The sequence below is a fragment of the Aptenodytes patagonicus genome, chromosome 4 (genome assembly GCF_965638725.1).
Source record: "Aptenodytes patagonicus chromosome 4, bAptPat1.pri.cur, whole genome shotgun sequence".
In the NCBI taxonomy this organism is placed as follows: Eukaryota; Metazoa; Chordata; class Aves; order Sphenisciformes; family Spheniscidae; genus Aptenodytes; species Aptenodytes patagonicus.
The window spans coordinates 7,060,353-7,121,300 of NC_134952.1; the positions used below are offsets into that span (position 1 = coordinate 7,060,353).

At 39.7% G+C, this 60,948-nt stretch overlaps 1 protein-coding gene across 1 annotated transcript; it reads right to left on the bottom strand.

Annotated features, from left to right (window-relative positions):
• Positions 1-36,080: 36,080 nt before the first annotated feature.
• On the bottom strand, positions 36,081-60,644 carry RNF212 (ring finger protein 212). Its single transcript, XM_076337565.1, has 12 exons — positions 60,533-60,644; positions 58,846-58,907; positions 54,885-54,959; positions 49,959-50,015; positions 46,793-46,851; positions 43,971-44,035; positions 43,812-43,881; positions 42,966-43,011; positions 41,528-41,591; positions 39,509-39,581; positions 38,524-38,720; positions 36,081-36,118 (listed from the first exon to the last, which is right to left on the bottom strand). The coding sequence occupies exons 1-12, from the start codon at positions 60,642-60,644 to the stop codon at positions 36,081-36,083; spliced, it is 918 nt and encodes a 305-aa protein (XP_076193680.1).
• Positions 60,645-60,948: the final 304 nt, after the last annotated feature.

Here is a 60,948-nt window from a genome sequence, read left to right on the forward strand (position 1 = left end):
GATCCTGGAAAAATATTTTGTACATTGTGATCTAGATTTCTGTATACTTTATCAGCTCCAAATAAAGCACAAAGTTTATCTCATATAGTCAGCTAATCTGGAGGACCAGCTGGGGCTTTGGAGACCACACCTTGACCTACAACCACTACCAGAAGGCCCAAAACCAGGCAGCCTCCTGACCTTTTAGCAACACTTTATAAATGTTCAGAGATAAAGAATCTCTTCCAAGCATAATCATTAGTGTCAAAAGGGTTTGAATATAACACCACCAGGGCAAGCGGGAGTGGCCCAGGAATATCTTCTGTGAGTGATCCCCATTTGCACACTGAAGAAATGAGCTGCGTCCACAAAGCTTCATCCAGCTTTAGGTGAACCAAAGGATATGCACAGGTATTTCTGAGCTGCAGGAAGCCAAACTGAGCCTTCTTGGTAAACCTATAGTACATTTGGAAGCCACAGTAATACCAGACAGCACTTCCACTTGCTCACTAAGAAGTATGGATGAGTGCTAGCAGGCACCTCCCCGTTGCTGCCACCCTGGCTGATGTTTAATGCTGAGCAGAGCCTTTGCTGAGGGGCGTTGCATGCCACTGTCAGAGCTGTCTGGGTGACGCTGCCAGCCGAGCATCCTCACGTGCTCCTGCTCTGATGCTGGGTCTTACCCACAGCCTGGGTGAGGGCACCCCAAGGGCTGTGGCAAAGTGTCACTGCAGCACCCAGCAAAACCGGCAGCACCCATGAAGGCTGCAGCAGGCTGCACTGCTACTCCACTGTCCGTCCTTGAGATGAGTTTTAAAAGCAAGCAAACTAAAACAGATGATCTGCCCAAAACCAGAAGGGTAGAACAGACCAGATTTTCTGCAAACAAGCTGAGGGCTGAGCTTTGCTTGCTTTGCCCATGGTGGATATATTTGTGCACATGTATGTACAAGCCAGCGCAGACATGTATGCTCACATATATCTTCTCATGCTTTGTAGACGCTGTCATGCACAAAGATGAACATCGCACAATAAATCAGGTCTGACATGGGACATGCAGCTGCCTCGGAAACACCAGCCTGTACCGTTTAGTGCTCGTCTACCCACGAGAGGGAGCTGACAATCCTCCGGCTGAGTTTGACAGCCACAAGGCTGCTAACAAGGGGTTGAGTCTGGCTTTTTTTTCTCCCCACATTAGATATATCTGACACATGTTTTTCATAAAGCTGGGGAAGAGTAGATGATGTGAGGCAGGTGAAAGCAAACCAGTAAGGAAAGAAATTATGTCTGAACTTTTACACATGGTCTGGAGTTTGACAATAAGCTTCTTTTTCCTTTTTTAAGAAAATGGCTGATTTTTTTTCCCAGTTGCTTGAGTTCCTAAAGGGTTCTGGCTTGGTGGGGTGACTCCAGATCAAGGTCTTGCATCAGGTTGAACCCAAAGTCTGTGCTGAAGGTGTCTGACGACAGTTATCATCATGTGGTACTTTGTGCTTGAGTCAGACTCCAAGGTACAGCACAATTTGTAGCTAGTAACACATAAACCGTGCTATAGCTTGTGTTGCCATATGGGAATCTCGGCGGAGACAGCCATGAAAATCACAGACTTTTACTGAAGCTGGAAGCCCTTGAGTCTGTTGATGAGGACAGAGTTAGATAAAACTCAACCCATGGCTCGCCAGGTCTGGCACTATGTGCCACAACACTGCAGTCGTTCGGGAGCGAGGAGGCAGTTGACTGGGCTGCTCTGGCCCCGTCTCTGAAGACATACTCAAAGGCATGGATAAACTCAGGTTGAAATGCAAGCGACAGGTAAATGGCCACTGCTCCCACTCCCTGGGCTGAACGAATGTCTTTCCAATACATTTGCAGGGCCGTGCATCACTCTGGGACTCCTTTAAATCACGATACTGCAGTGCAGTTTGCACTAGGTTGCTACGTACTGAGAAAAATGTGAAGCTGGTGATGTTCACAGTGGTGTCCTGCAGAGCATGCAGAGATCCTGCCTGCCAGCCTGTCTCTCGCAGACAAGATGCATTGCCTCACTCCCTTTACCCACCGGGTTCCTGGACAATGATGTTCTTCACACCAGCTTTCAGTCCAGGGAACAGTACTGCAACATGTTCCCTGTCTGGATTAGGCAGATAACAAAAGGACTGAGCAAACCCTGCCTGAAGAGCAGCTTGTGGTAACTTTGTCCACGTGGAAATGCAACTGCAAGCACGGGGTCAGGAAACAATGTCCTGGGGTAGGACTTGGGAGTGAAAAATGCTTTGGAGAACACTGGGAAGTTCTGAAAAAGGCTCAAGGAGCGGGAGCACAGCAGGAGTGGTGTGGAAATGTCCCACGGATGGAAGATTTCTGGTCTTGGAGCCTAAACCTGGCCCTTTTTGTAGTTACACAAACCCTTCCCATTCCATAGCAGTCTGGCCACTGGGACCTGGAAAAGCTTGGGCTGCATTTCTTTCTTGAGCAAAATTCCCAGATCTACTGGGTCTGAGAGAGGTCAGCAGGATCAGCCTTTAAATGAAAAATATACTCAGTTTTAAGATGAGGAGGGCATCTGGTGATATTTTTGTATATAAAGATACACTCTCACCAGTTCTGCATATAGACATCAGTCAAAATAAAGTGAGAATACCGCAAAATAAAAACGTTGTGTTTATAAGACTTGACAAGTGACAGAGTACAATAAAGCATATTTCTATTACATATGCTCTCTTGACCTGTCATGAATCATTGCAACAGAAAAGGTACTGTAGCTGTGGCAGCAGCATAGCAGATTGTCATTTAAACTCCCCAGCAGACAAATAACTCCGTGATTTAGCACTCCCCTAGCAGCAGACCACTGTAAATAACAACTAAAAGGCTCAGGAACTCCCATGATGTCTCTCTTAGGCCTTATACCAGAGCTCACTGAAGTCAGGTGAGTTTCCACATTGATTCGAACAGGCTTTGGTTCAGGCCATTGGAACAGATGCTCATCACAGTAAATCTACTGGTATCAGCGGGAGTGTTTTGGGGTAAATTTACTATAACAAAAACTGGTATCAGAGTCCTTGCATATTCTACGCTTTGCGAGGGAACAGGAGACTACAGCTGGACTAGTGTAAGATATGTTTTATTTTCAAAGCCATAACTGAGCTTAATTTAAATGGCGTTTTCTGATGCATTTTTTGCAATTGCTAAGACTGTATTATATTTCGGGCATGGCAGCCAGCTGGAAATCCAGCGAGAGCAGTAGGCAGAAATTAGTTCCCCTGTTCACAATCCATCAGTTGGGCATTTTCAGCTCAGGGGCACTGGTCCCATCTCTTCCTTCTTCACTTATTTTGGAAGCTGAATAAATAGTTGCTGCCCAGAGGAGAGAGCCCACAAGCAACGGAGACAAAAATGGTCCCCATGAGGTCCTCACGGTCAAACCCAGTCTACTGCAGACTGAATTATGAAATGTAATCTGAAAACTGTCTTTATCCCTGAGACAACAAGACTTTGTTTCATGAAAAGAAATTGTATTTTCACTGTGAAAGCTAGTTATAGATGGGAGTGAATTCACACAAATGTGTTTATTCAGAGAAATCCTTGCTCACAGTAAGGTATATTTTCCACTTTCAGCCAGGCATAGCAATGAGAAAACAGAGCCAAGGCACTCTGAATTGTCTTGCAGACAGTTATGACTCTGTTGAGGAGTTTATATTAAACAAATTCTGGTAAAGTTAAGGAATTTTCTTTAACAAAGCTCTTTTGCCTGTTCCCTCATTATTTAATGATTTCTGGGCATTACTGCTCATTCTTCAATTGTAAAATATCTGTATCACGTAGCTAGCTTAACTAAATACTTCTCAGGGTTTTTGCTGAGTGTTCATTTTGTGCTTGCTCTTCAGCATGTCTGCTGGGAACACTGAGACTTCTCACAGTGATTTCAAATGTATTCCCATTGATTTAACTACTCCTCCAAGTGTTTACTCAACAAGATAACAACTATCTTGCCAAAAAATTGTCTGAGAAACATTTAAACTCAACCCACCAGGGAAACAAAAACCAGTGCTCATTAAAAAGTCTCACCCTCTCACCTGTCTCCCCATCCCCTCCATATACGCCTTTTACTGTCTTGGGAATGTCAGAAATACAGAACTGTGTGAACATCCCCACTAATAGCACATTTCTCTACAACACCTGCCTCCAAAGCTGAATTACAGGCACTTCTATAACAAACTTTGTAGGGAGCTTTTGCTATCTGGCTGCTTCCTTGGAGGTTGAACAATAAGAATAAAATACTTGAATTTAGGCAGAGCATCTTGAAAAGGGGTAACCTGTATTAGCCCACAGACCAAGCTGACATTTTAGAATGACCTATGCAGTTCTCATTCTGACGAGCTCCTAGATGGTTTTCCCAAAAAGCAAACAAGACAGTATCTATATGGAGTTTAATGAATGTTTCAGCTGGAGGGGAGCCATCTCCATTGAGGTAAGAGCACTGCATTCATCTTCAGACAGGAAATTTGAAAATAACCTTCTTCACAACTGGAAAATTGTTCCCTGTCTCTCTCTGTTTACCACCATAGTTTGTCATCACTTGCATAACAGGTTTTCAGGATGAATCATGGACAAACTATACAGGGTCTCTTAAATCTTACTTTTCTTCCAAAGAACACAGTAAAATTTAATTGTTGTTTTTATGAATAGACCAACAGAGAGTTCATATCCACAAAATACTCAATACAGCACAAAAACACTGAAAAACAAGATTTTGCCAATTATGATAAAATTCTATATAATCAGCAGTTGTGGTTTAAAATCAACACTGCAAAAATCAGAGTATTTTCTCTTGGTTTTTTCAGCAAGTCAGGCCCAAATCCAAAGGCCTTCTGGAGTCAATGGAAAACGTTGCATCTTCAAAAGGATGCGTTAATTGAAAGCCATCAGGCAGACCCAGTGGCCCATTGAATGCTCTTCCCTGGCACCAGCTGTCCAAGAAGTAAAAACAACGCATTATAGTTGGTATGAAGTATAATAGCTTGAACTGACTTCCACGGCTTCCAGCCATGGACCAAAACACGGAGATAACGGCACTCACTGTCAAGCAGTGTGATATCAAGATGGTTCACCTCAGGCAGGGGGGCAACTTGAACTCATAGTCCTTGGCAACAGCCCTCACCACTGTGGTTTCAAGGGACATTCTGTGCTTTAAAGAGAAGTGGACTGGCCCCTCTCTCTTTCTGTAAACTTTGGCTATGTTTCATTAGTATTTTAGTTTGGAGTTGTATCAGTTGTGCAGTTCTGAAGCAACCCCCCATCGCTCCCTTTACTGCAGAGTTCACAGAGTTTACTCAGTTTACGGAGCAGTCGTAGTGCACCAGATTCCTTTTGTGGGAGACAAACCAAACACCTCTGCTGTAGCACACCCCAGATGTTCTCCTACAGGGACGTGAGGGTCCCAAACTACATCCTCTGGACACTGCTTCAATCCACATGCCTGGTGGGGCCTTTCCGTGCAGAAGACCAGACTACATATAAATGGAAATAACCCCCCTGAACCACATCATGTGTGTGGTTCACATCTCAGCAGCAACCCCTTGGAGATACCCATCCAATCCTTTTCTGCCAAGTCGCTTGCTATTGCAGAAACTGCCTTGTAGATGCTCAATTAAGAGTTTTGTCCCTTTACAGAGGGACAGAGTTACAGAGACTATTGTGAGCAAGGCTTAAGGTCTGTCTCTGTCCTTAGCGCTTTCTTCTGTTAGAGGTTTTAGTTCAATGATACTTCTGGCTCCTGTGAATCCAGTTCTTAAGTGCCTACAGGTCCACGTGCATCAGTTAGGCCAGGAGTCTGACCTCCCTGAAGTAGCAAAAGCACCTAATGGTCATCTGCTATAATGCCACATGACTTTTCTGTAAATCTAGCCCACCATCCATGTTACTGCCTTGTTGTTCGTAGCTGAACACAGTGGTAGCACAGCGTGGCTGGGCACTTTGATTGCATGCATCCAGGTGACAGCTACTGGAGATTAGCTGGTTACTTCCCAGGGCACTAATGGTTCCAGTCCCAGCATCAGCATTAGAAAATCTAGCTGGTGGGAGCAGGCTGGGTCTGGGACAGAGCAATGAGAAAGGAACTGTAAAAGCAAATTTTCCTGAGGAGAAGTATTAGCCTAGGACTTAGGTGATGATATCTGAATTAGCTTTTCTCTTTAACAAACAAACCTCAAAGGGAATGCTTTTTGGCTCTATACCGAACACTTAGTTGGCTTCGAACTACAAGGAATCCCACCAAATCCCAGTCTATTTGCACTCTTTTCTGATGTTGTACAGTCTTTTTGTCTTTTTGCATGCTGGCCGTACAACCCATGCGTTACCTTTGAATCTTTGTAACTTGCTGTGTAACTTCTTTTTCTTTTTATCCTGACCTAGCTTGCTTTTAAAACCAGCTGTGTCTTTTCACCTGAGGTGAGGCTTTGCAGCTAGCCTACATTATGTAAACACGTATTGTAACATCCCCAAACCTGCAGTTAGTCAACAAAAGATCAAATGGACCAATGCACTTTCATGGTAGCCATCAGTCACTCAGACTTTCTCAGCAAAAGCTGCCAGCTTGCATTTTTTTGATAAGGCTGTTTGTCTTTCTTTCACAGCTACAAATAAATAAGGAAAAGAAGGACAGTACTTTAAAATTGTATCTTAATCAAATCTGTTCATCTTGCAGTTTATATTTCAAGCCTTTACCTGCATTCCAGACTGAAGTCAAATGTCAAACTTTCCCCCTTTATGTTCTCTCCTTGACTAAAGAGAAGATCTGTATCTTTACAGAATGAAACAACCGTTTTCCTTAAAATGTTTCAATAGGCCTTGATTTTGTAAAACAAGCCACTTCTCTGGCAGGTGCTTTGATTTCAGGGAATTAAAGTAATTGCCACAAAAGGGCTGACAAACCTCACAGCTGCTGGAGTAAAAGGAGAAGGATCAACTGAGCTGTGTGGAGGTACACAGCGTGTCTGGGCAGGAGAAGAGATGGACAGGAAGGGTTTTTTGGTATTGGCTTATTTAATATACTTTCTTTTCTTAATATTTAATCCATTGTGGTCTTAAGTGTATATCAAGATATCATCTGCTTTCATCTCTTCCCTAAATCAGCTTTACCAACTGGATCAATTGTGGGTGTCCAGAGAAGAACAAAAAGCACAGTCAGAGCTGTAGAAAACAAGACTGCTGAGGAAAGAGTGCAGAAATAGGGTTTGTTTAGTCTTCACACAGGAAGACTGAAATGAAGCAGTTTAGACTTACAAAGTAGCTGCAGAGGAGAAAAGGACAAACAGTTCTTCATGTCCACTGATGATAGGACAAGGAGTAATTTGTTTCAACAGCACTAAGAGAACTTCAGGTTGGCTATCAGGGGAGACTTTCTTCTGACGTGATTAATTTTGTGCCAGACAATCTTGTCCAAGAATCTGTGAAACCTCCACCACTGGAGGGTCTCATAAACAGTTGAGGCAGGAATGATTTAAGTGTCCATGAGAATAACTGATCCTGCCTTAGAGGAATGGGCTGTAGAATAAAACACTTCTTTGAAATCTCTTCCAACATTATCGCCCAAGACCTCCTTTATTTTCTCAAAAAGCCTTGGATTAAGACAGCACTCATGGCTCAGAGTTGATTCAAAGTTTGGAGTTGTTCACCCCTTAGCCAAGATTTTAGTCTGCACTGCTTTCTTCCTTCTCGTCTACCCTTTCAGCTCACGCAGGGTAAAGTAGAGTGAGAACTGAAATCCAAGCAAGGTACCAGCACCCTCAGACAGCATAGTCCTCACAGGAAGCCAATCCCTTCCTGTTAATACCACATTCTTGCAGAGTTTTTTCACCTGCTACTATCTAACCCCCACTGTGTTTAATCTGAATCCTGCCCACTTCTCTTTCCTGTTCAGGTTGTACCGCCTCAGGGACAAGAACGGCGGACCCCAATGTGTGTGTACAACAGCTAACCCATTTTGGATGCTAGGCTCAGAAATGATGTCATGGACAGAGGTTGTTAAAGAGATGTTGGTTTGTGCACTAGTGAGCAATGATTCCCTGTGTTGCAAGAAGCCACAGGGCCACCAAGCATCTGTATTTCTGCACACACTTCTGCTTTTTCCACCCAGAAATTTTGTCTGCACAGATTTTGAGGACTTTAATGTGCTTCTCCAGAATTTCCAGCCATCTCATAGTTGAACAGGGATGGAGGCCCAGTCATAGCTATTGCTCTGCAGAACAAGGGCAAAGCTCGAGGGGAAGGGGAGACAGGCTGCTCAGGTGCTGCCCTGTACTGTTAGACCTGCTCCTCTTTCCTTCTGCTCAGCTACATAACCAAGCCTAGAGCAGAAAGGATAGGCTGTCTCCCATCTGTCTTGCATCTCCTTGCAGGTGAGGAAATGATCTCTTTATTCTTACCAGCTCGTCGAAAGAGGTGATTATCCCGCTGTATTTAGCGTTGGTGTGACCTTACCTTGAGTACTGTGTGCAGTGCTGGGCCCCACAATTTAAGAAGGATGTTCAGGTACTTGAATGCGTCCAGAGGAGGGCAACAAAGCTGGTGAAAGGGCTGGAAGGAATGTCCTACGAGGAGTGGCTAAGGACTTTGGGCTTGTCTATTTTGGAGAAAAGGAGGTTGAGGGGCGACCTCGCTGCTCTCTACAGCTTCCTGAGGAGGGGAAGTGGAGAGGGAGGTGCTGAGCTCTTCTCCCTGGTATCCAGTGACAGGACACGTGGGAACGGTTCAAAGCTGAGCCAGGGGAGGTTTAGACTGGACATCGGAAGCATTTCTTTACCGAGAGGGTGGTCAAACACTGGAACAGGCTTCCTGGAGAGGTGGTCGATGCCCCAAGCCTGTCAGTGTTTAAGAGGCGTTTGGACAACGCCCTTAACAACATGCTTTAACTTTTGGTCAGCCCTGAATTGCTCAGGCAGTTGGACTAGATGATCATTGTACATCCCTTCCAACTGAAATATTCTATTTTATTCTATTTAAAACTGGATCACTATTTACATGCAGGCAGATAGTACGTATTCTTGGGGAATACATACAAAGACACTTTTTCTCCCTGCAATTGTGAGTACAACTAACAAAAGACAATGCCAGGCACAGAGAAATAAGTTTCCACTGCTAAAGTACAGCCAGGAAGAGGTTAGAAAAATATTTTAATGCCTATGAAATCAACTGAAAAGAACATTTCATTAATGTAAAGGGCTTTTCTTTCTCTTCCTATTTAACACCTTTGAATATATTTTTAACTGGATTTTCTTCTGAGTGCATATTTAAGTTACTTGCTTCTCTATAGAGAACTTCACTAGTGCTAAACCTGGGCCAGTCCTGTGTTGCTGGACGCGAAAGTGCTCAGAAATCACACAACAAAGCCTAGTGCCAGACTCAAGGAGAGGGAGGAAGAATTAATCATTTTATCTGTGTGTAATTGTGGCTTCTGGATGTAAATCCAGAATTCTCCAGTAAATTCTGCTGGAGATTATTTTGGATTCCTACATTTCAGTTTCAAAATCATGTCACAGGCTCCCACTCTGTACTCTCCTTCCCTGACAGTGTTCCTCACAGCGGGAATGTGCAGAACCCTCCTTTGCAGATGTATTTTTTCCAATCATCCTGCAGAAAATATTCTTGCAGTGCTGCATTTTATGTAAAATATATGAAGTACTCAATCTAAACATTTAGGAAGGCCTGACATAGTCAGACCATACGGAGATACTAGCCAGTCTGAAGCTGAAGGGTTTTCAGAGAACAGTATTGGCTTCATGTCCTTGCATAGGTGGCAAGGTCAGTTCTGAACCTGCAGGAATTGCAGGGGTTGTACCTCTGGAGGACATTCCAAAGGACCAGAAATTGCAGGGGTTGTACCTTGTCCTGGTTTCGGCAGGGATAGAGTTAATTTCCTTTCTAGTAGCTGGTACAGTGTTTTGGATTTAGGATGAGAACAAAGTTGATAACACACCGATGTTTTAGTTGTTGCTAGGTAATGCTTACACTAGCCAAGGACTTTTCAGCTTCCCATGCTCTACTGACTGAGAAGGCTGGAGGTGCACAAGAAGCTGGGAGGGGGCACAGCCAAACTGGCCAAAGGGACATTCCATACCATGTGACGTCATGCTCAGTACATAAACTGGGGAAAGCTGGCCGGGGGGGCCGCTGCTCGGGGACTGGCTGGGCATCGGTCAGCGGGTGGTGAGCAATTGTACTGTGCATCACTTGTTTTGTGTATTATTATTATTATTATCATATTATTATTATCATTTTATTTCAATTATTAAACTGTTTTTATCTCAACCCACGAGTCTTTCTAACTTGTGCTCTTCCAATTCTCTCCCCCATCCCACCGGGTGGGGGGGAGTGAGCGAGCGGCTGCGTGGTGCTTAATTGCTGACTGAGATTAAACCACGACATACCTCTGGAGGACAATCCAAAGGACCAGAAACTGCAGGGGTTTTACCTTTGGAGGACAATCCAAAGGACCATTTAGAGTTGTATTTTTCTCTAATCTTCGGGATCTTAGCTATTGTTAACATGGAAACAACCCAATTGCTTTTTTGCTTTTCTCTCCCTGTCTTTGCTATACATATTTGGACATTCCAAGTGGTACCATTCCCTCCCAAATTTACCACCGTCCGCTCCTTCCACTCCTTTCTTCATGGTCCAGTTTGCCGCTCCCTTCACCTTCTTGTGTCTCTCTTCTCTGTTGCTTCTGTATCTAAAGCATCCTTCCAGTGTCTCTGTTTACACCTCTACCTCGTTCAAGTCCTTTTTAACAAGTTATTCCTTTCAAAATGCCCATGAAGAGAAACTAATAATGGGCCAAAAGATCACCACGAAGTCATTCACCTCTTTGACGCTGCATCCTGTCTCCTCTGTGTTCAGCCCTTCGCAGTGTGGGCTGCCTTTCCCCTCCCTCAGTCCTGCCCAATGCCAAGAAACTTCAAAAATAATTAGGGGAAGCGATTTGGTTTGGAGAATGAGGCACTGACCTTGCTCTGCTTTCGGCCCTGACATTAAGCTGCTAAATGACCTTGAATAACTTTTTTAACCTCGTCTGTCCTAATCTGTCTCATCCTGTGACTTTTTCAACAAAACATGTAAGCTCCTGGGATCTTGTTATGTGCTGTTAAAGCCTCTTGAACAAAAGGGCCCTATTTTCCCATTGGCTGGCTCAGCTGCGACTTATTCCCTGTAACCACAGATGTTTACACTGTGAATATCTACATCTGAGCTATTTGCTAAAGTTTCCTAGACAGTCAGAGGGGAACAATAGGCAGGTTGAGATTCACCTAAGCAAATGTAGGCTTCACCTTTGGGATAAGATGAATTGGTCTGTCAGAAGGCTTGCATGTTGAAAACGGTCCCCCAAATATTAACTGATTGCAATTCTTTGGTGAATTTAGCTGAAATTATACTGGGCCAACTAGATAACATTTTTTAATAAATAAACTATTCCATTAAAAAAAACCCCACACAGATCTTTTGGGGAATACTAAATATTTAAAAGGTGATTTTTCTAAGTTTTTTTCAGAAGTTTCTTTGTAAATGGATTCTTGAAGTTCTGCTTCATGAGGAAGTTTTATCACAGTTCATGTTCCTGAAGAGCTGTAACTGTGCATAATGCATGTAGACACGCAGGTACCAGCAAGTCAGCACATCGGGCCCACCTCAGAGATCCCATGTTGGCTTTATGCAAGCAGAAAGCATGAGCTCCTTAACATCTCAAGAACTACATCAGTACCTAAACATGCATGTAACACTACAAAAATAAGATGTGACAAAGATACTTCTCCTGCCTTAAATGAGAACTTCCACAAAATGGCATCTGCTGAAGAGCTCATGGGAAGGAATATTCTGTTTTCCTACCCAAAGGAAGACGTTTTGAGAACAACAGACCTTTTGCAGGGCAACTAGATGGAAAGGTCATGTCACTCACCAAATATGCAGAAATGGAAGAGCTGAATAACTGACTAGCATGAACATTACACCTATCACTGCTAATCAACATCACCTCATACAGCTGAAATGGCAGTAGAATATCGGAGTGTCTTTGAAAAAGCTAAATAACAGAATGAACTTTTGAAAAAAAGTCAAAGCTTTGCCAAAACCTATTACATGCACCCTACAAAGGGGTGTCTGTGAGCAACTGGGAGGGAAACAATAATAATAAACTGGAGGAATAGCTTTCGTAGGATAATAAATGAATTGCAAACAGCACACATGTCAGACACACTAATTCTAAAACAGAAAACTGTTCCAAAACAGAAATAAAATGAGATTGTGACTGGGACAAATAACCTCTTCACCCTTAGAAAAGGAGAGACACTTTCCTGAGTAAAGGATTAATTTATAGAAAAAACAGAAATCTTTGGAGTTCACGTGTCATTTATGTGCCAAAGTAAAAAAAATATATCTATATATACCCCCATTCAACAACCCCCAAATCCCCAGCACCTAGAGAGGTTACTACAGAGAATATGGGGCCTGCAATGCCCAGTCAAAGAAACTTTATAGAGCCCACCTGAAACTGGATTAGGCACAGCTAGGAGAATGGATCTAGCCCTAGAAGAAAACCTTCCACAAGGAAGAAAATTCAGGGAATTCGTTCAGTTATTAGTCACAGTTATTGAAAATGCCTGTGCCAGCTGTATGAGGCTGGAGAAGTCATCGTGGACAATGGAAAACAGAGATGGATGTGGATCCTGTGAAGGAAACAGAGGAGTTAGTATCTTCCTGTGAGTCTCTTCCTCCCAGCGCTCCTCAGGAAGGGCTGGTAAAATGTGGAGGCTTAATTATTTCAGCTCGTGTGAGTTTGATACTCCAGAGAAATATTGGAGTGGCTTGTAATTCTGAAAACTGGAAGTTGCTCAACCAAAACCTTGGTTAGTTTGGAGCCAAGGAATCCACCTCTGTATACAGCAGCTGGAGATGTAAAGAAGAAGAGATATAACTAATCAACTGGATGGAAAACTTCATCAGTCCCCACATCCCTCCGATCCCATGCCACTGCATTGACCTGTAGATCATTGCTAAGGAAAGAGGGGATTGTCTGTTTTTAATAACTCTGCTGAGACCACTGCAGTACAACTACGTAATGGGAACACCTGGTGACTAAGGACAGAATGGAGGCTAATCATCTCATTTTGAATGGGCCACCAGCCCAAATACCATTTGCATTTATTATCAGGCTGGACTGGACTTTAGCTGGGCTTGGAAAAGAAAATTGTATCTTTGAACAAGCCCCTTGAGCCATCCTGTTGAAGGAAGAAACAGCACTGAGACATCACAGTAAGGTAATGGAAAAACATAGTCTCTTTCTTGAAGTACTTGTCTAATATTTAGAGCTATCTTTCTTTGGCAGTAACATTGTGCAGGCCTGCAGAAAACAAAAGCTATGTGCAGGTGCTCAGAAACACCCCAGGAGCAGCCACAGATGAATACAAACTACGATCCTCCAGTCGTCTTTGAGGCAGAGCAGTGACAACCTGCGTCTTCAGAGACTCACATTGACACATCCTCAAAGAGGATCAGCAGCAGTCTTAGAATTGCTTAGGAGTCCTAATGTTTATGGCAAAGCCTTTTAGAACTGAGTAGGGCTAAAAAAGAAAATATTCCATAGAAATTAGTCTGCAAAACAGCACAATGTCATAGAGAGTGAAAGCCTTTCTACAGGAAGCCTGAAAATTCTGCATTGAGGATGTAATTCTGTACTAAACTCCCCTGAAGGACTTAACCGCTGGTTCAAACGTAACCAGTTTGCACTGCTTGGGTTAGTAAATAATGTCCTGCTGCAACGCCAGTGCTTCTGTCTGACTTCTGTAAAATTACTGCTTATTTCTTCCCTTTTGGTCAAAGAGCAGTTCTGATGGTGGTCAGTAAAGGAAAGGGATGCTTGAGAAACAGAAGTAAGAGGGTGGCTTTGTAGTGAAGATTCATTTAGACAATCTGGTATCTATTACAAGCTGAAGTCAGATAGCGTCTGCATGCAAATGTAGGGAGGTAGTGAAAGGGAACCTCACACAGTGAGAGGGTCCTTTTTCTTCATTAGCATTTGCAAGGTAAGTAAGTGACATAAATATGGGATCTGATGACTGGAAACACACTGGGCATGCCCTGCATGTCACAAGGCTCTCAGGCCTCTCTGCTAGCACCATTTGCTACTATCATGTTCAGGTGTTCTCTTCATCCAGTTGACTTTAAGGATTTATTGCCATTGGGAAAGGGTCTGTAATCTCACATCGGTAGGACATGGCTGTCTGCTGCTGCACAAAAGGAAAACCTTTGTCCTTTAATTTCTTGTCCCTTGAGCAGAATGGCTGCACTTGGGGGAAGGTAATAAGGATATTCTCAGATGCCCTAAACTCTTTGCCCCGCTGTCTATGGCTGGAAAGCAAGAAAAACAGAAAGAGCGTGCGACTCAGAAAATGACAATGCATGTCCTATGCCTGTCAGTGTTTAAGAGGTATTTGGACAATGCCCTAATAACATGCTTTAACTTTTGGTCAGCCCTGAAGTGGTCAGGCAGTTGGACTAGATGATTGTTGTAGGTCCCTTCCAACTGAAATATTCTGTTCTGTTCTATTCTATTCTGTTCTGTTCTATTCTATTCTATTCTATTCTATTCTATTCTATTCTATTCTATGATAAGGGATAGAGGGTGTATTCCAAGAAGAGGGGTCAGTTATCTTTACCTTCAGATCACGTCAGGAAAACAAGCCACAAAGTGGTCACAGAGCACAACAGTAGCAATTGCTTATATAAAATCACTTCTGCCATGCTCTGTGACCGCTGTGTGTGCAAGTGTACCCAGAGAAGGGAAGGGAGCAAGGTAGGAAGGCAGCGGATGGCCTTGCACCAGGGCAGGTGCTTTTGAGCATCTTCCAGATGGCACCGGCGCAGTATGTTTTATCTGTCTCATGAAGAAAGTGGATCTCTCATTCAAGTCATTCAGACAAGGTTTCTTTTCACTCTCCTGGAAGTGTTTGACTTTACCTGGCGATTTTCTTACTGTTACCCATGAAATAAAGATTTTTATCAGTTACAGTGGAATAGCCAGAACTTCTTTATTGTCAGTTCTGTTGAAACAGGAGGCTAGTGATGACTGGAAGAGCTGGCAGCCTGTGCAGGCTGACGTGAAAAATAATTTGCTGAGCCCTGTCATTCAGACAGGGACAAAGGACCAGGTCCAGCGCTGGGGGAAAAGTGCGGCTTAAACAAGGGTCTGCAATTTGGCAAGAGCCAAGGCAGCAGAGGGTATGGGTGGGGAGACATTTCTGAAGTGAGGATTGTGGAAATAGCATCTAAAAGACAAAGCAGAGATGGCAGGTAGCTAAGAAAATGTTTACAAGATTTTGTGCAGAAAGGAAGGAAGAGACAGCAAATCCACACTACAAGACCAAGTGCGCAACATCTTCCCACCACTCTCCTCTAGCCCTACTATTGCACAGAAAAAAAAGGGATATATTTTGGGTACAGCTTTAAAACAGGCAATCATTTGCTTGAAATTACACAAAAAAGCTGGTTTTAATTTCCCCGCTGAAGTACTTCCTTTTTCTTTTGCTTGATGTCAGTAAGTGGCCAGAACAAGACGGCTCAGAAGAACAGTAGGAAGCTTTGTAACGTAGGATTGCAGAAAAGAGTTAACAGGGACAGTAATTTGAATGTCTTTAGCGACAGACCTAATATTAATTCCACTTTTAGCCTAGCAGTGGAATCAGAATATATTGTTAGTAAGCGTTACATGCCATACCATAATTACAGTATATTGTTCTTACAATACTTACATACAAGAAATATTGTTATAATGCAGCAGCCCCTGCCTTGGCCTCCTCATGCACAAATACATGAGACAATACACTTCCCACGAGTTTTTCAACATGCCAGACAAATGTTTTTTCCAGAGAAAAGACAAAAAAGGAAATTCAATGAAGGCTGGGGCAGGGGAGACGAGAGGAAGGAGAGGGAATGGGGAGTGATAAAACGGTGAGTACAGAAAAGCACTGGCTGTACAGAGGCATTAGCAGGGCTGTGGCATCCCCTTTTTTGCAGCACACGGTAGCGTTTGGTCACTTGAAGGATGAGAACAACCAACACAGGGACCTCCTCCTGCATCTCCAACCCCGCAGACACCATCACTGCTGCGATGGACCATGACAGCAGCAGTTGAACAAGATATTACTGATATTACTGCATTTAAAGAATGAGTTCAAACTAAACTGCTAAAAAACTTTTTTTTTTTTTTTAATTTTTAAATCTCAAAATATTCCTTGAAGGTAGTCCCTCAGCAGGAGCTGAAGGAAAATAGGCTGGTTATGGTTTAATGGACTAGTCCCAGAGAGCCTTTCATAAAATAGTTACAATATTATAAATGAGCAATGTTGTAAGAATAGCTAAAATGGGAATTTACACAAAGTGTGGTGCCTTTTACTTGCATATGACTTCAATGATTATGTGCAAGATTTGGCCCTCCTCACAATAAGTGCCACATTCTGGTTAGAGAAATATGATGCCTTTGTTTTGGCAGAAAATAAATCTCTTAAGGTAATCAAAAATTCATGTAACATGTTCTAAAAATATCCCCTCCAAAACTGTCTGTGCCAGACAAAACAGGAGAAAATATTTGCCTTTGACAGGGATATTGATCTACAAAATGTTTTTTTTCTTCTCCCTCCTTTGCCCTCTTGATTTTCTTCCAAGCTCCCCTCTTCTGGTGCTTTCAGGGGAGCAAGGGCTTCTTCTGAGAGGGAACATCTTGAAACATGACTTTGCCAGCTATCCCCTGATTTTTATTTACACTGAGGCCCTTTGCAGTGTTCTGGCAATTTAGAGAGGGCTTACATCCATTTCTAGCTCTTTAGATTTCCCCCGGCATGTATAAGGACCTTTGTATGAACAAGGACTTAATATGCACATTATTGCAAAGTTGCTTTGGATGCCCTCTCCCCTACGTAGAAATAAATGGAAGTGAACCTGGAAAAAATGTTTCACTTCCTATGAAAGTCAATCCACCTAGAAAGGAATCCTCATAAAGAGGAATACTGCTCGAGGCAGGGATTTCTCTGAATAAAGTAAGTAAGTGTCTAGGTGCTCAGGAGGTGGATTTCCTATTCATTGGTGTACACTAGTGGCTTTATAATGCTACGGTGACGCAAAGCACCTATGCTAGCTTAAAAATACAAGGTTTAGGATCACTGGAACAGCACTGCAAAGCAGCTGGGCTAGACCAGTGTATGTGGCACTTACTATACTGGTTGTGGAAGCTAATTTAGACCAGCTGTGACTTCCTTACATTGGTCACTGCTCACATCTTTTTAAGCTGGGGTGAGGAGAAATTGCACCACTACACCCCTCCAAGATTAGGGTTTTGTTTAATGCCCACTTTTCTTCAAAGGCCTGGCAGTGTCAAAAAAAATTCTGCAGATCTCTGACCCTTATGATTACTAAACAGGGGGGGGGTTTGGGTGGAATGAGGTTGTTCCTTGTTTCACAGAAAACAGAAAGCCACTGGGGGGATGGCATTTCCAAACAACAAATATCCCACCTGTCTCTTTGACCTGGCACCCTGTCACACCAGAAGAGTGATGGATTAAAGCTTTTATACAGTTGACTGCTGTTTCTGAGTCTCATTTTTCCACCACGGGCTCTATTTCCCCATTAGCAAATGTTTTTATTTCAGGCAGACTACAATGCTTTGTTTGTGTTTGTTTGGCAGGCCACGGTTATGCCTGGTCAAAGGAAGGTGGAGACACAGCCCATCCCTTATGTGACTGTCTTTTAACAGCTCTGAAATGCTGCTGATGGGCAGCTGTCCCTTCTGCTCCCACCCTGTACTTCAGGCAGACCATTACTGAGATAAACCGATACAACCTCCTATTAAGCAAAAGCTGACATATGGCTTTTGAGGGACAAAATCAGATAGGAAAGAGTTTAAATATTGGATTTACTTGCACAGACTTATAATTTCTCTGTTTGTAAGGAGGAACAACACAGGGGATTACTCTGAACTCAGTCAATCATTTCAAAATGCAGTCAATAAGACCAGTGTATAATAGCTGCTGGTAACCACAACCATGTGTCAAATGAACCATCATATTTTCTAGGAAAGAGGATGTAAGACAGTCTGGTTATTGGACCATTCTTTTTCCTGGAATACTATACATCTAAAATAGCAGCGTAACAAAACACCACAAAGATCAAGGAGCATTTGCTGTCAAAGACCAAAGGAAGCATAGGGTTCCTATACTGAGGGGCCTTCAGAGGCCTGAAGGAGCACTGAAAATGGTCTTTCAGCTTCTCTTTCTTTCCTTTCTGGTCTATTTTTTTATTTGTAGCTATTTGCAGAACTAAATCCTTCTTTCTCCTAACTCCCAATTCATACTTTCACATGGAATAGGTTTAACATTTGTCCAAGACCCATGACATAAACTGTCATTCAGAAATCTGAAAATATTTATTCATATCTTTGTGCATCCATGTAAGTACACGGATGGTAACCAGCCACTCTGCTAGCAGTTTCAGGCTCAGGATTTCAGCCTTAATATTCAAAGAAGTCCTTCAGGTCTTCAAATTTTGTGATGGGGCTTACTGTTTCCAGTGACCTTTGAGAAATGCTACCATGTTCCTGGCCCTTCTTTCCCTGCAGCCCTCAGAGATGACAGGTCAAGTCCCTAATTGCTAGTACTTTCATATTTTTTTGAGCCAAATAGTAAGGGAATCATATCTCATCTATGACCTCTTATGATCCCTCGGACAGTTTTATCCAGTGCATAACTTTCGAGAAAATTAAATTAAAAGATGAGCGGGTCATCTGCCCCCTGTAACCTGTCACCTTCTCAATGTAAGACCAAGCCTGGGGTTCAAGATCAAGGCTATGCACAACCCCATGCAGTGCCAGTTAGTTGGAGTCGCATCATTCAGAGCTGTATCTCTGCTAGAGTTAGGCTTTTGGCATTTGATGAACAAAATGAACGCTTCCATCTCCTTGAAATCTGGAAGCTGCCTGCACTGGTGACAACACATCGGCATAATTCTTGCCATGGGCATTCTTGGACACCATGACAGCATCAGCTGCCAAACAGCTTTGAAACGTAGGCTCAAGACCCAGCTGATCGCACCTGGACCTGAGATCACTGAACCATCTGAATCTGGTTGAGTTCCCACCTTTTTCTCATCAGAGAGAAAATACTGCGAATTCCTCACATGATGGAAATGGGAAGCCATCGTGGCTGCTCGTGAAAATCAGTCATGGAAAAAGAGCTGGGAATTCATGAGTAACAAGAGTGATTATATATTGTCACATTAAAATGTGTTCCTCTCTTGAGGAAAACACCCTGCATGCCATCGTTTTCTGCAACACACATCCAGTAAGCCAGTTAAATTGCTTTGAGGGAGTGAAAGGAAATATTATCCCTCCTGAGGAGAGCATGAAGTCTTTCCTGAAGACACTGTAGTTATTCCTTAAACTGTGTGTCCAAATCAAATAATTTGCAACTTCCGTTGCAAAAGCAGGAAGGGATCAGATGAGAATCACTCACTGCATGGAAATAAGAGGTTTTGCACAGCTTGGTCGAGTTCCTTCCTCCACCCCCTTCTCCTGCCAGATCCTCCTGAAAAGAACTAAAATAATAATCTCATGAGACTATCTTACGCACAGTCCATTACGCTAATTTGAATGGATTCTTGCTTTCAGCTTAAAACTGAAGATGGTTTTGCCATTCATGAATTATTTCATATTTTTTATAAAAACACAGTGCTGTGGAAATGTATCATTTCAGTAACAAACTACCTTTCACCGACACTATTGGTCTCTTTCACGTTACAGTTAGAGTCGCTCTCATGTTATTTTAAAAGATAGGAAAGTTTCACGGAGTACTTAGAAGCTCCCTCATGCTGAGCTGCTCTCGACTTCTTGCTTAGAAGATGGGTCAAACAGTATGATGGGACAGAATTACATCTGACAGACTGATCTTCACATCTCCAGGACCAGTGTTAATAAATCAGTGGAAGAGATTCTCATTAGATGTTTTGTTAGTTTCTACTGTTATTACTGGGGCAATATCTTTCTATAAATTTGCAGAAACACAGCCATGTTCAAAACTCTTCCCTCAGAGATTTGCCAGGTTCTAAGTAGTTGTAATCTGTAATTGTAAAATAGTCCATTTTTTCCCCTGGAGACACCAGTATTTTGTAGTAGAATTTTGCATGTCTGTGTAAGATCTTGTACATATATGCACAGAAGCATATAATGTTGCATGATTTGCCTTTGAATGGAAATTTCCCATAAATATAAATTAAACTATTCCCCACAAGCGAATACAGTACAAACACAATTACATCAATGTGTTTCTTACATATTTTGGCAAATTAGTAGGATCTGGTTATCAAATTTATGATGTTCTGCTCCCGTAATAAATAATCTGTGAACCCATTAAAACTGTGTTTCTCATATGTCATTAACTACAACAGACCCAGCACATGTGCAAGCATAATCTCCTTCCTAAAGCCAGATACTGTATATCAAACTTCAGGGTTTTCTTTGTGGCCTGTTTGCAATATTCTTGGAACCAAGGGAATTAAAATGTTTGCTGTATATTTGAGACCTATAAAAGATTGGGGTCATTTCTCCAAATGTCAAATAAGTTTTCCACTCAACAGATTCATCTGAGTTTTCATTCAGTACCTCCCGCCATCAGATGCAAGCTTTAACCTGCTAATTACCAGCAAAAAGCAACCCCGCCATTTTTAGCTTGCTCAAAATTACATGTAGACAAAATATTATCTGCTATTATAACATCTTCCAGCTTCAGCCTAAACTCACACGTCAGACCACTTTTATTCTCCTCTACCCTTATATCGATCCATTTTACAGCCACTGGCAGGTAGTTTTATTTTCTTAGCATCCTGCAGCAACTAATCTCCAGACAATTTTATATCCTCTAGCTCCAGAATAACTCCGCCTCCCCCATAAAAAAGTAAAACCACCTTGACAGTGAAAAAAACAGGCTCATGGTTGCACTGGAGCTCTGTGGTTAAGGCATCTCACAGGAGCGCCAGCGCAGTACTGAAAGCCACCCTTTCTTTGGGCAGTAAATACTAATGCTTTTGCAATTACCCATGAATTCAACCTGAGAACAGCATTGCTCTTCCCGCCAGCAGCACCACCGCTCACTGCAAAAGAAACAAATTGCAATTTGAATAAAAGCCGGTAATTGTCATCACTCTGCATTACTGCACAGCAGCAAAAGTTGCACTCAGTCTTCCAAGTATTCGTCTCTCCCTCTCTCCCACATTCGTTTGTGACTTTTCATTTGTGAGAACATTTTTACCCTCTTCTGTTTCTGACAAATCTCAGAGGAGAAGTGTCAGTGATATTACAGCCATCTAGCATACTGTTTACTAAATAATTCTTCCTTACATCCCACTGACTGTTTTCTTTGGAGGGAAACAAACATTCTTACAAATACAACAGATGACATATGAAATGATAAAAGTGCCTATTGGGTAAATGAAAGATCTCCTTTATTCTCAAAAACATGCAGCTTTACAAGTCTGATGTGGAGTGCTGTACTATGCCAGATACATTTGGAAACCATCCCAACTATCACTTTGAAACTCTGCCTATGTAAAAGTTCTGGCAACTTTAATCACAGGCACCAAAGCTTCAGCAAAATTGCTGTTTTAATGAGGCCAGCTCTGCCAGGAAGTGACAAAGCAACCAATGCCATCTGTTTGCATCTACCCACATTTAATCTATTAATGTGAGCCAAACTTACAGTCAGCAGTATTGTTTTACTGGTATCATTATTTGGCCTAAAAATAATCTATGGGTCTTATTCATTGCTGAAGTAACTGAAATCAGCACTGTTACACCAGATATAAGTTTGACCCAATGCTTTTTTGGCCAGAAAAGGAAAACAGGAAAAGTTCAGCTCCATATGCCATGAATGCAAACGAACCTTGGCTAAGCAAACAAATGCTTTTTTTCACATACGCATTACAAGCTGAGAACTAACTACACTTGTGGGTCACAGTGACTGTGTCCTGAATCTCTGTGGAGTTAAAATACGTGGAATAAAAACAAGTTAAAAGGATGTTACTATGTTCCTGTGCTACTGTCAAGTTTCTATTCAATGATCCAACGTGCAGTAGCTGAATAAATCCAACTGGCTTCTTTTCTATGCAAGCCCTAGGTCCATCAAGATTTTTTTTTTTCCATATATTTTCCACAGTTATAAAACCTTTGGCCAATTGCAATGATAAAACATGGGCATCAGTGGCTTCCTTGTACTTCAGTGCAAAACTTAAAACCATGAATTGATTTGACACTCCAAAGAAAGACACCACCAAGAAATGTCAGCTTACATTTCATGATGTCTCTGTCTACACGTTAAGAATGGAGCAACCAGGGTTGAGTGTGAACTGCAGGAACCTGGGGCAATTCTTGGGCTCTAATTCTGAGTATGAGCTCTAGTTGCCTCTCAGCTCCCATATGGGGAGTACCGTAGGTATAAATCTCCACTCCCCACCTCCTTATTCCACCCTCCCCCAGTTTGCCCTCATTTTCTAGCCTCTGGGACCCTGGCACCCAGATTGAAAGGAAGCCACAGCAAGATCCACCAAGATCCCTGCTCTGGTCAGTACCAGGACTGTGGAGGTGCCTTAAAGCGCACTTGTCCTGCAGTCAAAGGTAGTTTAAAATGCTTCAAAACTTCTTGAAGAACATGCAAGGCAAAGGTGAAGGTTTTCAGATAGGGATGATGTGAGCTTGTGAGGAACAGAGAGCATTATCGTCCTTGGTTGGCAACAGCCATCCTTCCTGCTGGAATATGTAAGCCTAGAAAGAGGAATTATTTATTTTATTTTTGATGGTATGAGACTGTACACACACAAAAGGAGGTGGACAGACGATGTCTACATGTTGTCTAACAAGTGCTAACACAAAATAGAGATAATCAAAGCAAAGGAGAGAAACTATAAGCTTTTTAATATCTGTAGGAACTAGAATAGGATATTTCTAGTGGATGGAGAAGGAAATTTTCTTGGTTTCCTACTTGTTTCCCACACATAAGAATGAATGTGTATGGAATTACTATTCTCCAGCACTTTTAAACATAGTTTACTACAAGAAAGGTGTTAGTTTCATTGGCTGACTGTAGACGTTCTCCTGCAATAGGGATAATTCTTCCCAGTTCCTTGGGCCTTTCAGGACTTTATTTCTTACTTGTTCAAAAAACTACTTATGATCACCTATATCCTCTGAGTTAATGGTACAATTTTTTTTGTTGTTTTGGGCAGCTTATGTTATGATCTCTGAGACTATACTGGATTTAGGGATTTCAGTCTGGTCTTTAGTGGCTCATATATATCACAAATCTAATACATATCACAGGGCACAGACTGAAACAAAACGTGTAACTGAGGATGGCATTTCTGTAAAAGCCCAGAGTGCTGTAGTACATTGGCAGGCTAATCTGTCATGACTAAGAATTATTATATTCATAACACAAACCGAATCCTCTGATCTAAATGAAATTACTCTGGTTTCATGGCAGTGCTACTTAGATTGCATTACAGTCCATTATCCATGGCCTTGTTCTGGCTGTAAGTGATGACGGATTCTGGTGCCTTATATAGCTTTATTGCCCATTTACTTTCAATGCTAGAACAACAGGCATAAACAAGTCTGTTTTGTAAAGACTTGGTACAGCTTGATTCACATATCTACCTCAGCTTCCTCTCTGGCAAGTACTATATTCTGCTTTTTGATCAAACTTTTTGAATATATCAGTCTTCTCTTTTTTCAACACTGCTCCTTTTATCTTGCGTGCCTGATTCCTAATCATTAGGATTTCACTAAGCTGTGACATGAGCAAACTTTGCCAGCATTCTCTGCCCCCTTAATGCCAAAGTTCACAGTGGTTTGTAGATTTTAAATGACCATGTTTACTTCACATTTTATTTAAGTATATCATGTGCTGACATTGCAGAATGTTATAGGGTTTAATGTTGATTTCTCTTAAACATAATAAATTGCAGTTCTCAAACCCAGATTACCTTAAGCATCACTGGGCTGGATGACCCCAAAGGCATGAGCACTGCAGCACTCCTGGAGAGAAGCACGGCGGACGCTGTGCCTGGTCCGGCTCCGACTCGTGGTTCTTACACCAGCTGCTGTGGAAAAGAAGGTGCAAATGAGCAGATTTAGGGTAACCTCCAAAGAAAATTTCTTCCTAACCCACCAGGCCTAGGCATTAGATTAAGCTCTGAAAAAGATGCATAGCAAATAATTATGGAGAATGAGAAATGTATTTTTTTTTTATGTTTTACTTCCATATTATTTTCTCAGTGCAAGAAGAGGTTTGTGCTGGTCTTGGGCAGCGTGGTAGTGGGGTGGCAGGAGCAGGGGCAAGGGAACATCATGCAGTAGTTGCATTTAGAAAGGAAAGTACTGATTACTAATAACAAACACGTTTCTGCACTTTGGATGCTATGCTGTTGTACAGGAATACACAACTAATTCCCCTAAACACATTGACACAACCTCTGCTAACATCCATAAATACAGACCTTAGCCTCCAAATACAAAAAGGGAGATAAACTACGATCCGCTTGATTTTAAAATAGCAATTTAACAGCTGTTATAATAGCCTCTGATACTTATTTTCCGAAGCTAAATCCAGACCACCAGCCATATTTAGCAAGCACTGGAGCATGAGCCGCCTCTCCAGCGCCGGTTCCTCCGCACAGAGCTGGAATGACGCAGCAATGAATCAGTTACACGCTGCAGACCACACTCCAGCTGTCTTACAATAAACTAAACTGCAGCAGCTCCAGAAGTTCACAGTAGCGGCACTAATTTTTACCAGCTGAGGACTTGAGCCTTTATCTCTTGTTTAGACTTCAGAACAGACCTCAGATTTCTGCAGCGTGAGTCTCCTCTAAACAGGGTGATCTTTGGGTTTTCCCCTTTTGCTCAGCCGCTCCGAGCGCCAGCAAGCGCAGAGGACCCGTTCCCAACAAGCGATGGGGTGTTTACACGGTTTGCTCGGCCCCGTCGAGCACGATCTCCCTCGCACTGCAATAGCACGCAGCTCTGGTGTCAAAATGACATCTAATACCTGGAACAATGCTGCCGTGGATGCGGGAAATGGAGTACCTACCACATGGGTGCTACTGAAATGAAACTGGCCCCATGTGCCAACTTTGCAAAAAAGGACACTTTGTTTTTGCCTGGCTTTGGCAAGCTTTTAACCCTGGCTAATTTAACATTAAAGCTACACTAGCTGTCTCAGATGCATATTGTTAAAGCCAGCTGGATATGCCAAAAACTACAAAGAGAGCAAGCTTTTTGCCTAAACAAGTAATACTGACTGTCACTTTGTATCAAGACTTAATCCTGTTAATGAGCTACAGGTGGGGCAATTTCCCCGATTGAATGCATTTTTCAGAGAGCATTTCCATTCACTGTATTGCTTACTGATAACCGTAAGGTATGTACTGTAATCCGGACTCCACCCTTACTCAGCAGTCTGTTATTTAGAATGCCTTTTGCTTTTACATCGACTCAACCCTGTTATCTCTACCGCGGCCACGAGGAAATGCTGTTCCCGTTTATTGCAGGGTTTGCAGGCTGTATTCAGATTTGCACCAGACTGCAGATTCATATTTTGTGTTGCGTAAAGGGTTTTGGGGAGGTTTCAGCTGCTTTCACACTAGTTCCATTCTGCTGTACTGAACATTGGAAATTTCACAGGATTAAATTAACAGCAGTGAAAATGAGGTAAATTCCTTGGTTATTCCATGTCAGATCCTAAGATCTCACTTTGTGCTGCATAGAAACAGGCCCATGGATTTGATAAGTTTAACATCTGATTAGATATGAAAATTAGTCCAGAAATGCTATTTATGTTAATAACAAAATATATTTTTATTTTTCATGTGTGTTGCTTTAATTTGATCCCGTCCGTGTTTTCATGGATGTAGAAGGAACAAGAGAAAGTTTTTCTTTGCTTCTGAAAACAAATGGTTGAATTCATTTCCCTATTTATGTTATATGGACATCCTTGGAAGGAAAATCCAGTGCTACTGCATGAAAAGATGCCACCCCAGCCCCCTGGAAACTGGGCGGGTAGTTGTTCTTTTATTGATCCTGTTTAGGTGCAGCAGGCTGGGTGAGTAGTTCTTTGGCCAAGCTTTGCTATGCGACATCCTGGCTTTCTCAGCTCCACTTGCTCTCCCAGGAGGAAAAAGATGGGAGAGGAGACAGCCAGGATACCTGTTGTACTATCCTCTGAATAAGAACATACTATTTCAGGTAAAACATTTTGTGTTTATGATCTTCCTTTTTTGGTTGACAAGTGGGAAAAATATGAAAAGCCCACATATTTTTCAATGAACATGAATTTTTAAAAAATCACCCATCTTGGAAAACTCACTTCTTTTCACTGAAAACCAGTTCTGCTGCTGAAAACCACATAAAGACCAGTGCTAGCTACAGGCATGGGACCTGCACACCTAACTTCCCTAGGCTGTTTTGCAGATCAATACCACAAATGATTTGCTGCTTGTTTTTAAACTAAGTACTAGGCAAAAAGGGCTATTTTGGGTTAAATGAACAAGCACCTCTTTGAGTACAGGAACTAACAAAATGCTGGCCTCCAGCAGACGGCTATCTCATGCTTTGTTTGTTTTTACCTGAATTAGATTAGTGCTGCAGTGCGATTTCACCCTTATTAGACACTAGAAAGGCTACACAATGTAGCAGTAAGCTCAAGAAAAAGTTCAGACAGAGTTCACAGCTAATTAGACATCCCAGGCTCCTCATGGCAAAGCAACCTTGATGGTGGAGTGGGTTCTTGCGTGTCTGATATGACTGAGCTGCACAGGCGTGGATTTTTACTGTCACCAGCCCATGGGGCTTCGCCGGTGCCTGAACACTATTGCATCCAGCTGGTGGCTTTCCCTCAACGGTGAACTAATACCTGCCGTCTCTCCCCTCCCTGTTTGCACATAATGTTTACTGGAAAATCACTGAGAACTCTGTTAAAAGTATCAGAGTTATATGTCACATAAATATTTATGACAGAACAGCATAACAAGGCATAACTGGGACCCCAAGAAAGGACGTATGTAGCTACTACCATTTTGTATAACTTTTTGTCTGACTTTTCTAAATAAATTGTAAAGTTAGAGTGAGTTGCATTTTTTTGTTCTTTTTTTTTTAATATTATTTTTAGGCTAAATAATCAGACATTAAATTTGGTATTGCCAAAACAATAATATCAAGTTTATGGAAAAGAATTCAAACATAACCCTACTAATTGTCAAGCAAACGTTTGTATTTGTTACCTTCCCAGTTATAACAATCTGATTGCCAGAAGTTTGGTTATTTATGAAATCATGTGGCAAAACACAGACACGTACCTCTTTTTAAACCACCAAAACCCAGGATGTGGGTAGGAACTGTGAGCGTGGCCGGCAATGTTTCACCCCTGCTTGACTTTCATAGAAATTGTTTCTCTCCCTTCAGTATAAAAGAGGCTTGTTGTTCTATTTTAAAAGTAAATGTTGGCAGCAAATATTTATATTCCAGGCAATTCTGCCCAAAAAGCTTCACAAAGAATAAAATTCCCTCTTGCTCAGATGGCTGGGCTCATGTATCGCTCCTGCCCTGGTTGGTTGTATTTTCGGCAGGTGAGTGAGAGACCACTGGCTCACGAGCTGGTTGCTGACAGTCTTTGCCGGGTGCCAGGCTCTTCGATGGCAAAATCTGGCCTCTGCCCACTGACTTGGCTTTAGCTGTGCTGTGTTAATATACTCTTTCAGGATCTGCTTATTACTGCTTAAAAGGAAAATGGAAGAGGTTGTATTCCCTGAATACTCACAATTTTCACTGTCTTGGGGTATAAAAAGTGTGGATTAAACACCACGTAAAGTTGGGGAAAATATATAGCTAATACAGCAGTATCTCATTAAACGTGATCTGTGCAGTAATATGACATTACATATGGTGTATTCAAATAGTTCAATACAGGTGAATGGTAATTCAGGTAAAATAAATCATCAATTAACGTATCACAAGAAAGCTCTAAAGCACTCTACATAAACTTCCGTGCTTTTTTTTTTACTCATGAGCTAATTAATTTTTTGGAAACAGGCTGCATTTATGAATTTTGGAAACTAAATGAAGCACGGCAGGGATTCCAGTTTATTGCCTAACAAAAACTATTACTCTTTTAACAGTTCTGACAGGCACAGCTGAGTCTTACAAGAGCTATTCCCTTCTCTCCAACCCTTTTTTTGTTCCCTCAAACACTCTGTCACCATATTAACAATCAATGTAGAAAATTTGCAATTACCTCAACAGCATATTGTAGGGAGCTGATTTTCTGATTTATATCTTTCTCAACTGATTTTCAAGGAACAGTGTATGAATTAACCCTTGCGAACAATGGGAAGGCTTTCAATGTGCATCTACTTTATATACAGTGTACGCATTTTTGTGCCATTTATTTTATAGCTTGTATCTTTAGTGGTAATATTTGTAGCTCCATCATCAACAACTGAGGTAAGAGTTTTAAGGGAATAGTAGTTTGAAACAAAGATTGCCCCAAAGAAAGAGGGCTCGAGCTGCGATGCATTAAAATGTTGGCACGTATGAAAAATACTTATGAAGTCACACCTTGGTCTGAGTTACAGAGCCAGGATGTGTGGAGCAGATTTCACTGCTGAAGTGCTACAACGATTAATCATAGGCCGTAGGAAAGTCACTCTGAGTGTTACGGGAGGAGAAGCTCAGGGGCACCACCATGCAAGGACCCCAAAGAGGTTTCCATACACCGGCACAGAGATGACTTTCTGCCCCATTCACACATTCCTACAAAGACCACCAAAAGCTGCCAACTTCAGCCCACCAGTGAGACTCTGAACTCCTTATTCCTGAACCCCAAAAGGCTGCTGTCTCGTCCAGCGTGCAAAAAGGCTTCAGCAGGCTGATGCCTTAGCATTATTATTATTATTAGCTGCCTGTGATTTACGGTGTGAAGGAGAGGGACTGCGGCTGGGGTGTGGCTTGCTAGTTTCCAGTTGGAGTTGAACTGGAAATACACAGCAGCTTTCCTCTAAAACTGCAACCACGGCATCAATATTTACATGAGCAAGTGAAGATACAGATCCACCATGCCCGTGTGCATCCATGGCAGGGTAACAGTCATTCAGCCTATGCATATACATACACACCCCTGCCTCATACATGTCCTGCAAAATGTGAATGGACGGGCTCTTTAACAAAGAAATTACTTTGGGGGCTCAAGTAATTCTTTTAGGAGGACAACATTGTACTACCCAGCATATTGCATGCGGCATAGGTTATGAGAACACCAGTTATGTTAAAGGAAAAATCCTTACTGTATGTAAAAGGTGCTTTATATTTCATTTACACATTTTCCACAAGAACTATTGAAAACCCTGGCAAAGTGATATATGAGCAAATAAAACGTGAGTTTACTGCATACAGACTCACACTTTCTGATACATTTTTTTCTCAAAACTCAGTGCCAACTGTTTCCCTTGCCATTTTTCTCAAAACCCACTGCGCCAACCAATGTCATTGATATGTGACTTTCCACACAGATAGATAGTATTGCAATTTTTCAAAATACTAGACTAAGGCTATTAAGCATATTGCTTTAAACTTGCACCAAAATCGGAGGATATGAAGGAAGCAGATAATTGGCAGAACTAGCCTTTCCACCACATATGTCAGTAAGACCTATAGCTTGGGAAAATTATGCTTTCTGGAATATAGCACTAATGTATTTACCGTATGCTGTGCTAGAAGCTTTTTACATTCACGCTAATAATCTGCAAACTTGGTAATTTCACACACACAAACTAGAGCTCTCTTTTTATGTTTCAGCAAGGATTTAATGTATGGTGCTGTAACATTACTAGGCTGTGTTGCTTTTACCCACACACTCCATAGACTCTATTGGTAAGCTGTGAAATGCTGTCAGAAGTAACAGTAACTGCACTATGCTTGTGAAAAAGTGCAAGTCCTCTACATTTTGAAGTTATTGCCCTTGCTTCTTATCCCTTTATCTATTTATTCCTTAGTTAGAAAAGCTGCATAATTTGCAAAAGACCTGCTAGCCATTACTAGGAACTGTAGAGATTCTAATACAAGGGGAAATAAATACACAGAAAGCTGGAAATGCCCATTTCAGAGCTTACAATGAAAGAAATAAATAAGGCAATCCAGGTCCGCACATCTATTCCAAGAAGAATGATATCAAAGCACAAAACAGAAGTCTTGACCAGGGGCATTCAACCAGCTCTCCTTTAGGTATTGCACAGTCTCTCCTTGCTTTAAATGCCTCCCAGGATCAACCCACCACTAATGTTGCATGGGCAACAGCGGAAAGGAGAACATGCATGAACATCTGAGTACACACAAGGAGAAAAGCTGAGCAAGACTGGAACGAGGTTGTTTACGTTGAAAACATTCCTTGATGCTCCTGACTGCTTTTGTTCTTCCCTTTATCCCTCCCACTATCTCCCAGCTAGGCTTTCCTGCCCCTCCCCTGCACCGTCCCCAATTTCTAGCGCTCCCATGTTACAGGCAACTGCTAACACAACAGCTAACCCACAGAGAGCTCTCCCCCTCCCAGGCTGGGTCATGTTTGCAAATATAGGTCAAAAACATAGTGGAGACTGGACTGGGTAATCCCAAATGGCCCATCTGTGCCTTACTCCCATCGCACGAAGCCTTGCCTGTCGTCACCCACTGTGACTCTCAGAGCTCTGTCCTGCCTGTTTCAAATCAGTTGAGGTCAGAGGAGCTGGAGCTGGCTGAAATGGTTTTTCACCGTATTCTGCACAGCCAAATGCATAAAGACGCAGATGTACTTAGACCATCTTCAAAGTCAGCTTCTGTTTGGCTCAACACTGAGCTGGGCAAGGATGTCAAACATGGCTAAAGTGTGTGCTCGGTTAAGGCAGGGGCCAGAAAAAGCCTTTAGGAATGTCTAGTGGGACTGATTTCCTCTTCTCTTTTGTGTTGGTTCCACCAGATGCCTTAACACGGGGATAGACAGCCCTTGGTCTTGTTATGGAGGCTGCCCTGATAGGAAATGTGTTGCATGCCTTTACCTGAGAGGCCCTGTGTCAGTTAGGACAAGATACCGCCTGCATGGGGTGATTCTCTAGAGTGCCAGAATTAAAGTGGATTCTCTCAGCATTGTTGATCTTCTGCAGAGGGTTTTTTGCATGTGGGCCTTGGCAGCACAGCTGGGGTAAGTGCCTGGTTTCAGGGTATTGCAAGGTGGACCAGGATGTAGAACAGCCTCTTTTCAAGCTTTGGTGGCTTCTGAATAGCTCTACGGCAGCAAGGTCAGGGGACTGCTGTTTGCTATGGGCAGGGCTGTGAGGAACCTTTCCCAGGTCCTGCGTAGAGAAGGAAAGCAACTCTTTTCATTTGCAGAATAGAAAGAGTTTTCCTCTTTTGTTGGTGGTAAATTGTGAGTAACTTGATAACACAGCTTGTTCTCTGCCTCCTAACACTGAAAATCCTTTAACAGCCACAGTCATGTCCTTCCTCACCTCGTCACCACACAAATATCACTTTGTCCCGAGGAATTTCTTTCCCTATCCACTCCAGACAGCTGGCACCCTAGTCCCTGGTACTACTGTACTCTCATGCGTCCAAGACAATTGTTTAACATCTTTCCAAGGGACAAAGTATCAGGGCTTTAGACATAACCGTGGGAAAAGCTGACCAGAGCTCATGGGGCACACCAGCCAAAGGATCCTTGGGGCAGGACATCACTAACCTTCTCCATGAAGACATTCAGCAAGCCGATCCTTTCATTATGAAGGGCGCTGGTGCATATTGATGCAAATAAGGCAGTTTTCCCTGCAAAGTGTTGTGGCATGCTGTCAGGGGTTCTAGGGGTGCAGATGATTTAGTGACTGCATAGTGCTAAAGCTTGCTGGAGCTGATGGGATACCTAGCAATCCTAAAGGTGCAATATGAAAGAACCCCAAACGCTCACAGCATGGACATGAGCAGTGTCCTCCTGTCCACACGGATGTTTCTATCTGCACAGAAGAGATTTATAGGAAGAGTCTGGCACAATGGCACATGTCTGACTATGGGAAAGAGCATGTGCTCCAGAGGCACACAAAGCTGACCTACAGACTGAAGTATGTTGGCACTTTTGACACAGAGACCACAGAAGGAGAGAATTATCAAATTGCATTTCCTCAGGTCACGAGCGGGTTAAATTCTAGAGGAAAAATAGGACTATCGTAGATAAGCCGACAGTGCTGCATCTTGATGAGTTATGGCATTCTTTCCTGACTGCCAGAACATGAGAGTTCAAAAATAAGTGGTAGCAATTTCGCATTTTAATTGGCACAATTGTAGAAAATGCTACTTGGCAAGTATCAGGTATTATGTCTAACAGACTAAGCATTTGTCTGCAACAGACCTCCTTTGTATTACAAAGCAATAAATAGACATGATGCTGCCTTATATGGTATAAGCATCACCTTGTGAAAAAGATAAGTGATGACTGTGAAATGTAGCTGAAGTTGGCAACGATAATGCAAACAAGAGGATACCTTCAGCATTAGTGGTGACCCCACTGCATGAATAGCATGATTCTGACTTGTAATAAAACCCCATGCTATTGTTTGTATGTGCAGAAAACACCCTTGTAGTGAAATATATACTCGTGTTCTCTCCCAGAAAACTGCAAAAGATAAATTAGTGCCCTCTTATGACTTAAAGCCAGAAAGCTGCAGACAGAAACACTGAAAAGAACTTGAGGCTGGTTCAGTCTCTGTGTTTCTCAAAGCTTTACGCCACAGCTTTAGCACCGGCATCTTAGCTCTGAAGTCTTGAATACCCACTGTGATGGTTGCATTGACCCTATGCCAAGAGACTGGTGCATTACCAAAGTACTCTGTTAAGAAAGTTTCCCAATATCAAGCCTAAATAATTTCTTCCTTCAGACCATTACTGCTTACCCCACCAGCATGACTAATCCCTGCTTCCATTTTTACCTTTCACGTATTTGCGGACTACTGTATCTGAACTATTGTTTTAACTTCCACTTTAGTTCATCCAGTCCCTCACATTTGTTGTTCATCTTTGGTGCTTTTCTGATGTTTTAGCTTCAGACTCTACATCACTTTGTTGCCCTTATTTTTATTATCTGTAGCTTTTCTATATAAATTCCAAACTGAAAGGGCCAGAATAGTACAGATTTTACTCCACTTACCCAAAAGAGTGGTACGGCTAAATAAATTTGTTTAGAGGTAAGTTAGCACCCTCTGGTGTATCATTGGTGTACTGCAAATTTCCTTAAAAATTAAAGGACGTTAATTCCTCACGAAAGCAAGAAAAATTCGGTGAAGATGGATGCCAAAAAGATGACTATAGAAACTTTTGTGCTTATTGGCAGATAGAGGAAACTTTGCTTTTTTTCCTTCTCCTCTTCTTAAAGAAGAAAATACTGAATTAAGTATTTTCAACTTTTTTTGAACAAATGATAATAGCACTGAACTTGGCAAATTACCTTCCTTAAATGTTTTTTTTTTTCTTTTTAATTCTTTTTTTCTAGCAATTATTTTGCATGGTATGAGAGCCACTTAGACATAAGTTTCGAAAAATTTCACATTATAGTCAGTTCATTAGCTTGTGTTTTCAAAATTTTCATTTTGTCTGAACTGGGAAGCAAGAGGGTGTCATTTAATGGTATTTCTACTCAGCATGTATAGCTCCTGTGCCTTTTGTTTTTATTCAAATTACATTCTGTTTTTTCTTCAAAATGCATTTCAAAGCTGCAACATCTCTGAAGATGAGCAGGTTTTTTTTCTTCAGGATTGGACTGTGGGCTCAAATACCTGCTAAGTAGAAGATACTACTAGATATTACTAGGTAGTTCAAAGCAGAAGTAAAGTTATAGAAATACCCATTTTTATACTATATTCTTTTCTTTATTGATGTGATGTTCCAAGTTCTCTTCTCAACCTGCAGCCACAAAACACGCTCTGCCTGTGTTGAGCTTTTACCACAGAAAGGGTGAACTGGTGAAGATTACAGAGCCATGAAGATCGTTACTGAATTTGTGTGGAAACCACGGTGGTGAGCAGCAATACAGAAATCATTCAGCTCTCTGGGTATACATCTTTGAAGGACAAGGTGCATTTTTTTTTATTGTTAATTCTGTAGGACTAGCTTGTATGTCTCCTTCCTATATGATTCCTTCCAGGCAACCTTCAGACAAATCCCATTTATAGACACAACTTTGCAGCTTCATCAACTTCAAATTCTGTCTTCATTTGCAATTGACGGGGGGGGGGGGGGGGGAGAAACAAAGCTAATAAAACCCAGGTATTTCACCTAAAGGTGAAATTTCACCTACACCTACCCGGGTATTTCATTCTACAAGAATGCAACTTTCAGGAATTATAAAAGCTGTAGTATGACTTTGCAGACTTGGATGATGACTCTGCAGTGTGATAAAATAGAAACTAGAAAGAATACCATCTTGTGATCCAAAGAAACAGAAACTATTGGGGCACAATTAATGTGGAAGCCGGCAATCATATTTTACTAGCCTCATTTTTCAAGCTATTCTAGCTCATCTGGAACTAAAGGAGAGTAGGAATTTTAAAAAGTTACACCACACTCCTTTACTTGTGTGTATCTGTGGTATTGTAAAACTAAATGATTCAAATGGAAGCTTGCTTCAAAGGAAATTTACTTAGAAATCCCATCTAAAACTGGAATTATAAGAATATTGGAGAGGAGAAAACACACAAACTTTCCCATGGTGAAAAAGTAAAAGCAGTTTTACATTGAAATAAGGGAAACGTGAAGCTTAGAATTTGTTATGGAAGCCCCTGCTCCAGAGACGTTCACAAAACTGGTGTTTCTCCATCTATTTCACTCTCATTCAAGGGGCACACTTGCCAGGTAAAACTCCTCACAGTAGCTAGCTAGGGAGATGATGTAAGAATGATGAAATCAAATTCAGAGATAGTAAAAGCCATCATTCACTCTTCCGTTTTCTGGGTGAATTAACACTTTGTCTCAGCATCACAAAAAAACTCCTTTACACTCCCCTTTCTGTTCTAACTTTTCTTTTAGGTCAAGCAAAACATTTCAAGCCAAAAGAAATTTATCATGTACTCAGGGGACTTTATCTCAAAGACACAGCTTTTAGTTTTATTATTTTTAAAATAGTCCAGGTAAAGTTAGGGCCAAAACAAAACCAAGGTGCATATTTGATGACTCAGTCATACCAAAATTTTGCCAGACATACATAGTAATGGCGGGAATTTCAACTTAAGAGTTATTCTCAAAAGAAAAAGGTTGCATTCTGGCACCCTTCATTCAGAGTCTCCAACTGCTGTTCCTGTGTGAGAGTAAAGGTAGTCTCCACTGTGTTTTGTCTCTTCATCCCAGTTCCCTCATTTCATTCCATTTTGGGAAGAAATCATTGCTACCTAAATCAAATGGTAAACTTCTTGGAGTGTGGAATAGATACTGTATTATGAGCTTGGCAGAACCTGCTAGAATGTAACATCCCTCAAACCTTACCCCTTTCAATAGTGCAAACAAAAAGTGATCTATTGAGTAAGAACCAAAATTTGGAATTCTGGAATCCAAAATCCATAAATTAAATTTGTTTTAGGACTGGGACTCATCTCTAATATTGTACAGGTGCAACCGTTTAAAAATAGAGTTCTTCTGCAGATCAGTGCATTCACAGCAAGAAATGCTCATTGAATATATAATCATGTTTTGTCTTAATACTTAGTTAATAAAGGCTATTTATTTATACAATATATTTTAAGCCAAAATTTCTAAAAACAGCAAGAGGATTTTGTACTCCTGTTTAAAACTACTGTAGATGTTAATCAGCAAGATCACTGACGTTTTAAATACGTTATTCATGCTGGATAGTTAGCTGGTTTATGCCAATTTGACATTTTACAGAAATTTCAAATACTTTGATAGCCAAAGACTGTATAAGGCTTCTCCAGATGTTTATTGACCAAAACAATTCACAGAAGTTTGCTTATCTTTCTGTTGAATGTCCTCCAAAATTAGTTGATCCTAGAATAAGAATACAAGTACAAATGGAAAAAAAATTAGTAAGACTAAAGGAAAACTTTATTCATGTAAATTATTTTTAGAACTTATTCAAGGAAGAGAGAAAGTGAAAACTATCAAAAATTAAAAATAAAACCCATATATTTTGATGAGAACTTTTGTATAGCTCTTTTTATGAATCTAAATATGCTCCTTTGTATTTACATAAAAGAGTTAGGTTTCTCTTTTTGTAAAAGCATTTTTTGCCATATTCCGATTTCAGCTACAGAAGTGAATGTCCGAAGCATCGTTATGCATGAACTGCAATTCACTTGTAAACATATAACTGAAAGACGACTAATAATTAAGTTCAATATAGCTGCTTTTTTTTTTAACTTCAGTTTCTACTACATTATTTACAGATTCTATCAGGTTCATGCATTATTTCACATGCTATATCACTGTCCAGAAACTCCACAAGAAAAACAATTATGATGTAAGCTTCCACAAGCTATAAGCATTCATAACTTGAGTATGCGTGAATTTCTTAAAATATCTTTTTTTTGGTTTCATGACGTTTCATGAACTCAAAACTGCTTGGGATGTGTTACTCTTGGAATAGAAAGGTCACGTTTATGAATATGGACTGAAAAATGCTTTATAGCTGAAATAGCCTTTTAATGTAAATAACAAAGATTTCACTTGTGATGTAAACTCCGCAATATGAAGAATTAGGTTTCCAAGATGTGATTGGTCAGGGTGCTAGATAATCTCATCTAGGCTCCCTTTCCCACAAGAGATTGGACCAGATGATCTTTCAAAGTCCCTTCCAACTTGGGCTGTTCTATGATTCTATGATTCTACAATTCTATGAATTAATCTGCCCCAGTGCAATTCCTACCTACACCCCTCTTGGGCTGGTCTCTATGCAGCTACTTTTGCTAGTTTTATGCTGCACTCAACAAATAATATCCTGGACTATCTCCCTTTTTACTGTCACTTGCGTGTGTGTGTCTTGACAGCTAGATCTGTAAGAAATGTGAAGTTGAGACAGAAAATTTGGCAAATGAGAGAACAGTACTAGGATTGAAAAAATCATGGGATTGGGAAGATTACTACTGAAGTCTGTGATGGGATAATAGATAATAATAAAAGAAATAAAGTTAATATCGTACAGAATATGGGGAAAATGGCCAGCAACAAATGATCATAATTATCATCTAAGCCTTTCTTCCCAAACTGTGAAGATACAGAACATGTGACAGAGAAGTACAATGAAATAAGTATTTATAAAACATAAAAATAAAAGACTAGAAAATGCTTTTGTCTTCTTTAATTTTTTTCCCATCATTTCCTTATTCTTTGCTTTTTTGTTTGGTCTGTTTGTTATAACTATCCAGAGCATCTCTTTTCTACTTTTCTTGCTTCACAGGAACAATAACCTTTACTGTCCTCTCATCTTTTTCCTTTGGTCCATCCTGCTTCCTCTTTTACACTAATATTCTGCATTCTTACCTCCATTCTTCATAAATGCTTTAATCTGCTTCTTCTATAGCCTTTGTTCTGTCCCATGCACTGTTCCTGGGCTCCTTTTCTTCTCCCAACCCTTTTAATATCCTCACCTTTTTTTCTATTCCTTAACACATCTTCCTTCTTCTTCTCTGTCTCATCATCTGCTCATTCCCTATCCGTTGTTCATTTTCAGAATGAGTTCACTCATTTTTCATTTCTATTAATATTCCCTAGTTCCTAATAACCAGGTGACTAATACTTCACTTCTTACTCTCAGAATACTGCAGTTTCCTTTTATGTTCCTTTTTTCTCTGCTGGACACAGTGAGATGTCAACTGTCACCCACTTTCTACAACATGCCATTCAGTCATACAGGAACTGTCTCCCATTCATTCTTTTCATTATAGACATTTTTTTTTCCTTCTTTTCCATGTGTCAGCTCAACTATCCTGCTTTATTAAAGGACTCTTGCTGACTATCTCAGTCTTGCTATGACTCCCACTGAGTTCACTGCACTTTCTCCACTCATGTTTTTCTTTTCTCTACTCCTTACTTGAGATTTGTTCCAAGATTAGTTTTTTGCACAATGCTTTGCATTATTTAGAACTTGTGTTTTTCTAGAAAACTATTATGGAAATGATTAGATTTAGTCTGTTAAAATATTACTCTGGGATACAGCAAGAACACATTTTCACCGCAGATATTCTATTGCACAGAAGGCTAAGGAAAATACTGATCATAAACATCAACATTTTTCATATTTTGCTGATAGCCTGCTTCCAATTTTGAAATATCACTTTTGTGTTGCTTAATTTATTTCTTATTTACTGTTCTCCAGTAAATAAGCAATAAGCATATGTTATGCTGAAAATTTTTCAGGAAGTGTTAAATGTTGTTATTTTATAAAATATACTTGCCTAAATGTTGTCTTTGCAGAAGTCCAGAGATGGTGATTGGATGTCTTGTTACAGATGGCTGTGGGGAAGGTGATGTAAATGGATACAACTGAGGGGTTCTGAAATCAGAAGTAGCCCATGACCCCCTTCTACTACTTTGTGATCCAGATGATGATGTAAGTGAACATCCACTATGTGGTAGTCTTATAGGTGTGGATCTGTTAACAAAATTAATTCATGGATATGATTTGAGGCTACTTTCATAGTACAAGAGATTTCAAAAACACTTAAATTCATAGTGCTAATATTTTTATAGAAAATGCTATAAATTTTTGTGTTCTACCTATTCCTTATCAGATTTTTACTTCTTTAGGATTTTCACATATTTTCAAAAGCAGAAGGACAAAATAAATTATATGAAAATCAGAGATGGAAAAAAAAATATTTTGTTATACATATTTTCATTTGTGCTAGGAAGATACATTTGGCTTAATGATTACAGAGAATAAGAGTTTACTTTTTCTGGAACGATTTTAAGTTTTTTCTTGATGTTAATAATTCTCACAGCTTGAGACATTTTCAATGTTTAGATTAAAAACCTGAAACACCTGCTACACACTGCATGAAGATGTTCAGGTTATTCAGAGAATTGCTCTTGTGTAGATATTGTGTTGTCATCTCTGATTTTTAGAAGACTTATAAAGCAGAAACATTGTTGCACTTTCTTGCTATACAATTACTACCCTTTGTATAAAAGTACCATGACTATAGATGTCCACAGTTACAGGAACTCAGGTTAACTCTGCACATTTTTGAAGAAAGTGATTTCAAAATAAAACCTTCCAACAATAACAAACACATTCATATAGGTGATAGCTAGCCTGCACAATAACATTTCTTCAGATATAGAATATAACCTTTAAACGTACAGATAAATACAGGCCAGACAAGAGAAATTTCAGTCTCTCGTAGGAGACGGTAACATCTTGAAAAGGTATTTAATTACCTTGTAGATCCTGCTCTACTATTTTGACTTGACATTATTCCAGATGACTGAGAACAACTGTAGGATACACTACCTGTAAGAATAGAATTTTTGAAAACAGGACCAACTTGAATTACCCATTTTACTTAAGAGATAACTTTGGAAACAAAGATTAGTACTTTAATTGCATTATTTGGGACAAATTCATGATTGGTTTATTCAAGAATTAAAAATGGTGCATGATTACAATAGACAATTGTAATAGTCAGGAATTGGCTGACAAAATAAAGTCACCATGTCGCTTGAGAAAGGATTAAAATAGCTGTAAAAATTAATAATGTGTTTTTACAATTTAGCACAGACAAGACACTTGCTGAGGCACAAGTTGTCTTCCAGTACCTCTTGCTGGTAGAAGATCCAGCAAAAGTGAAAGCTATCAAAAGTACTCAGCAGTACTCCAACAGAGGGTAAAGGTGAAAATTTGTTTTTAGTCTCAATAGATTAATCCTACATAGAGCTTAGCCGTCACGAAAACATCATATTGCACCATTCCTGCAAATCTTTTTCAAGTTAAACACATATGTTGGTTTCTTTCACTTTCTCTCATTTATTAGACTATTATTAGACTATCAAAATAGCTCTGCTGAGGTGCTCCAGTTCTTCAGCTATTCTTTTTTGCCCCATCCATCTCTGAGAAGGAAACTTTCTTTAGTGCACCATTAAATGATTGTTTCTACTTGCCCTTACTTTTGCAAGTACGCTTTGATTCATTCAGCTGTGTCCACTGCAAAACTTTATTAGTTGATTCTGAAATGTGCTGAACACATAACTGTTCTACGTATAATTTTATTATCTAATTAAATATCTATTTATATTTAGACACAATAAAAAAACAGTTAACTGCAACTCTTACTATCTTGTTATCCATAAATTTATAGGCAAGCATGCATTTAGGAAGGATCTGAACATATAAATCAGACATTTTACAATTTAGCACAGACAAGACATTTGCTGAGGCACAAGTTGTCTTTCAGTACCTCTTGCTGGAAGAAGATCCAGCAAAAGTGAAAGCCATCAAAAGTCCTCAGCAGTACTCCAACAGAGGGTAAAAGTGAAAAAGCAATTTTTGCTCCAAATGCTTCATTACCATTGCATTTGTCTCTGTTTCGGGATGTTTACAGTATATAAAAACACGAGTGCTAAAAGCTCCTTATGTGACTGGAGATGGATTCTATTAACTGCTGAAGCCAGCTGAAAGACTGCCTGAGAATGGACTGTTAGAGAAACATGCTGAATGTAAAACCAAGAATGGGAGGGACACGTGAATGTTAGACCTGCAGAGCATTAGGAATTCTGGGAAACTACTCACAAATAAACAGTACTCAAGGAGACTGCACTAACTTCAGTAGGCTGTCCTTCACATCTTATTTACATCAGAGCGTTACCCAAGCTCTGCAACAGCCCAGGAATGAAAGTAAGTACAGGCAGGTAAAATGTCTTATACCCTATTACAGTGATATGGTGAAAAAAAAAATAAAAATCACCTTTCTAAAGAAATTCTTGATCTCAACTTAATTACCTCGCTTTTGTTATGAAATACTTTTGTAACTTCCATTTAGTTTCCCCCCTTTTCCTCATGTAATTTTTAACGTGACATTAGGGACAATGTTAATCTCTGGTAACTATAAACAAATATAATTATGAAGGTTAACAGAGGGTCAATGACATATATTGCAAGTATGCCTGTTCTGTTCAACCATACACATCGTTACAGTATTTTCTTTGCAACTGTTGACTATGATTGCTCAGCAAAAAACATTTTGGTTACAAGTAATTATTCACAGAACAGAGTAGGTCAGTACTAGGAAGACTTATTTCATTCTTCATTTTTAACCATTTCCCATCTGCTGGATTGATGTGGTAAGTTCCTTATACCTCAACACAATTCAAGTTTGCTCAGTAAATTGCTAATGTATTAATTTATTAATCCTCTTAATGTAATAAAAATGTTATCCAGTTACAAACTTTATTTTTACTCACCCATACGTCCATCTTGCGGTGGAGTTATTAATGATAATCTTGTTGGACCGGTCGGTGTCTCAAGCTATATGAATGGCAAGGTGTTAATTACAGTGTAGTAAGTATGTTAATTATTATGGTATTTTAAGCAACAGTGTTACATTTTTGAGGTCTATAAAGTCTGCAGATTTCTGGTGCTCTTCGCTGCCAGTTTTGTTCATAGCACTAAAATGCAAAACCTCAGAATTAAGTTACTATTTTTGAGAGCTTTACAGTGGGGGGGTGGAAGTACATGCATTTTAGTTTTATTCCAAGAAGTCCTCTCTGTCACATTCAGATAAGAAAAATATCAGACACTTACATCATTTTCTGTGCTGAGATTCCATTCTTAAGCTACGATCTGTTCCTGGAGGTTACCTCTCCTAATCAGAATACTAATACAGTGAAAAACTCCTGCCTTCATTCTCATCTTAGAGATGTCATTCAAAGCTTGCAATTCCCTACTCAAATATCAGGTTCCAACACTGCTTTCAGACCACTGAATTCTACATCTAGCTTTTTCTTAACATGTGAAGATACTATAAACACATTGATGCCCCTGAGCATAGACAGAAGGAAGATCACGTGGCCAAGCAGCAAACAAAATTGTTTATGAAAGGTGAAAGACAATGACTGGCTTGATTTGCGGCTTACAAAAAACCTTTCATCCATCATAAATGAAATTTCAGGAATTTTTTGAAAATCAGTGTGGTGTGAAGTTGAGTGCCAAGTGATTCACCTCTTGTAACGTCAGACATCTGTAATGACAGCATTTACATCCAGCCTGATCCCCTGAAATTCCCTTTATGGTCAAGGAAGAGAAACAGGAATGAGAGCAATAAATGTCCTTTAGAATGAGATGAATCACACATACTAATCCACAGGTTATACCTATGGATATAGGTCTATCTATGGATACAACCAATCCATAGGTTACAAAGGAAACCCTGAGATGCTAGCATAGATCTGCACTGCAGACATCTACATGAGGTCTGGTGAAGGTGGAAATCTTTCATATATTTCCATTCCTTATTAGAACTTAAATTTAATCGCAACTCTCAGTTTCATGCATTAGCGACATTTATTTTGGAAACAGTTACAACATTTTTATAATATAAACATATTGAGATTTCAAGAATTTGCCCTTTAATTTAGCATCAGAAGTTTAAAAGCCTGTATATGGCATGTGGAGAATATAATTCCAGAAATAAATGCTGTGATTTATTTCCCTTTGGTTCCTTTTTGGGGAGCTTCTGACTTCTACTAAGCATCAAGCATAGCTGAAATCAGCATGTACATAAGAATTGTTTGAAGGGGGGGGGATTCTATTTTTTGCAGTACTAACAGAGTAGGAGAAATCAAAAGCATATATATGTATATATACATATATATAAAAACATATACAAAAAATCCCACTTACTTTCCTCATTGGTGAAGGTACAGGATCAATCTCCATTGACTCCATTCTTACAACAAAGGTCCAAATAAGTATGACATTGTAATAAAAATATCACATTCATTATAATGACTAAACTTACGTTATAGTCTCAAGTTAAATTTGACTAATAATGGAAAAGCATAACACATATGAGTATTTAGGACTTGTTCTAAAACCCACTAGCAGTAAGAAAAATCTATTAATTGATTCTGAGCTTTGGTTTAGACATTTACAGAGAAAGTTTTTTTATGATTAGCATTGTTATTGTTGTATTTGTCAGAATAAATATGCATATTTATGTATTTGTCACTTGTTTCCAAAACAAGGGCATTCTGAAATTTTATTTTTTATAAAAAATAAAGTCACAGTCACAGGTACAGAAAGCTTTTAGCTTGAGCAAGCTGTATGTTCGATTTATTTAAAATTTCATGAGCCTTACTGGTGTTCATCCCATCTAACTTTAGAAAACTACAATGTACATAGAGGTGTCTGTACAAGTCATTTAGATTTTCCCTACAGTCAATGGGAAGAGCTCCTCACCAATTAATCAATCTATCTATACAGAAAGTCTTTAGAATAAGGTGCATCATGCCTTAAGAGTTTTTTCCAGTGAGTACAAAGGCAATCTATACAAGTAGTTATTATGTATGCTTGGATAGCAAAGACCCTCCCCAGTTCTGTCATACTTACACAGTTTGCAGAAACAAAGCACAAAATCAGAAAATATACTTATTTTAAACTCACTACAAAAAAAAGGCTTTGTGTATAAAATATCGGCATGTTGTCATTGTTAAGATTTTCATTAAAAATTAATGGATTTGTACCTACATTTCAGAAGTGGAAGGATGACTAAGATGAAGAGAACATGAAGAGTAACCATTCTGTTTCCTTGAAGGAACTAAAGTCATTAATAAATTTATTATTAGAACATAGCTATATCCAGTATTATGTATTCCGTAGTCAGTATCTTAAACCAACACTTCTTACTGGAAAGTGGATTTCTACTTGTACTGGAAAATGGTAGTTGTGTCGTTTGTTCAGGAGGTTTCATACTAAAGGAGACACAGAAGAAACAACAGATATAAATTGAAAGCTGATTTTATTAGTTCATTTGTCTAACTGGTCTATAAAGCATAACATCAAAGCATTTTACCCATCAATAGCTGGTTTAAACATTACACTATTTGCCATGAAGCAAAATAAGCAATATGTTTGATAAACTATTAACTTCTTCTCTATACCGTAATGTCTGTATCAGTCATTACATGCACAACAATATCAATTTAGGATAACATTACGGCAGAGTACTTTATGGAACAACGGATGTTAAAATACAACTATTAACTACAGTTGAGTCAAAAATCTTCATTTCAATGTACACATTTCCCAAACTTTAAAAAATCTAGTTATCAAAAGAAATGTTGGCATATTTATGCTATTCACGGGCAGCTATGTAAAACTGATACCTTTGCCTATAACCACACTGTCGTGGTTTAATTTCAGTTGGCAACTAAGCACCACGCAGCCGCTCGCTCACTCCCCCCACCCGGTGGGATGGGGGAGAGAATTGGAAGAGCACAAGTGAGAAAAACTCGTGGGTTGAGATAAAAACAGTTTAATAATTGAAATAAAATGATAATAATAATATGATAATAATAATAATAATACACAAAACAAGTGATGCACAGTACAATTGCTCACCACTCACCGACCGATGCCCAGCCAGTCCCCGAGCAGCGGCCCCCCCGGCCAGCTTTCCCCCAGTTTATGTACTGAGCATGACGTCCCATGGTATGGAATGTCCCTTTGGCCAGTTTGGCTGTGCCCCCTCCCAGCTTCTTGTGCACCTCCAGCCTTCTCAGTCAGTAGAGCATGGGAAGCTGAAAAGTCCTTGGCTAGTGCAAGCATTACCTAGCAACAACTAAAACACCGGTGCGTTATCAACTTTGTTCTCATCCTAAATCCAAAACACTGTACCAGCTACTAGAAAGGAAATTAACTCTATCCCTGCTGAAACCAGGACATACACATAGGAGGAATATGTCTACTGGGCATGTGAGGAGAAACCCTAGGTCACACTCTTGGTAGAACTCTGAAAAATCTGAAATTCAGCAAGAACTCTGTATTTGGTATAACCAAGATGCTATTTATTTGAGATACAGACAAGGAAGAAGAGGCAGTGGATACTATGATAATCCACCACATAGCTAGTTTCCTTTATACTGTTTTTCTTTCAGTTATATTACACCAAGGAGCATAAGAGAGCATAATACTGTATTATGTGCACGTCAGAGTCAAAAGCAAGCCTATACTGAAAAAACAGAAAAGGAATAAAGATCAACAAAATTTTGCAATTAAATTGCTGGCTTCATGAACTGGCTTATTAAGGAGATTTCACCATCCTTGGTGCTGATGGTATTTGGTGATACCATATATACCACATACGGTATATCATACCATATATGATGGTATTCATAAAGTGACATTCATGACGGGCTTCTCAAGAAGATGGATCTATAGGGAGAAGTACATTGTAACTATACACTAAGTACTCTTAATACCCATGTTCACTATAAGGGAAAAGCAGACCAAGCCTGTTAGGTTTTTTCCCCAGTAGTTTTTGAAATCTTAGAAAATGGGAAGGATAAAATAGGGCATGGAAACAAATGGAAAATGTAATAATTTCACCATAACTGGATCACAGTAGATCAGTCTGATATCTTTTTTGGTTTGTTTTCTGTTCTGGTAAGCAGATTTTTTTAAACAGTAGTAAGATAGTACAGTTTTCTGCGTTAATTCAATTTAAACATTAGAGTGCTGTATAGGCCATGTGGACTTTAAAGCAGAGATAAGAACGATTAAATCAGGTAAGTATACCATAAATAATATTAAAAGGGAAACAACAACAAAAAAGGGTGAAGAGAGTACAGAAATGTTATTAGTGATGATCCCTTCAGTTTAATCTTGCAACTGATCCTGTTTAATATATTCCCTAATGACTCAGGGATAGCCCACAGTTTGTGAAATCTGAAGACAGAAAGTTCTGAAGATAGAAAGTTACATCAATATTGAGGAGAACTACATAATGATTTAAAAAATGTGATCTTTTCAAACAAATAATTGAAATAAAATTTAATTAAATGAAAAGTAATAGCATAAAGTGCACTTAGGGATCAATAAGGACTTTGGCTTTAAGTTGGAAATAAATAAGATGAAAAGATTAAGGTGTATCAGTCAATGAGCAGGGTGATAAAGATGAGCTAACTCTTGGCTATCTCTTTGATGCATTTGTGAAAAAAGACTAATTTAAGATGAGTCAAGAACTTGATTTTTACTAGAAACAGAGAAGATGAGAATCACATTACAAAACTCTCGTAATTTTGCCAATGGGTTAGATACTAGGAAAGCCTGGTACTTTCCAGGCTGATGGTGGAAAGCCCATTGAAAAAACCACGAACTTGTTCATGTAAATGCAAATAAAAATTTTATAACTGAATATCTATATGATGTTCAATTCATCATAAAAAATAGACATTGCTAAAAATTCATTTTTAGAGTAACTACTGACTTGAATTTAAAAATAAAAGGATTCCTTCCTGACAGGCTTGATTAATGTGAAGAAAATTGACCTGATGACAGAAATCACTGTTCATTTATTTCTGTAAAAATATGCTGCTTCTATTTATACAACACAATATATGAGAAAGGCAAACAAAGCATGACTTTTTTGTTGTTTTATCAATTAAACTTACTGTTGTCTGATTACAAAGACTATTTCTCATTTACTTTTGCTGCATTAAACCTCTTACCATTGTATCTGATGCATCTGTTGTGTTACTTTCTTGAGAGATTCTTCCAACTTTACCATCTGTGAGATAATCATAGATTTAAACAAAATCTATCTGTGTGATATACAACTTCACTGTCATTTCAACTAGTATTCTAACGTGTTGAAAGACTGTTTTCTATTGGTTTTAATCTTAGATATGATTGCTACTCCAGATTTATTGGGGCAAGACTATAGCTGTTACATGGATCCATTAAACAGTCAGTCTGAAAAAGATATGCTTCTTTTTGGCAGTTACAGACTTAGTTTCATTACCTTTTGTTAAGAAGTGTGCTGTAATATTGGATAAATGAATACTGAGAAAAGTGCTTAAAAATAATTTGCTTTTATTTTTCTTCTTCTTTTCTATATCTGATATAAAAGTTATGTTGCATTTAATATGGAATTATCTGGAAAAGGTACCAATAATTGTACAAAATACCAAATACCATGTTCCCATATTTCTCATTTCAGATTCAAAATTTATTCAGTTCCTTGCAGTATCTATTTGTACTAAACTTATGTGAAGAGTATTTCCTATTATGTTATAGGCATAACCAAAAATATCTCCATTAAAGAATGTTATGAGCTTGCAAAATTGAAGAACATTAAGGTCAAGAACATTAGGTCAGCTCCCTAGCATGTGTATTTTTTACAGTCTTTCATTACAGGGTCATACATTATATTTTATAGAGGATGTAAAAACTTACTCAATAGCCTCAATACTGCATCTTTATTTTATCCTTAATTTCCATTGTGTGACCTTAGTCCTTCATTACTTCACATTATTCATATTTTTATTTGAAGACAAATTATGAAATTTCTTGTTAATTTTTCATGCTTCTCCTCACAATATTATTTGAATTCTTTAATAACTTTACCTGATATACCTTTATAAAATCATACTGTTTGTGGGTGATACTATGCTCTTTTTGCAGATGTGAAACTCTGCAAAACAGATTAAAGGCAAAATGTAATTTACATAAGATCTGATTTTTTGTATTCTTCGTTTTTCTTTTTCCTAATGAGAGCTAGGTTTGATTAAGAAAGTGATCAGTACAGATGTCAGGAACAATGTTCTTTACCCTGTCACTCTGTAGGACTGGATCATTTTAAGTCTAAAATGCCTTAAAGAAGGTGAATAACTATTTGGTTTTCAATATCTTTGGGTCCTAGCACAACACGGGGTCTAGCCTTGCCAGGAATATGGACATCAGGTGCCCACACCAAATGCCATCATCTGCACCCCACTATCTATACAACTCTCAGAAACAACAAAGAAGCTTCTATCAAGGTCATGAGAGCTGTTGGTTGACAGTGACAAGGATGACAGACTAGAAACAAGGAAGGGGACCACAAACAAGATAGCCAATAATGAGAACCCCATTGTGAATTTCCTTATGCAGTACTCTGCCTTTCCCAAAGGCCAAGACCTGCAGAGTGGAGGGTGGCAGGAAGAAGCACTTGTGTCAAAGGGAAGATTTGTGCTTCCTCACCTCCCCAGGGGTCACTGCCATTTGCCAAACTGTTTATATTTAAACACGTACTTTTCCCACTCACCTTCATCTCAAAGCCCGTGGCAGGAAGACTCAGACGGAGATTATAACCCTGAGTGTGAGCATCTACTCCCACTCTCTTAACCTGTGTGCCTCTGCCTGCTGTGATCTAGCCTTCCCCAGCTCCTTCAGACTCCCTCCCAGTAGCCCTGAAAGAGGGAGCATTGCTAACTGAAACTCACAGGAAGGAGACAGGTATATCATTGCACAGGGAAACTCTTCTCTTCCTTGCTCACCTCAGCCTCACTGTCAAACCATTTCTCCACTGAAACAGCCTCACCAGTGCTAGCCATAGCTGCTCATAGGGTATTTAAGACAACCAGCCTCTTCTGACCCTGATCCAATGCAAGCAGTTTTAAAATACTAACAAATACATAGAATGGACAAAACAACAAAAACACCCAAAACAGTGTGCCATTGAAATAGTAACCAACTAAACCTTCAGCTGTTTCTGTACTGTCACCTAAACACGTTCCTTAGGTCAAGCAGTGTCCTTGAGTACTTCACAACGACTGTTAAATGAATATCTCAACAGTAAATAACTTAGAAACTTACCATCAAAAAGTATCAAAACTCTGCACAGATTAGTTGGAGATAACATTTCTACTTATGCAAAATTCTATATTAAGAGCTTTATTTTACTTTGCCTACAGGTTTCAGTTTTACCATCTGTAGTCAGTACAATAGATTAGAAGGGGGCATAAAACCAGGATTCCTCCATGGCCTGGCTTTGAAAGCAGAAGGACAGGACCTTGAAAGAACTACACGCTCCACAGTACACTAGGACTGATCCCAAAATGCAGTCATGGAAAACATGGGAGAATGGGCCATAAAACACTTCAGTTTCCAAGCTGTTCTATCATGAGAACCATATCAGATACTCTCCTCACACACGCAATGGCCAGTTGGCCAGCTATATGGGTTTGCCTCTGTCATTCCAGACATAGGGCATACATGGGTTGATTCACCAGTATTGCCAAGTAGCTTTAAGTAATATACTTGGCCATGTCCTTAGAAATGAATGAAACAGCCAACCATTTTATCAAATATTTAGAAGTAGCTGAGAAATGAAAAAGAAATCTTTCCAACCTACAGAGGAAGAGGCATTGTCACAAATTCAGTACCTGTTCTCCACAGAATAATTAATTCTCTTCTTCTTCCTATTGAGCTATCCCTAACTCAGGGTACTAGCCATTAGTCTTGTTCTCCGTTGCTCAAACTTCTCATTTAGTTTGTCATCCCCAGTCGTCTTTTCCTCTAGGCTTATCATCTGAGTACCAATCTCTCCCCACCTCTTCCCTTTTCTCCTCCATGCAGTGAATTTGTTTCTTCTCTCCCCGTCCTTTGACTCTCCATTTAATCTCAGTCACCCCACAATAAAAATCTGGTTTATTAAATAATAGTAATCATATTTAATAAAGTTCTCACAGATTTTAAAGAATTAAAAACTGGTATTTATAATGACAGAAATGAGGCAATCCTGATAAATTATTCTAAGTATTCCAATAAAAAGTGAATATATTTTCTAAAAATAAACCAAAGTAACAAGGCAAACATAAGCAAAAAAAATAAGAAAAGCACGATTAGAGTTACCTTTTGTCTGTGGTATGCTAATAAATGTTTACGATGTTTTTCTTGAAATTCTGAAATCTAAAAATAAATACAGTTATATTAAGCTTCACCTAATTACATTTATGCAACCTCAGCAAAAAAGTGATGGAAAGGAACTGCTTAACAGTATTCAAATTTTTCTATATTTTAATAAGTATTTAACATATCTTCTTTAAATCCTCTCTAACAAAATATTCCAAGTTATTATCACTGATAGCGAAAGTCTTATAAAGTTTATTTAATCTAGTATGACCTACCCTAGAGTTGGTAGATTTATTTCACTGAATTTGTATTTTAACACTATGTTGAATTACAACGTAAAGACATTGGAAAGCCAGTTTAGCTGTGGTGTTTCTTATTCATTAGTGCTAAGCAAACACATAAAATTAATGGCAACATAAAAAGTAATGTGTCTTACTGGCAATTATAACTTGCCTTGTAAAAATACACTTTTAATTAAAAAATAATTGTTAGACACTGTCTGGTGGTGCGTAAGCACTTCTTGTGTCCAAATGAGGATCATAAACCATGACAGGTTAAAAGTAAAAACATACAAGGTAGGCAAGACAAGAGCTTGAGGAACAAATTACAATAGGCAATAACTTACTAATAAATCTTTCTTCTCACGTGCACAAAAACTGCCAGAAAATGTGTAGGGATAGAGACAACCAAGAAGAAACACTCAGAGAAGATAAATCCATAGTGGAGTATGTAATTGAAATGGTTATTTTATTCACTGTAGAAGAGCCTGGGAGGTTCCCATTGGATACTCATCAAAGGATCAGAAGTGTCTTCAGAAGAACTGATGGAAGAAACAGCCACTCGGAAAGTAATGGCTCTGAGCTGCCTCCCACCACTCAGAAATGAGGTCTTGGGTCTATAAAGGAGAAATCTGTGAAAATGTCAATTCAGTGCTCAGTACCAGTCAAAAAAGTAAATCAGATCTTAGAAGCGGTTAAAAAAGGAGTATAATAAGGAACATCATTATTCCACTTCAAAAAAATGTTACTATACCCTGAGCCTGCTTAGCATATCAGAAACGATATAGTAGGTCTGGAAATAGTTCAGATTAATCAGAAGTATGTAAGAGTTTCAGTAAAAGAATGACTGCATAGAGTATGAGTCTTCATGGCTGAAAAAAAGACAGTTGAAGAAGGGATGTGTTAGCAGTCTAAAACTAATGATTAGCACAGATGGAGTGCATGGGAATGGTTACTTTTTCCTCTAGAATGGGATTCAAGAGTATCAAATGAAACTAGCAGGTTAGAACCTGAAAAAGGAAGTCATCATCACACGGTGTATAACCTGTCGACTTCCTTTCCATAGTATGTGATAGATGCTCAATATTCAGAAAACAACTTGATAATTACACGGGGGAAAATATCCACCAAAAGCTTTTGAATGCAAAGGCACCAACCCCACCTTGAGAAATCCCTGCGCCACAAGCTGTTGAAAGCTAGGAGGCTGTTCTGAAGACATATCACTGCATGGCAGCCTTGCTCTCATATGCTTTCCTAAGCACCTGCTGTTGTGACCGGACATTAGATTAGATAAACCTCTGCCCTAACAGAGCACAAGCTGCTCTTATGTCTTTTGATGCTGGTAGAAGTTCTGAACATGCCTTAATGCCTTAATTATACTTCAACATGTTTCCCATGGGTTATCTCAGGCTATAGAAAACCCACCTTAGTCTTTTGAGATCGTGTCCATTTTTTCCTTTCTTTGACACATTACAGAAGTTTGTATTCCCATGTGATTGGTGGGATAGCTGTCTGGATTTGTTCAGTTTACAGAATAGCTGCTGATCATCGTACATGCTGTTAAAAAGTGTGTATGGAAGGACGGAGGAAGGCTTCTTGTTTACTTTGTGCCACCTATGTATCTTAGGAGGAGGAGTGCTGAGGAAAGGGACCACGCTTAGCTTTGGAGAAGTTTGCGAAGCATGGAGTAGAGCAAATGTGAATCCATAATCACCATTAAAGAAAGCAGGTGATCTTCCCTGGGTTACTTTTCTGCTGGATCAGCAAGCTCACCACAAGACCAAACAAGTACCAGCCCAAGGAAGATGAGAATACACAATGAAGGTTGCAGGTGGGTTTAGGATGTACTACTACAGTTCAGTCTAGAGTGGCTGAAACTGCCACTGAAATGCTCAGTAAGAGGGACAAGGACAATGACAAGTCCCGAAACCAAGCTGAAGAAATACAGAAAATGAGGAGGCAATGGGAGTTTATATGTATTCATTTAACCCAGACAGCTACTAAAGTTCTGGACTGGAAACTAAGCCTGAAGGAAGGCATCCTGCCTGGAGTTTAGAGAAGGCAGGGAGGAAATTTACCTTGAAATAATTTATTGCATCTGTCTGCAAAAAGCAGACCTGTTTTGGTTTGGGGTTTTTTTTTAGGAATTAGATTGTTCTTATTCTTAATCATAGAGTCATAGAATCATTTAGGTTGGAAAAGAAGTCCAACTGTTAACCTAGCACTGCCAACTCCACCACTAAACCATGTCCCTAAGTGCCATGTCTACACCTCTTTTAAATACCTCCAGGGATGGGGACTCAACCACTTCCCTGGGCAGCCTCTTCCAATGCTTGACAGCCCTTTCGGTGAAGAAATTTTTCCTAATATCCAATCTAAACCTCCCCTGGCACAACTTGAGGCCATTTCCTCTCATTGTCTCACTTCTTACTTGGGAGAAGAGACCGACTCCCATCTCGCTACAACCTCCTTTCAGGTAGTTGTAGAGAGCGAGAAGGTCTTCCCTCAGCCTCCTTTTCTCCAGGCTAAACAACCCCAGTTCCTTCAGCCGCTCCTCAGAAGACTTGTTCTCCAGACCCCTCACCAGCCTCGTTGCCCTTCTCTGGACACGCTCCAGCACCTCGACATCCTTCTTGTAGTGAGGGGCCCAAAACTGAACACAGTATTTGAGGTGCAGCCTCACCAGTGCCGAGTACAGGGGCACGATCACTTCCCTACTCCTGCTGGCCACACTATTTCTGATACAGGCCAGGATGCCATTGGTCTTCTTGGCCACCTGGGCACACTGCTGGCTCATATTCAGCTGGCTGTCGACCAACACCCCCAGGTCCTTTTGTGCTGGGCAGCTTTCCAACCACTCTTCCCCAAGCCTGTAGCGCTGCATGGGGTTGCTGTAACCCAAGTGCAGGACCCGGCACTTGGCCTTGTTGAATCTCATACAGTTGGCCTCAGCCCATCGGTCCAGCCTGTCCAGGTCCCTCTGCAGAGCCTTCCTACCCTCAAGCAGATCAACACTCCCACCCAACTTGGTGTCTTCTGCAAACTTACTGAGGGTGCACTTGATCCCCTCATCCAGATCATTGATAAAGATATTGAACAGAACTGGCCCCAACACTGAGCCCTGGGGAACACCGCTCGTGACCGGCCGCCAACTGGATTGAACTCCATTCACCACAACTCTTTGGGCCCGGCCATCCAGCCAGTTTTTTACCCAGCAAAGAGTGCACCCATCCAAGCCATGAGCAGCCAGTTTCTCCAGGAGAATGCTGTGGGAAACGGTGTCAAAGGCTTTACTAAAGTCTAGGTAGACAACATCCACAGCCTGTCCCTCATCCACTAAGCGGGTCACCTTGTCATAGAAGGAGATCGGGTTAGTCAAGCAGGACCTGGGCCTTATCACCTGGTTGTCCTGTACGTGCCACGTGATGGCACTCAAGATGATCTGCTGCATAACCTTCCCCAGCACCGAGGTCAGACTGACAGGCCTGTAGTTCCCTAGATCCTCCTTCTGGCCCTTCTTGTAGATGGATGTCACATTTGCTAACTTCCCGTCGACTGGGACCTCCCCAGTTAGCCAGGACTGCTGATAAAGGATTGAAAGTGGCTTGGTGAGCACTTCCGCCAGCTCCCTCAGTACCCTTGGGTGGATCCCATCTGGCCCCATAGACCTGTGTGTGTCTAAGTGGTGTAGCAGGTCACTAACCATTTCCCCTTGGACTATGGGGGGCTTCATGCTGCTCCCTGTCCCTGTCTTCCAGCTCAGGGGGCTGGGTACCCCGAGAACAACTGGTCTTACTATTAAAGACTGAGGCAAAGAAGGCATTAAGTACCTCAGCCTTTTCCTCATCCTTTGTCACTATGTTTCCCCCCGCATCCAATAAAAGATGGAGATTCTCCTTGGCCCTCCTTTTGTTGCTGATGTATTTATAGAAACATTTTTTATTGTCTTTTATGGCAGTAGCCAGATTAAGTTCTAATTGGGCTTTGGCCCTTCTAATTTTCTCCCTGCATGACCTCACGACATCCTTGTAGTCCTCCTGAGTGGCCTGCCCCTTCTTCCAAAGGTCATAAACTCTCTTTTTTTTCCTGAGTTCCAGCCAAAGCTCTCTGTTCAGCCAGGCTGGTCTTCTTCCCTGCCGGCTCATCTTTCGGCACATGGGGATGGCCTGCTCCTGCACCTTTAAGATTTCCTAAAGCCTAGCCTTTGAGATCAGGGATCTTTGTTAACTTGCTCACCTTGATTAAAAAAAAAAAAGAGAGAGAGAGTGAGCACATTCAGCTCAGGCCTTTAGGCAGCTCAGGTTTTCACTGTGTAACTTTTTATTGCTAAAATTAGGGCACACTATCTGGGCAGGTTTAAGGTTCTGGCAAATCTAATTTTTCATTGCATGGCATTGAAAGTGATTTTACATCATTAAAATAACTAGACTAGTGGTCCTTAGAGAAAGTTTGAAAACATAAGCAGTGACCGTGATGAATAATTTATGCTTTCTTAAGAACTTTGAAAATGTGGAATTAAGGAAGTAAAGACGGTAATGGGCATACATTCATTTTCAAGCATTCACTCATATATTTTTCCCATTTATATAAAAATCAGTAGAAGTTGCTGATTATTTTATAGAGTTAAAAAGTTATAAGGCAGATTCACCTGTGTTATTTCTTTTGAATATTTCTTGCATAACGTATCTATTCCCATGAACAGTGATTGAATATCAGGATTTGTCTACCAAGAAAAGAAAGTATACCAATGTTAGCATTTTTATTTGCAAGCTATATTAAATAAAGCATTTTGTGAAGTGTTCCTTAAATTGATTGATGTATATAAATAAAAAATGGACAGATCAAGAGTAGGATGATACAGAAATTGAAAACAAGCCCAGTTTTATTTAATGTCCTTATTAACTATCTGGAAGGCTCTGTGCTTTTGTTTAAATATATTACACACATATATACTTATTGTAACTAAGACAATAACAATTTCCAGAGGACGTTCAAGGAAGTTGTTGTGGTCCCCTGGAAGAGGTATCGCCTTCAGACCAACAGCCACGTTCCTGGCAGTCCCTTTCCAGGCTTTTTGGTTCTCACCATCCCCAGCCACATGGATGCCTCTTAATCAGTTCTGTTTCAAAATCCTTTTTCAGAATGGTTCCAATGCTGACTGGGATCCCTTTATCTCTCCTGCCTGTTGGGCAGCAGAATGCTATCCTAGCATAAGAAAAAAACCCCAAAATTGAATTTTTCAAGTATTTTATGACATCATGACCAGAGATCATGATGTGGCCTCACAAATGGCCATCTGTGTTTTCAGAAAATGCTGAGTAAGTGCTCTTTCTTACTTACGTACTTACTTACTTACAATGATAGCTTACTGAAGCCATCATTGTAATTCAGGAATATATTTATTATTTATAGTGAGAAAGAAATGCTACAAATATAAAGTGAATTTCAGAATGGTAGTGACATTTGGACATCTATCCAAATCTACAAAGCAATGTAGATTACTTAGTTAAGTGTTACTTTAATCCAGAATACATGTATTCCAAATTTATTCATAAGAAAAACAAACAAAATACAACCCCAAAATAGCTACGCTTGTTATATTGCTAAGTTAAAATAGTTTTATTACTAAGAACTAACTGATCACATTTCAATCATCTTCTACTGTAACAGTAAACAGCTTTTAAAAAGGATGAATCTAGCTAAAAAAAAAAAAATCTACCTGTAAACTGTAAACTGGAAGGTTCTCTTTCATATATTGTGATTGTATAATAGAAGGTAGGTTTACGACCAGCCAAAAGTTGAATAAAAAAGCAAAAATAATCCCAACATACTTAGATGATAGAAGAAGATTGTCCCAGAAAAAAGGCATCCTTCATGTGAGGAACCACCTTTCAAAATTGAATCAAAAAGAACTGAAACTGTTACAGGCAAAATGTAAATTAATCCCAGAAGTACTAAAGAATCTCAAAAAGTTTAAAAAATTGAAATATTAAAGAAAGGTGAATTATTGAAAGAAATAAGAAGTAGGCCACCTGTGAATGAAGCAACAGTTTTCTAGGCTACTAAGAAAATAGAAAGATAAGTGCTATCACTTAAATTAAAGATATTGCATTGAAATCAAAAAGAACTAGGCTTTGCTCCATTTGGAAATGCACAAACTTATAGAGAGACAATATTTTTACCTACTCCAAAAATAGTATAACACTAGTATAAAGTCAAATATCCAAGACTAAATAACAGCTGCATCTGCCAAACTTATTTTCAATGTGTGCTTATATATTTTTAATAATAAGAGGAATTGAGTATCATATGTATGAAAAATAATTACGTGAGGAGCTAAATTAATAACCTGGATTTGCAACAGATTTGTATCTTTTGTTCCCCATATTCTGACATCAGCTACTTCGATGTCCTGTATTAGCAGAGTTGATTTAGCTAATTGACATTAGCCAAAGCATTCAAAAATTTCCACAGGGTGAGTTAGCAGACTGAGAAAGAGAAAAGCAGATAGACAACACAGTCTATCCTATCTATGGTATTTAGGTAAAGAAAATACAAACAAGACAATAAAATTTCACCTAGAAAAATTAATGTATTCATAAAAATACACTTGGCATCTTTAAAATGTATTCATCGGAGGCAAGCTCTAGAAACCTATTTAGAGTCCTAACAAAGCAATGACCTTGGTTTAAGAACCCATCAGATCTGAGAAAAATAAAAGCCAACCAGCTTCGTTGCTGCTTTAAAAACTCTTTAAAATAAAGATTTGTAGAACACTTTATATTTTATCTGTTCCATGGAGGAGTAGCAGATGTTAACATGATATTCTGAAATAATGAACAGCAAGATTCTGATTCATCGTAACACTTAACCATCCTCTGGGAAAAAGCAAGTGGGGATCATGAGACGTAGAAGGAAGATATAAAGATGACAAGCATGCATCACTGTAAAGATGAGAATATTTAATGTGTAGATGTTGATTGCCCCAATATACAATTTAATGAGGAGTTTTAACACATTTATAGGACCTCCTACTCATTGGGAATTCTTCCATAGCATCAAGCTGATAAAGGTTACCAGGTATATTTCCACTCAGGTTCCTGAATTATAGAGCCATCACTTTTTTATATGCATCTTTAATTATCATTCCAATCATTTTATCTGTTCTTAATCAAGGTTAAGCAATCATCATTAATGTCTTTTTTAAAGAATATGGTAATTTGCTTCCTTCCAGTCCTCCAGAGCAGTGGCAGTTTCTAATGAAACATCTAATATTTTTGTTAGTATCCCAATCACTGCATTTTTAAATTCCTTCAGTATTTTTGAAGCAAATTATCAAGTTCTGTTGAAATGCTGCAATTTAAGACTGATCTAACATCAAAATTAGCTTTGTTTTGAGCAAGGTGTTGGACAAGACGACCTCCAGAGATCCCTGACAACCTAAATTATTCTGTGACAGAAATTAATAACAAAACTTGCAGCCAGGGTAGGCTGATATTGAAAGCTTATTAAAATACCTCCTCTAGAAGTTTTATGAAGGGCTTTGGGGTTTTTTTTATTTGATTACTGTGTGCATTGTTCCTTTGTATTTATGTTTGCATTCTGTTGTTTTGCTGTAATTTTTTATTTTTGGTAGCATTGTCTTCTTCACCCTGTTTCAGTTCCACAAGATTCTATGGTTACAAACATGAAATATAGGGTAACAGTTTTTTATATTTTAGATACAGTATGTAGAGGTAGAGATTTCTGTATTTAGATACACATCATCTCAGTTTTAAACATATCTAGAGAAATCATGCCCTCCTTCAAGGTCACCACTTCAGGGTTAGTCCCAAATTGTCCTCTATTTCATGATTGCCTTATAGCCTTGTAGGACTTTATGTGTTAGCTGTATTGAATGCTCATAGTATTTTTCTTCTATCACTGTGAGGCAGGCTTGTCTCTTAGGTAGGCATCAGTCTAGGAAAATAGAAATGTTTTCACAACCCATTTATGAAATCAGCTAAGGAGAAGATTGTTCCTGGGAGAAATGGGAAAATTAAATCTTTCTAACGATTTCTCAAGAAAGGGAATTAAAAGCTATTCATTCTCTAGTGAATAACAAGAATTCCCACAATATTTCAGATCCTCGCTTAATCACATGGCCATAAGGAAAACAGTTAAGCTTAAGAGAAAATGGAGAAATAAACCCAATACACTTGAAAACATTGATGTGCTGCCATGCAGACTTTTGATTCAGTCCATTACATGAAATAATTCATTACAGTCCACTTTCTCTGATGTACAAATGCCAAAGCCAATAAACATTTTTCTACATTTTGAAAGTAGTCACTGATGTTACACAGTAGACAGTCATGTTTCTTGAAAAGGTTGGAGTGATTTACAGTCCAGCAGAATCTGAACACCTAAAGAGTCTCCGTAGGCTTTTATTTGAAGAAAGCCATAAAACTAAAAGCTGTATAGTGCCTAAGTATCTAAGTCTACCAACATAACATCAGTATTCATGTCACAGTTGGCAAACAAAAGGGAAGTATTTTGTAATGTAAACAATTTAGCTGTTAAGCAAACTACAGATTAATGTAATACAGCAATACTAAAGCTTCATTTACCTGTTTTGAAAGGAATAATGTACGACAAGGAGTTCTACAGATCAAACATTCATCTTTTTTGCCTGTAAGGTAAAGACATTTAAAATATACATCAAACTCAATACATATTGAGTAAGTTTTTAATGGAATTTGATGCCTAAACCTTTGTTTGGAGCTTGTGGGAGGAATCTGAAGGTTATACAAGAAATGAAAATAAACATGAATAAAGAATTTGATTCTATAACCATTACACACAGCTGCACAGGGAAAATGTGTGTGAATGTCATCAGGTCTTACTTCTGCAAATAAGCATTCATGTAAATGATTTTATGAATATCATTAGTGTCACTGAATGCAGGTGACTTTTAGTTCCTTTGATTTAAATAGGACTACTTGCCTGGTTTAATCAGACATATGCTTAAGTGCACTAATGAGTTAGAGTCAACCAGATATACGACTTTTTAGATTGGGGCCCAGTCTGTCTCTCTCGATAAACTATATGAAACCTTAACTTCAAAGAATTAATAATTTTACCTTGTGAACTTTTCCAGTGAAAAATTCATCACATCACTTTTTAAAACTTTATCATTTTTTAAAATGTCTCTTTGATTATTTGCAAACATATTAACAAATATTTCCAGTAAATGCATATGACTACAATATTTATAATTTATAATCTTAATAGCTGCTTCCTTTCTAAGGATTCTAAAGATCAATGTTTATAAAACATCTTTAAAGAGTAAATACATTTTAAACCTGATATTATCATTATTATTGAATTCACAGAAAAAAAAATATATAATGTCTCAGGGTTTTTTCTGCCAAAAAATATTAACAGCAGAAAGGAAAGCTGTTGTTCAGGTTCTAGGAGCCTGCAAGTTGTATTTAGAGGCTGCATTTTATGATCTTCTCTCCTCAACAGCAACCTTGTGAAAACTTTTAGTCAAAAGTTTTTAATTCTGAAATACAGATCGATTATTTATTTCTGTGTGCTCTAACAAAAGCCAGGGCATTTAGCCTGACCTCAAAGGGAAAAACATTGATGTCTCTCTGCTATTTTTTTCTTTTGAAAAAGCAACCTCCTTATTCCGCTATGTCGTTTCCACAGATCTTCACCTAAGCACATCACAGGAGTCCCAGAATACGACTCAGGAATTGCATACAACACAGAAAAGCTCCAAAACATCACCTCCAATTCTCCTAATGCTGCTGAAAATTTTCTAGTGTTTCAGTGACAATACTGAGATTAAAAATGTCTTAAGACTATTGTCAAAACCTGCCCTAAACAAATCCTATGTTTTCAAATTGCTCTTTCACTAATGAAAAAGCATGCCCTTTCCAAAATTAGACAGAACAGAATGCCATCTTATTTTTTTTACAATGCAATCATGGATCATAAGTATCCAGAATCAACTTTTATTAAAGCCTCCAGTTTTCAGTGTCTAAGGCTTGTTCTCAAAGCCACATTCCTCCAGCCAGATTCATCTGGCAGCAGACACAGGTGGTTTTTTACTATTTAAAGAAAAACAACAGCAAGAATTGAAAAGGTTTATCAATAACATTAGTCTGACTAAAAGCAATGCTCAGGCCTTTCTTTTTTCCACAGTGAGTCAGAAATGCTAACAGTTAAGGTAAACGTGTGCACACTGGCACTGCCTGACCCACTGAAGCAGAGGGCCGAGCCGCCCATGTCTGCAGCAGCCATTACCTTTCTGGAGGCAGATCTCACAGATAACATGGCCGCAGCTTGTGAGGCTGAACCGTGGGGTGGGCTTGCAGGGCTCACAGAAGCAGACATTGCAAAAGACCGCGACGGCCATGGGGCGGAGGGGCAGGAGGGCCCAGAAGGGAGCAGGCGGCTGAGGCAGATGCCGACCCTCCTTGCCGCCCCCAGGGTGAGGCCTACAGGCCTCCCTCCGCCATGTTCCTCCGGTCTGAGGCACCACTGGGCCCTGAGGTGAGGGGTGGCAGCACCCCTCCCCCACCCGGGGGGGGCCTGAGGGCAGCAGATATTCACCCTCACACCCCAAAAAAAGGGTTTTCCTGGCCTCTCACTACCAAACGGGAGAGGGTGCCTACGCAGGGGATCGTCTCTGAGACATTTCCCCCTCCCTTCCCCACATG

Excerpts from the sequence above, each read along its gene's own strand:
- RNF212 (XM_076337565.1), bottom strand. The coding sequence starts at position 60,644 with ATGGCCGTCGCGGTCTTTTGCAATGTCTGCTTCTGTGAGCCCTGCAAG. Across the intron at positions 58,908-60,532 it reads TGAGATCTGCCTCCAGAAAG|GCAAAAAAGATGAATGTTTG; the intron begins GTAATGGCTGCT and ends TTTACCTTACAG. Across the intron at positions 43,882-43,970 it reads AAGTAGAAATCCACTTTCCA|TTCCTTCAAGGAAACAGAAT; the intron begins GTAAGAAGTGTT and ends TAATGACTTTAG.